Source organism: Entelurus aequoreus, linkage group LG03 (genome assembly GCF_033978785.1).
Source record: "Entelurus aequoreus isolate RoL-2023_Sb linkage group LG03, RoL_Eaeq_v1.1, whole genome shotgun sequence".
In the NCBI taxonomy this organism is placed as follows: Eukaryota; Metazoa; Chordata; class Actinopteri; order Syngnathiformes; family Syngnathidae; genus Entelurus; species Entelurus aequoreus.
The window spans coordinates 45,538,214-45,610,302 of record NC_084733.1 but is presented as its reverse complement, the minus strand read 5'-3'; the positions used below and the strand labels follow the sequence as shown (position 1 = coordinate 45,610,302).

General features: G+C 40.4%; 2 protein-coding genes and 1 pseudogene across 7 annotated transcripts; 2 read left to right on the top strand and 1 right to left on the bottom strand.

The window, feature by feature from the left end:
- The first annotated feature begins 6,709 nt into the window (after window positions 1–6,709).
- Window positions 6,710–7,912, top strand: LOC133645676 (uncharacterized; annotated as a pseudogene).
- Window positions 7,913–11,660: 3,748 nt separating this feature from the next.
- LOC133646494 (TOG array regulator of axonemal microtubules protein 1-like) lies at window positions 11,661–42,565 on the bottom strand. Of its 5 annotated transcripts, XM_062041914.1 has the most exons (24): window positions 42,264–42,564; window positions 41,577–41,718; window positions 39,982–41,139; window positions 35,367–35,433; window positions 34,893–35,021; window positions 32,047–32,304; window positions 31,685–31,962; window positions 31,339–31,562; window positions 29,718–29,818; window positions 29,475–29,639; window positions 29,340–29,405; window positions 29,033–29,172; window positions 28,844–28,940; window positions 28,386–28,622; window positions 23,897–24,020; window positions 21,181–21,286; window positions 20,319–20,554; window positions 20,081–20,239; window positions 18,688–18,814; window positions 17,744–17,859; window positions 14,824–15,007; window positions 14,533–14,752; window positions 12,413–12,499; window positions 11,661–12,346 (listed from the first exon to the last, which is right to left on the bottom strand). In XM_062041914.1, the coding sequence occupies exons 3-24, from the start codon at window positions 41,011–41,013 to the stop codon at window positions 12,087–12,089; spliced, it is 4,413 nt and encodes a 1,470-aa protein (XP_061897898.1). In that variant the 5' UTR covers window positions 41,014–41,139; window positions 41,577–41,718; window positions 42,264–42,564; the 3' UTR covers window positions 11,661–12,086. The 5 variants fall into 5 exon arrangements, with proteins under 5 accessions (XP_061897898.1, XP_061897900.1, XP_061897897.1 ...); XM_062041916.1 differs by lacking the exon at window positions 41,577–41,718 and having other exon boundaries at window positions 28,386–28,583; window positions 42,264–42,565; XM_062041913.1 differs by lacking the exon at window positions 41,577–41,718.
- A 354-nt stretch (window positions 42,566–42,919) lies between these two features.
- Window positions 42,920–67,789, top strand: LOC133646493 (kelch-like protein 28). 2 transcript variants are annotated; one of them, XM_062041912.1, is made up of 6 exons: window positions 42,920–43,094; window positions 43,831–44,118; window positions 44,206–44,843; window positions 44,927–45,370; window positions 55,278–55,486; window positions 65,873–67,789. In XM_062041912.1, the coding sequence occupies exons 2-6, from the start codon at window positions 43,831–43,833 to the stop codon at window positions 66,034–66,036; spliced, it is 1,743 nt and encodes a 580-aa protein (XP_061897896.1). In that variant the 5' UTR covers window positions 42,920–43,094; the 3' UTR covers window positions 66,037–67,789. The 2 variants fall into 2 exon arrangements, with proteins under 2 accessions (XP_061897896.1, XP_061897895.1); XM_062041911.1 differs by lacking the exon at window positions 65,873–67,789 and adding an exon at window positions 60,464–61,313 and having other exon boundaries at window positions 42,923–43,094.
- The last annotated feature ends 4,300 nt before the right edge of the window (window positions 67,790–72,089 follow it).

Here is a 72,089-nt window from a genome sequence, read left to right as displayed (position 1 = left end):
TACCATCAACTGGAATTAGCACCCGAATCGAGATACATCACCACATTTTCGACACGTGGGACTCAGGAGATATACGAGGCTCATCTTTGGAATATCGTCGGCAGCAGAAGTTTTCCAGCACACAATTCAAAACGTGCTGCACGGAATACCAGGGGTCAGAAATTTCAGTGACGATATTATCATATTTGGGGCCACACCTGCAGATCACGATCGTTCCATGGAGGCAGTCTTCAAGAGACTCGCTGAGAACAACCTCACAATCAATGAGCAAAAGTGTGAGTTTAACAAACAGTCTTTGGAATTTTATGGCTATGTCTTTTCAAAAGATGGTGTCTCACCTGACCCTAAGAAGATCCAGGCCATCACACACATGCCGCTGCCTCAGAATCAGAGTGAAGTCCACAGTCTACTAGGAATGGCTAACTACAGTGCTCGCTTCATTCCAGACTTCTCATCAATCACCCAGCCGATTCGTGAACTTACAAAGAAAGATGCGGCCTGGCACTGGACAGATAAACATACAAATGCCCTGACTCAGCTAAAAGACAGACTAATCAGCCACCCAGTCATGAGCTACTTCCATCCAGGAAGAAAGACAACAGTCATTGTGGATGCAAGCCCGGTTGGTCTCGGCGCCATCCTTGCACAGACAGACAAAACAAACAACAAAACGCACATTGTGGCCTACGCCAGCAGAGCCCTGACTCCAGTGGAACAAAGGTACTCCCAGACTGAGCGGGAAGCACTTGCAATAGTCTGGAGTTGCGAACACTTCCACCTGTACCTATATGGATCGGATTTTGTCATGGTCACAGACCACAAACCACTGGAACTGATTTTCAACAATCCGAAGTCCAAACCCCCAGCACGCATAGAAAGATGGGCTCTCAGACTCCAACCTTACAAGTTCCAAGTAGTCCACAAAGCGGGTAAATCCAATCCAGCAGACTATATGTCACGCCACCCGCAAACTCTCCACAAGTGTATGACAACTGATGACATTGACACTGAGATCCATGTCAGGTTCATCGCAGAACATGCAATCCCCAAAGCAATGACTCTCCAAGAAGTGCAACGAGAGACAGTCAAGGATCCAGTGCTGCTACACCTGAAAAAAGTGATTCACTCTGGCGACTGGATCCAGCTGTATGACGGCCCCTCGGAATTTGATCGCTCAATGTTAAAAGCCTTTCACAACGTCAGGGAAGAGCTCACAGTCCTGGATGACAGCAGCCTCATCCTTAGAGGCAACAGACTGGTACTGCCACAAACGCTACAAACTAGAGCTCTAGCTCTCGCTCATGAAGGACATCAAGGAGTAGTTAAGACCAAGCAGCTACTCCGAGAAAAGGTCTGGTTCCCTGGAATAGACAAGCAAGCAGAAGAACTAGTGTCTCAGTGCATCCCATGTCAGTCATCAGTACCGAGAACGGAACACCAGCCACTACAAATGTCTGAACTCCCAACTGGACCCTGGAAAAATGTCTCCGTGGACTTTTGCGGTCACCCTACCCTCCGGTGATTACCTGTTTGTTATGCTGGACGAATACTCAAGATTCCCCTTTGTCGAGATCACATCCTCAACCTCAGCACACACAATAATCCCTGTCATGGATAAAATATTTTCCTTGGTGGGCACGCCAGAAGTCGTCAAGAGTGACAACGGACCCCCATTCTCAGGCAATATATTCTGTGATTTTGCTCACTACCTCGGTTTCCACCACAGGCCAATGCAGTAGTTGAAAGATTCAACAGACCTTTAATCAAGGCTGTGCACACTGCCATGGTCGAAGGTAAGCCATGGAAGCAAGAATTGTACAAGTTCCTTCGCAACTATCGCGCCACTCCTCACCACACCACCAACCGGTCTCCAGCAGAATTATTCTTTGTTCGACCCATGTCAATAAAACTGCCCTCCATCTCTCACCCCACCGACGACAACGACCACAAGGAAACTGATGCACTAAGGAAGACGCAAATGAAACTATATGCGGATGAAAGGAGGAATGCCGTGCACTCACAGTTGAAACAGGGTGATGTTGTCCTGATACGTCAGAGGAGAACCGGGAAAATGGTCACACCATTCAACCCCAAGCCATACAAGGTCATCTCAGTGAAAGGAACAATGGTCACCGCAAAAAGACAGGGACATGAAGTCACCATTCACAGGTCCCTGTATAAGCTTCTCAAACACCAACCATTTGTCCCACTGAATTGTGACAGTGACAGCAGTGATGATGATGATGATGATGATGATGAGGACAGTACCGGTGATCAGATTCATGACCAGGATCAACAACGACAACAACAAGGTCCGGATCAAGACCAGAGGAGATACCCTGTCAGAGCCGACAGACGACTCCCAAGGAGACTCTTGGACTGAATTAACTTTAGAACTTCTATTTGCTCCTGTATACTAATGTCAGGAGGCATTTATTATCCAGTTAAAATATTTGTATTGTATTGTCATTGTGAAAGTTTGAACTGGCAAAATCTTTAGTTTGACTTAAGTTAAGTGTCACCATACAGTTCTTTTTTTTCAACAGAAACAAGGACATTTACTTTGAAAGAAAAGGAGGGATGTAATGTTGTGAAAATTGGCACGGCCCCTTTAAGAGACTGAGTTCACGAGTCTCTCACGTGATCCCGGAAGTAAAAAGGTTCACAACATTGAGAGCGGTAGCGATGCCGGTAAAGCGTACAGCTGAGTATGATTAATGTTTGAAAGTGTTCATTAAACACAGTTCTATAAAGCAAGAGTGGACATCACGTTTCTACAAATATCACTGCAATAATCCCTGGTATGTTTCATTCACCCTGCAAGTTCGTTAATAAATATGCATAAACTGGATTGCCGACTGGACCTTACTTCATATACAATGTTTGCTACTGCGTAGGATCACTCCCTCAAACCTGTTGAGTAATGACAATAAATTGGAACATTTGAAGGTGAAGATTGTCATTACATTCAAGTAAGAACGGTGCTCTTCGAGTGAAAAGGACAACAAGAAGAACACCGAAGGCCATCAAAAAGCCGCAAGAGGACAAACTGTGCCACGGCCACGCTGCTGCTCATCAGCCAGGGTGATTGGAAACACCTGCCAGCTCTATAGGGTGAGTTGTGTGGAGCTGAAAGCAGCACAAGGGACTTGGCCAATTATGTCTGGTGGCAAAGATGATGTACAGCCACAAGGTGGCGAAAATGTGGATCCTGAAAAGGAAAATGTACAATATTTTGGAAAGGGAAAACGAGCCATAACGTATACTGCCAAAGGTTTGGAAATAAAAGTTGACAATTATCATAAAGCAATAGGAGCATGTGTTAAAAAAGCTGCTAAAATAAGGGACACAATGAAGCAACTCATGCATTCAAATGAAAATGATGAAAATGCAAATGCTGTAAGAGGTCACTTGGATGAATTGATTCATTTGTGTGGAGAGGCAAGGGAAAATCATTCCTCATTGATTGCCTTACCATTGTCTGAAGAGGAACTTGATAGAAAAGATGACTGGTTTCAAGAAAAGATTAAGATACTCGAAGGTTTCATAAAACTTGTGCATGAATGGTTATCAGAAAAGAAAAAGCTAACCACACATGACACTGCCCCTGTGGAAGAGGAGTCACAATTGCATGTCTCTGAAACACATGGCTCAGTTGAAACGCAAGTCCAAGATGAAATGCATGTCCCACTTGCCCATAATGAACATTTATGTGTTACACTTTCCGATATTGGACCCCAGGACAGTGCATCAAATGTCTCAATGACACGCAGTTCCATATCAACAACCTCTTCTACCTCATCTGCTCGCATTCGAGCCCAGGCCGAAAAGGCTGCTCTAATGGCAGAAGCTGCTGCATTGGAGAAAAAACATCAGATTGAATCACAACAAAGAATTCAACAGGAACAATTCGCAAAACAACAGGAACAACTCAGAATGGAAAAGGAAAAGTTGGAAATGGAAACCAAGCTTGCAGCAGCAAATGCAAGGGAGCAAGTTTTTGCAACCATGGGATCTAGGGAAGGATCAAGAGTGTCAAGAATGAGCTCTGAATCCCACAAGGGAGCTGCTGCTCCAAAGAAAACAATGCCCCTCTCTGACACACAGGTTGGGAAGCCAAAACAATTCATATATGAAAAATATACCGAAGCTCATTACATGACTCCAAGACAGGCTGCTCACTCTTTAATGCAAACTGACAATCTGTCAAAATCAACTATACAAATGAAAAAAGAGGATGTTAAAGGTCATACAGTTCACACTACATCCCCTGTCACAAATGCCATCAAACAAGATCACATTCTTGATTTACTAAAAGCACAACATGATTTCAATGCCTTATTGGTTAAGCAGAATGTCCATTCCTCCTTACCATCAAGAGACGTACCTGTGTTTGATGGAGATCCATTTCAGTATGAAACCTTTATAAGGGCATTTGAATATGGAGTGGAGAAAAAGTGTGACACCTATGACTGTTTGCATTATTTGGAACAATATACTAGAGGGCATCCAAAAGAGCTGGTTCAAAGTTGCCAACATATGCCTCCGTCCCAGGGCTACCAGAAGGCAAGACAGCTACTCAAGGAACATTTTGGTAATGAATATCATATTGCAACAGCATATATGGAAAAGGCTTTTTCCTGGGGAACAATTAAATTGGAGGATATAAAAGGATTGAGAGCATTCTCTCTACTCCTCAGAAGTTGTTCCAATGCAATGGAAAATCTGGCCTATATGGAAGAAATGAATGTTGTTTCTAATATGAGGACCATCATCCTAAAGCTTCCATACAAGCTCAGAGAGCAGTGGAGGAACAAGGCCTGTGACCTACAGGAGAAGCAAGGCCATCGTGCCATTTTCCCAGACCTTGTGAACTTTATTGAAAAACAAGTCAAAATACTCTCTGATCCACTGTTTGGTAACATTCAGGACCATAAGCAATCAACTGTCAAACCCTCATCCGTCCCTACGCCAAGAGTAAAGTCAAGTCCAAGAAGCAACTTTGCAACAACATTAATACCCATAGAAACTGTGGAGTCAAATGAAGGAAAAAGGATTGATGATTGTCAAATCTCACAGTTGTCTGTTCTGTAAGAAGAGTGGTCACACACTGGAGTGCTGTCCACAATTCAAGAAGAAGAAGCACAAAGAAAAAATAGACTTCATAAAGGAAAAAGGAGTCTGTTTTGGCTGTCTGAAAATAGGACATTTAAGTCGAGACTGCAGAAATCGTCTATTATGTGAAATCTGTAAACAACAACATCCACAAATACTCCACATTGAACAGACAGAACAAACACAAACCAAATCAATTGGAACCAATGCTGTTGTCCCACCTCCCAAGCATACTTGTGGTCATATTGGGGCCGGGAACCACCCCTCCATCTACTCCATTGTACCTGTACAAGTTAAAAGCAACAAAGGAGACACAGCGTTACAAACATATGCATTTTTGGATCATGGAAGCACCTCCACATTCTGCACAGAAAAACTGATGCAAAGACTGAACATTTCAGGACAAAGAACAAACATCCTTCTCAAAACCATGAATCAAGTGAAACCCAAAACCAGCTACCACATCACTGGGCTGGAAATAGCCAGGATAAATACGAATGACTTTATTCAATTGCCTGATGTATTTACACACAAAACCATGCCAGTTTCACCACACAATATTCCAAAACAGCAGGATTTGAAACACTGGCCATATCTAAATCATATCACATTACCTGAAATTGACTCTGACATCGACCTCCTCATTGGCACGAATGCCTCTAAGGTACTGGAACCCTGGGAGGTGGTCAATAGCCAGGAGGACGGGCCATACGCAGTGAGGACCCTATTGGGATGGGTCATTTATGGTCCTTTAAAAGGAGATGACACCAGCAGGCATAATGGCTGCCCTGTTGCTGATGTCAATAGAATATCTATTCTAAACCTGGAGGAGTTATTAGTCAAACAGTACAACCAAGATTTCAGTGAAAGATCCAGTAAGGAAATAGAGGAAATGTCAAGAGAAGAGGAAAAGTTTCTTGATATTGTGAGTCACTCTGCAAAGATTAAAGATGAACATTACTGTTTAAAATTACCTTTTAAAGAAGAAGATCCCATCATGCCGAACAACCGTTGTATTGTAGAGCAACGCATCCAGAGCCTGAAACGCAAGTTCAACAAAAATGAAAAGTTCCATAAAGAATATACATCTTTCCTCACAGATATGATTGACAGTGGCTATGCTGAATTGGTACCAGCAGACCAGCTGAATAGAAAAGATGGAAGACTCTGGTATATTCCACATAATGGTGTGCACCACTCAAAAAAAGGAACATTAAGAGTTGTTTTTGACTGTGGTGCAGTCTTTAAAGGAACATCACTGAACTGTGAACTACTTCAGGGTCCTGATCTTACCAACTCACTTATCGGAGTCCTCATCAGATTCAGACAAGAACCGGTTGCCTTGATGGCAGACATTAAAGCCATGTTCCATCAGGTTAAGGTGTCTGATAAGCATGTCGACTACCTGAGATTCTTATGGTGGCCTGACGGTGATATGCAGCAAGATCTGATGAATATAGGATGAAGGTACATCTATTTGGAGCTGTGTCATCACCAAGTTGTGCAAATTTCGCTTTGAGGAAAACTGCTGAAGACAACCAAGCTCATTTTCCACCTGAGGTGACAGACACAGTACGCCATAACTTTTATGTAGATGACTGTTTTACGTTCGATTCCCACAGAACAAGAAGCAGTACAATTAGTAAAAGATCTGACTGCTCTCTGCCAAATGGGTGGGTTTACTCTGTCCAAATGGATCAGCAACAGCCGTGCTGTATTAACATCTATTCCACAAGAGCACAGGGCTAAAGAAATCAAGGAGTTGGATTTGGACAAGGACAATCTACCAAAGGAAAGAGCCCTAGGACTACACTGGTGTGTGGAAACTGATGTGTTCAAGTTCACAGTTGTTGTACCAGAAAGACCACACACTAGACGTGGCATTTTGTCTGTGGTCAGCTCTGTATACGACCCTTCAGGATTTCTAGGACCATTTACTCTGCCAGCCAAAATGATTATGCAGGAGCTCTGCAAGGAAAAGCTTGGATGGGATGAAACCATACCACATGTTTTCTCTCAACAGTGGACAGGATGGCTAGCAGATCTCAGCAAAATGAAGGAGTTTAAAGTTGACCGGTGCATGAAGCCTACACACTTTGGTCAAATCACACACTCACAGCTGCATCACTTTTCGGATGCCAGTGAGAGTGGCTACGGAACCGTCTCATATCTAAGACTGGAAAACAAAAACAAAGAAGTGCATGTTGCATTCATCATAGGAAAATCAAGAGTGGCACCATTAAAATAAATTACAATTCCCAGAATAGAGCTGGCTGCAGCTGTCCTCGCTGTCAAAGTTGACACAATGCTGCGAAAGGATCTACAGTTAAAACTGGAGAAATAATTTTTCTGGACGGATAGCACAACCGTGCTTAAATACATAAGCAACGAAACCAAACGCTTTAAAACATTTGTAGCAAACAGAGTCTCTTTTGTAAGGGATGCTACCGACATATCACAATGGAGATACGTGAGCACAAAGGAAAACCCTGCAGATGCAGCATCAAGAGGGCTGACAGCAGATCGCTTCCTACGCTACAAAAATTGGATAAGAGGACAAGATTTTCTCTGGAAAGCAAGCCAAGAATGGCCAATCTTGCAAGTTGAATCCAAAATCTCTGTTGATGATCCAGAGATCAAACCTGGCATCACAGTAAATGCCATTGTCAAAAGTCAGTTGAACCCAACTAACTATTTCATCCACTACTTCTCATCCTGGATGAGACTGAAGATTGCAACAGCCTGGCTTTTAAAAGTAAAGACCGCACTCTTGCAACTGACTAGGAAAAGAAAATAAGTTCAAACTGCTGTGAGTAGTGTTGAAAATGATCCTGTCAAATTAAAGAAGAAGATTGAAGAGGAGATGCAAGTATTTAAAGCCACACTTCATGGACAGTGCTTATATCCCCAAGATCTAATCCAAGCAGAGAATGCAGTCATCTCATTCAGTCAAGGTGAAAGATTTCAAGGGGAAATGTCTGTTCTACAGACTGAGAAAAATGTCAAAAGAAACAGTCATTTGTACAAATTGGATCCAGTGCTGAAGGATGGACTTCTCAGAGTAGGTGGTCGCCTGAATAGGCTAGCAATGCCTGAAGAAATCAAACATCCGATTATTCTCTCTAAGGACCTCCACATATCCACACTACTATTATGCCACATCCATAAGCAACTCGGACATGCAGGAAGAAATTACATGCTGTCTTGTCTCCACAAAAAATATTGGATCATCAAAGCCAACTCTGCTGCAAGAAAAGTCATAAATGACTGTATTGTGTGCAAACGACAGAGAAGTAAAGTCGGAGAGCAAAAAATGTCAGACTTACCTTTGGAAAGAATCCAACTAGACAAACCTCCATTCACGAATGTAGGAGTGGACTATTTCGGTCCTATAGAAATCAAAAGAGGACGAAGTCTTGTTAAAAGGTATGGTGTAATTTTCACCTGCATGGCAAGCAGGGCAGTACACCTGGAAGTTGCACATATACTTGACACAGACTCCTGTATCCATGCATTAAGGAGATTCATCTGTCGAAGAGGTCCAGTTTAATCTCTGAGATCGGACAATGGTACAAACTTTGTAGGAGCGGAAAAAGAATTAAAGACAGCATTGAACAGCTTGAATCAGGATAAAATCCAGAACGCTATGCTACAGCAAGGTATAAAGTGGAACTTTAATCCCCCTGCAGCTTCCCATCACGGTGGTGTATGGGAACAACTAATCCGCATGATACGGAGTGTATTGCGCTCTGTTCTTCGTCAACAAGTACTTGATGATGAAGGATTGCAAACTTTAATGTGTGAGATTGAAGCAATCTTAAATGACCGACCCATAACCAAATCCTCTGATGACCCCATGGACCTGGAAGCGCTGACCCCAAACCATCTTCTTTTGCTAAAAACCAATCCGATATTGCCACCTGGACTCTTTGTAAAGGAGGATCTGTACATCAAACGTAGATGGAAACAAGTACAATACATGGCAGATCTCTTTTGGAAACGATGGACAAAAGAATACTTACCTTTAATCCAAGATCATCAGCGATGGACCAGAGCCAAGAGAAGTTTTGCCCCTGGTGACATTGTGGTGGTGGTCGATTCCACTGCCCCACGAGGATCCTGGTTACTGGGGAGAATACTGGAAACTATTCCTGATGCAAAAGGTCTTGTACGCACAGTTCGACTAAAGACCAAAAACAGCATACTGGAAAGACCAATAACCAAGATATGTCTCCTCCAAAAGACTGAAATTGAAGATTAATTAAGATTCAAGATTAATGAACTATAAATGCCAACATATTTTTATTTTGAAATTATGAAGAAAAAAAAACAGAGAAGAAGAATCGTGTAAAAGTGAATTTGAATGGCTCCCTTTCAAGTAATTGTTACAGTGTAAACAATTAGGGGCCGGTGTGTAGGAGCCATTTAAGGCATCTTTATTTTTGTGTTGGCATTACTTTCTTTTGTCACTAGGTGGCGGGCATTTTGGTTGAGCAGGGCAGGGGGGAAGGCATATGTAGGAGCACAGGTGAGCCAAACGAGGAAGGACTCAGGTGTGGGAGCACAAACCGTTCTTACCAGCAGCAGACAGCAGCAGACAACAGCACACAGCAACAGGCAGGAGAACAAATAACACAATATCACTGCAAAAATCCCTGGTATGTTTCATTCACCCTGCAAGTTCGTTAATAAATATGCATAAACTGGATTGCCGACTCGACCTTACTTTATATACAATGTTTGCTACTGTGTAGGATCACTCCCTCAAACCTGTTGAGTAATGACAATTAATCGGAACATTTGAAGGTGAAGATTGCCATTACAAGTGGTGTTCCTCAAGGTTCCATTTTAGGTTCTCTCCTTTTCATCATTTGGGCTAATCAACTGGTGGCCCGCGAGTTCAGTTCATAAAACTTTTGAGAGACTTACATTTTTGCAGAAGGACTTCAAAAACAACAGAGCACTCCTGTAACTGAAAAAAATAATAGACCAAAATCAAATGTCTACTGTAGAAGATGCTGGTTCTCCGGAATATACAAAATAAGTCTAATAGTAAAGGGAGAAGTCTACCCCCCCGGTCCTTAGCTTCTCTGGAAATGTTGCCTCCAAAACACTTTAGTTGAATATCCTGTCTGTAGAAGCAATATACTGTCATATACTGTCATACAAATGCACATTAAAAGTTAGATTTACAGAAATAAAACACTTTATTTATATCTATATATAATTAATCTTTGTCCTTGTTCCCAAACAAGTTGAATATAATTTAATAGAAGTTTAAAAGGCCACTTGAAAACTGGCACTGTACTGAGAATCCTCCATCTGTGCCTCCCTGGTTTCCCAGGCAACAGCGATAGAGTGAAGCTCAACTCCTTTTCTTAGCCAACCTTGATCCAGGAACCGATGCACAAGAGTTAGCCAACAGCAACTCCTGCCAGTGAACTGGCCATGCAAAAAAAAAAACACAATAAAAGAAAAATGTCTGTAGCCACCAGTACATGATGACTCCAAAGTACACAACAAATTGTTGACACTACCGTCATACAACTTATGATTACAGAAGATGCCAATACTGTGCAAATACATATCAGCTGTACAAAAGAATCTTGTACTATTCTTGTAAATCTTAATTCACCGCTCTGCAAGGGAAAAAAAGAACAGCCACTTAAACATATTGAAAAATATCACAAAACATTTTATGACAGAAAAATTGTACACCTTCCCTGTCTTTTGTCTTTTTTGTGTGTGCGCATTTTTACATTCTGCAAACGGCTCTCTGGTTTATGGTCAAGTTCGGAGCGTGAAGAAAAGCGGTGACAATTGTAGGAATTGTCATTTATTACAAGCGCTACCTTGTCAATGTGCAAAGAGAGCAGTGTTGTGTTTGTGGACGTGGGACCTGATGTATGATGCAATAGTCTGAGATTCTGTACCAGGGCAGACCTGCCAACCTTAAATACATTTCAGGAGCTTGACTATTAAGTTTCCTTGTCGCAAGCATCCGATGGCAATTTAAGCGAAAGGGGGCTTGTTATTGCAGCTGGAACTTACCAAAACAGTAATGTGTACTGCAAATGTTGAACCAAAATGGACTGAAAGAGTCGAATGCACATGGGTATTAACATTCATCTGCAAAATTGGTTTCTTGTTGGCTTCTTTGCTGTAAACAATACCGATTAAAAATACAAGGGGGGTGTTACTGCAGCTGGAACTTATAAATGCAGTCATTTATACTGCAAATGTTGATCCAACTCGGACTGACTGAGTTGTAAACACACGGGTATTAATGTTCTTCTGCAAGGTTATATTCTTGTTAGCTTCCTTGTTGCAAGCAAACGATGCCAATTGAAGAGAAAATCGGAACCTTATTGCAGCTGGAAATTATTGATGCATTAGTTTTTAATGCAAATGTTGATCCAAACTAGACTAAACGAGTCATATACACATGGGTAATAAAGTTCTTCTGCGAGCTTAGATTCTTGGTAGCTTCCTAGTTGTAAGTAAATGATGGCAAATTAAAGAATAAACGGGAGTGTTACTGCAGCTGGAACTTATAAGTAGTAATTTTTACTGCAAAACAGACTGAACACACAGTAATAACGTTCTTTTGTGAGGTTAGATTTTTTTTTTTTTTTTTGGAGGTGCACCGTGCAAGTCACACTGCACAAAAAGGTTTGCAGGGGGAGGAGCGAGCCGCTTGGCGCCTCGACACAGAATCATGATCCATGTTTCACAACTCCAAACGGAGAATGTCAAGATGCAACAAAATGCGTATCTGGAGAGCAGCAAGTAAAATGTGTACAAAAAAGCCTGCATGTTGGCAGGTCTGCCAGAGGAAGAAAAATGACTGAGAAAAGAGTTCAAATCCTACTCGACAAGGACATTGCGATAAAAGTGCAGGCACTAAGAAATGTAGAACATCTCCATCTTCAAGTAAGGTCAGTGTTTGAATGTTGCTCTCGGACTCTGCTTTATGTTTTGGACAAGTTCCTCAGAAGCTCGTTCAACCCCTTTTGGGTGGTGGCGGACTGCGTTGCAGCGCACTCGCTCAGGCCGGGCCCCATCTGGGCGCGAAGAGCTTGGCACAGAACGGCGGTGGCGGCGCGCGTACTGCCGCCTCGGCCGTGCACCGTGCCGCTGTGGCTGGACGTGCCCAGCATGTGCCACAGCAATTGCAGCGCTTTCTGCTCCACCATCTGCGGCTTGCGAGAGTACAGCTTGGTCACCAGATCTGCAGGAAAGCGGACGGTCAACCAAAGAAGGAATGTTTGGCTTTGTCTTCTCTTTTGGGACTGACCTGCAACCTTCTCCACAAGATCCAGCTTGGCTTTACCGCTGACAAACTGAGCCTTGGTGCAGAAAGGCTTAAGGAGGAGCATGTTATCTGCCAACCAGAGAAGAAAAGTTAACTCCAAAGAACCAAATGACTTCATCAGTACCACCAGGATTCGCGGGCTGTTTTTGTAATTTTATTATTGGCGGCTGCTTTTTTTAGAAGGTTGCAGAAAAAGAAAAAAAAGTCTTTTTTTTTTTTTTTACTTGTGATTTTATGACTAAGTTATCAATGATTTAAGTGTTCTTTGTAACTTTAATCTTAAAAAGCAAATACTTGCAACAAAAATGATCGAAAAAATACTGTATTGATGTTTTACTCATTTTAGAACACTCAAGACTTAAAAGTAGACGCTAGATGGCAGCACATACAAATTACTGTAATGTTTTAATTACTTGTATACTGTATGTTACTATTATATACTTGTTATTTAGTTATAATTATAGAAATAAACACCACCAAATACTTTTTTATTGGCCGCTCTCTGCTATGTTGCAGACATTCTCTATGTATGTTTTACACTTGAAAAGCATTTTTCCATCCTAGGCTTTCATTTATGTTGATTTATGTTCATTCCTTTATGCTATGTTACACATTTACCACCGACCGCACGTTAAGAACATTTATGAATTACTGAGAGCGATCTATAGTGGCCATTTTCGTTGGAAAATGAGAGACAATGAGAGATTATCATCACACTTCAACATCTCAAAGATGTACATGCTGCCCCTTTGCCAGGTCAGCATTACAAATGTTCTTAATGGTCTTATCTGGGATGAATAAAGGTTAAACGGACGGTGTGGCTCAGATGGTAAAGCGGCCGTGCCAGCAACTTGAGGGTTCCAGGATCGATTCCGGCTTCTGCCATCCTAGTCACGGCGTTGTCACCTTGTTCCCAGTGCCGCTCACACTGGTGTGTGTGTTAATGAATGTTTGATGGTGGTCAGAGGGGCCATCGGCGCAAATTAGCAGCCACACTTCCGTCAGTCTAGCCCAGGGCAGCTGTGGCTACAAATATAGCTTACCACCAGCAATATGAATGTGGAGTGAATGAATGATGGGTTCTCATTTCACTGTGAAGCGATTTGGGTGTATAGAAAAGCGCCGTATGCATATAATCCATTATTATTATTAGGGATGTCCGATATCGGCCTGCCGATATTATCGGCCGATAAATGCGTTAAAATGTAATATCGGAAATTATCGGTATCGTTTTTTTTTATTATCTATCGTTTTTTTTAATTTATTTTTTTAAATTTATTTTTATTAAATCAACATAAAAAACACAAGATACACTTACAATTAGTGCACCAACCCAAAAAACCTCCCTCCCCCCATTTCTTTATGTTATCAATATTCTGGTTCCTACATTATATATCAATATATATCAATACAGTCTGCAAGGGATACAGTCTGTAAGCACACATGATTGTGCGTGCTGCTGGTCCACTAATAGTACTAACCTTTAACAGTTAATTTGACTCATTTTCATTAATTACTAGTTTCTATGTAACTGTTTTTATATTGTTTTACTTTCTTTTTTATTCAAGAAAATGTTTTTAATTTAGTTATCTTATTTTTTTATTTTTTTTTAAAAGTACCTTATCTTCACCATACATGGTTGTCCAAATTAGGCATAATAATGTGTTAATTCCACGACTGCATATATCGGTTGATATCGGTATCGGTAATTAAAGAGTTGGACAATATCGGAATATCGGATATTGGCAAAAAGCCATTATCGGACATCCCTAATTATTATTATTATTAAATTGAACTAGGAAGTGAGGACCCTGGTGTATTGCTAATCTTTATAAATGACATTAGCCATAGTGCTGTAGACGGGAACAGCAAGTAGGTTGGAGCTATGCAAGAGGACAATAGTGCCAATTGATCAATAAAGACTTTGCTGTCTACACAAAAAAATAAACATACGTTTTGATTAGACAGTCGAGGCTCAGAGGCAAATTGCATTGACAAAAATTAGGCTGATTGGCCAAAATGCGAGGCCGTGCATAATTTGCAGGGATCGGTTGAATTTGCGCGATCGAGACATTAAAAATTCCTGATGAACCGGTTCATACCCAGATTGAGGATAAGTGCATCGATTGCACCAATAGCAGCGGAGTAAATGGCGTCGTTTTTAGAGTTGAGGTGATTGTCCACAATAGCCGGGACTAGAAGGTTGACCACTTGAGACAAGTTGTCCTTCATCAAGGGGATGATTTTTTGCAGCGACTCCAGGGCATGCTGGTTGACTTTGCTGTTAGATTCCTGCAGTCTGGCCATTAGGGCATCAAAAAGCTGCACATGAAGACAGCAGAGGTCAGGTCAAACATGTTAAAAACATGATTGTGGTTAGTTACATAACATACCGGGAATAAACTATGGATGACCAGGTCGGGGTGTTGCTGGCAGTCAGACACGAGCTGGTCCATGCCCTTAAGTTTCTCTCTGAAGTCCTTGGATCCCAGCATGCAAGTTAGTTGATTGATGTAGTCATTCTTGTCGGCGATGCTGTGTGTGGGATGTCTGCTGCTGTAATTACTGTTAACCATTCTGTAAATGACACACAATCAACATCAGCGTCATCTATTTACAGGCCAATATACAGACAAAAGTATTAAGACACACACTTATGAATCTTCATTAAAACCCTACAACACCCACTGTTGTAAAATCACAAAATTTTTAGCTGTCCACAAAACAAACCTGTAAATGTTTTTTTTATGTTTTTTAAAATGCATTTAATGTTGATTATCCTTAAAATGCCAGTTGATGGTAAACATGTAAATAGTAGGGAGGGGGCGACATGGCCTAAAATCTATATAGCAGCTCCATGCAACAACAATATATATCACAAATTCACAATATATTATTTGGCATATGAATGATAATAGAACATTTCAAAACAAGTTACAAAGGCTCCAGGGACTTATTTTCCAAGTGTGTAAAGAACTTTGTCATAGTAAAAAAAGTATCGGATCTAATTGCTGTAGTATCGACTATATTCTTATACTAAGTATCGTTACTCTTATTATTTGTATCCATCTGGCCACTGATGTATACATTCATGAGCTCTATCTTAGTGGTTATAGTTGCTCGTTGTATCCTCCTACATTGTGGAGTGTAGCATGTTTAGCTATTCTTCTGATACTTGAAATAAACATAGTTTTTTTGTCGCCATGGAAACAAGGGTTAGTTAGCTGCTAGCGAGAATGCTACATTGCGTTGAGGACGCGTTTGTTTGTTTGTCACGGTCAAATCTGCGGAACACAGCAAGAATGTGTCATCAACATGCATTATTATAATATGATGATAGCATTAAAAGGTATATTGTCCAATTTATACTATCTATATCGCACAACCCTAGTAAACAGGTGTGTCTATCAGAAAAACAGAGCAGTCTTTGTTAACATGATGTTAAAGAGGTTAAATAAACATGTTAAGTGGATATACTGTATATTTCCTGCTTTCTGCTTATGCAAAGTTATATATACATAATATACATTGCTGTAATTGAACAAAATACACAGCAACCCAGTGATTAATGTTCTTAAATGTTGTAATCGTTTGAGAGACATTTTTTTTTGTTTCTTAGAATGTGTTGAACAGGTAAATACTAATTTATTGTGGAATGCATTCATCAAATTAGACTTTTAGGTTATGTGCAGTTATAATTTCAAAATGTTGGGTGTGAATGGTAGTAAAAATAGCATATGTACTTTGCACATTGGAGGAGGCACTTCTCAGATGTTCACAGTTGGAAAAAAAAACCTAAACTTTTTTTTTGAAGTACAGTTGTACTTTGGGATACAAGTGTCTCTCGCCTTAGCAGTTTTTTGTGATACAAGTTAAAGTTAAAGTACCAATGATTGTCACACACACACACTAGGTGGAGTGAAATGTGTCCTCTGCATTTGACCCATCCCCTTGTTCACCCCCTGGGAGGTGAGGGGAGCAGTGGGCAGCAGTGGCCCGGGAATCATTTTTGGTGATTTAACCCCCAATTTCAACCCTTGATGCTGAGTGCCAAGCAGGGAGGTATTGGGTCCCATTTTTAAAGTCTCTGGTGTGACTCGGCCAGGGTTTGAACTCACAACGTACCGATCTCAGGGCGGACACTCTAACCACTAGGCCACTGAGTAGGTGTCTCTCGGCTAAATGTTGCAAGCAAAAATTCGGGGTACAGGTCCCCCCACCGCCAATTGGCTTAGCAAATGCCACAGTAAACTTTGTTAGATCTGCCCTAAACATTAAGAGTCTTACTAACTAGCATTAGCTTATAGCCAGAGATCGACATAACTTTGTATTTTAAACTATGGGAAGGAAGAAAACAAGTGTGAAGGACAGTGCAGAGAAAAAGAAGCTGGATGATATTCATTGAATTAAAGAAAGAAATCATCAAAAACATGCTGACTTGCAAGCAGTTTAAACGTAGCACTGTCAGTCTGCACTATACCAAAGCAGAATTATCCATGAAAATATGGAGAAGCTGCTGAATGTGTGTTTAACAAAGAAGCAGCGGGAAAGAAATACTGTAGAAATCCATTCTATAGGGGTAAATGCTGTACATTATTATTCCTACATAAATTTATAAACCTACTGTAGTTGTTTGCAGTACATTCTAGTGTATTGATTTTATACAATATTTCCTATGTAAAAGTCATTTTTTCTCTTAAAAAGGCATGTTAAATGTTAAATTGTTTTAGGGAGGTTAATTTATTTTTATTTATTTTAATGTGTCGTTGTGTTGCAATACTAGTTTTTCGAGGTATGAGCTGCGTCACAGAACCAATTCAACACGCCATAGCCCAAGGTACCACTGTACGATTTGTTTGAATAGTTGATCTTTTTAGACCAGATTTGAGTAGTTCTTTGGATGATTTTTCTTATGCTATTTCAAGCACAGGGATGCAACATTACAATATTTCTGTAAAAAAACACTAAATTGCAAAATGTTTAAAAACTAAGATGCCTCTTTCACAATATTTTTGCATTTTTTTCTTTTAAGGGGTTATTTGGGACAATGCTATACTTCCACTTTTTGCAAGGACTATCTTTGACAATAACCTGATTACTCAAACACCTTTGGGCTAAACATGTGAACAAATTGTGAATAAGGCCCTCTTGTCTCAGATCACTGATCTCTGACCTCACACATGTTTTTTTCTGGAACAGTCAGACTTGAAATCTTGTAGAAAGTATTTATATAGTAATAAAGACAGGTGCCCCGGGTACTTTTGTGCATTTAGTGTCTGTCTTTGTGGTGCTGACAGGCGGTGACACACATACCTGATGCTGTGGTTGACTGGCTCTCTGTTGAGAGATGAGGCTCGGACTGTGCCACTTCCTGGGAGGGAGCGTCTGCCTCTCGCTGAGTGGGTGTCCTGGGGCATCTCACCTAGCCCCTAAAATCACCCCCAGTAGACAATGTTATAAACTAGGGCTGTCAAAAATAAGTTAACTCATGTGATTCCATCCACCCATCCATCCATCCATCCATCCATCCATCTTCTACCGCTTGTGCCTCTCTTGGTTGCGAGGGTGACTGGATCCTATCCCAGCTGCATTTGGGCAGAAGGCATGGTACACCCTGGACAAGTCGCCACCTCATCGCAGGGCCAACACAGATAGACAGACAACATTCACACTCACATTCACACACTAGGGCCAATTTAGTGTTGCCAATCAGCCTATCCCCAAGTGCATGTCTTTGGAGGTGCAGGGAGGAAGCCGCAGTACCCGTAGGGAACCCACGCAGCCACGGGAGAACATACAAACTTTACACAGAAAGGCCAGGGATCGAACCGAGGACCTTCTTATTGTGAGGCACCAGCATTAACCCCTATTCAACCGTGCTGCCCCTCATGAGATACATCCAATCAAAATCATTACATTAATCATGCTGATTAATCACAAAAATAATTTTGACCGTATACTGTATGCTCCTTTACCTTAAGCCCAGATGGTTACCTGAAAGGCGGTGTGGCTTGCTATACAGTCAGTGATATAACATTTAACAATGCAAAGATAAGTGAGGAGACTTCTACTGTTGTACTCACTGGCAAATTTCACTTCAAAATAAAGCCTGAGTGGACTTTAGATTAAACAGTTACCAGGTTAATAACATTTGGTTAATCATAATTAATGCACATTCAAAAGTGGAATTATTCAAAATAATCAATTAACAGCATTAGTAAAAAACATGTTTTAGGCTGAGGGGACAACGATTATACCTTGGTTTTGAGACTTAAGATTGTGTCTCTGGTAGGCTGCAGGTCTTTCGACGGAATAGTTCTTTCCAGGATCTTATCAAAGTCTGGATGGTAGGACAGGGACAACAGCATTCGACGGCCATAGTGTCTAAAGATTAGATAGAGGGTTAGGGTTAGTTCATTTCTGACCTTCACATGTGTTTCCATCCATAGAGTAGACTTGCAGTAATACAGTGCATCCGGAAGAATATTCACACAGCTTCACTTTTTCCAACCTTTTTTTTAATGTTACAGCCTTATTCCAAAATGGAACAAATGAAATTTTGTCCTCAAAATTTTACAGACAATACCACATACCACAATGTGAAAAGTTTTTATTTTTATTTTGCAAATTTATTGAAAATAAAAACTAAATAAAACAAATCATGTGTACATACGTTTTCACAGCCTTTGCTCAATACTTTGTTGATGCACCTTTGGCAGCAATTACAGCTTGGCTCACCTATCTTTGGGCAGGTTTGCCCATTCATCTTTGCAGCACCTCTCAAGCTCCATCAGGTTGGATGGGAAGCGTTGGTTTTTATCGAGGATGTTTCTGTACATTCCTGCCTTTACATTTCCTTCTATCCTGACTAGTCTCCCAGTTCTCGCCCCTGAAAAACAACCCCACAGTCTTATGCTGCCACCACAATGCTTCACTGCTGGGATGGTATTGACCAGACCACAAAATGTTGTTTCTCATGGTCAGAGTATTTCAGGTGCATGTGGCAAAGTTTTTCCTAAGAAATGGCTTCCGTCTGGCCACTATACCATACAGGCCTCATTGGTTCATTGCTTCAGCGAAGGTTGTCCTTCTGGAAGGTTCTCCTCTCTCCACAGAGGAATGCTGTAGCTCTGACGGAGTGACCATCGGGTTCTTGGTCACCTCCCCGACTAGACTAAGATGAATGCAGCAACGTACAGAGACATCCTGGATGAAAAGTAACACTTCCCATCCCACCTGATGGAGCTTGGAAGGTGCTGCAAAGAGGAATGGGTGACTCTGCCCAAAGATGGATGTGCCAAGCTTGTGGCATCGTATTCAAAAAGACTTGAGACTGTAATTGTTGCCAAAGGTACATCAACAAATTATTGAGCAAAGGTTGTGAATACTTACTGTATGTACATGTGATGTTCTTAGTTGTAATACATTTACAAAATAAAAAAAACCTTTCACATTGTCATATATGGTATTATCGATATAATTTTGACAACAAAAATGAATTCATTCCATTTTGGAATAAGGCTGTAACATAACAAAATGTGATAAAAGTGAAGCACTGTAAATACTTTCCAGATGCACTGTAGTAGGGGTTGTTACTGTTCAAGTCATGAATTATATTATGTTATTTTGTGCGCTGACACAACTACACACCTTGCTTCTTGTGAGGAGTCTTGTGCCAGCCTGCTTACTGCAGGTACAATTCTTTCAGATAAATCTTTACCTCCACTGAGGAGACGACCGGCACCGACCTTTTCCACCAGATTGGCCAAGTGTTGGGCAGTGCATTTCCTTACCACTGGATTGAGGTGACTACGAGCGGTGGCAAAAACAGTTAATTTCAACAACTACAGTTCAAGCGCACTGCTGGGTGTGCTGAATGTATACTGACCTAACTCCCCCAGAGAGTAAAGCTTGAATGCTTCGAGTGGGAGTGCAGTGCTGCACCATGCAGTCTAAAGCGTCATCAACATGCTGCCTAATAAAGGCATTAGTTTCTCCTCCCTTGTGCACCAAGGCTTTAACGGTCCCTTCCAACTCCTGGTCCATTGCCTTCTGTAGGTGTGTGTAAAAGTCGCCAAGTGTGCGCACTGCAGCCCTGGACACGCCTGATCTAAGATTCTTCACCTAATTCAGGAAAACATTGTCATATGTAGACATAAATATGACATATGACTTTTATCCCAAATAACGTGACATGTTGAAGTGTTTGTTACAGGGAGGTGAGAAGATGTGCTTAATGCACTGACAGTAAAAAGGAATTTATTACAGAAATCAAAATCAAAGTCGTGCAATTCAGAATTTCACCAAAGTTTGGAGGAAAAATACAACTCTAGTGAACAAAACCTTGAGTTTTAACCATCATAACAGAAGATCTTAGCTCAGCAAGAAGGAAAGTAACTGAGTCTTCAAAAAAGAGAATAAAACTATACCAAAAGTTATGTAAGATAAGCTGACTTAATTCAAAGCAGTAAGCCTTTATCAGTGTCCCAATACTATAATTCAAATTGTCATTTATCACAATTAAGGTTACTGTTTGACTTTTTACAATGACTAACATATTTCCAAAGTTCTGCATCCACTAAAAATGTCAATAAAAGAAACATTGCAGTGTGGATCAATGTTACATTTTGCCTTCAATATTTATAATGCTGACACACTGTAAAAGTTATTTCAGAATAAGAGCTAATTGTGTTGGAGCAGTGGGATGCCAACTGTATTTTCATCAGATGCACAAATTAATGTGATATTACCTCTTGAGTGAGAGCGATGCAGACATCATGAAGCCTGCCCTGAAGTATGTCTGAGTGGTACTGAGCCAGAGAGCGCAGCAGTGTCAGACCTTCAATCTTTTTCTCCCTTAAAAGCAAAACAATATTGACATTTTTTCCCATATGGAAGAAATATATTGATGTCAACTTTTAGGTCCTTAGGTTGTTTATCCCTTGTGCAACCTTAAAATTGACTATTACGTGTATTCCGACAAGTGATTTATTCCCGGAAGGGAATGGTGGTGGTCAACCGAGCTAAGATGACTGTTGTACAGCAAGCGGCGCACGCACTGAGTACACAAGGGGCCTATATATTCCTGCAAAAAGCAGATATGAGCAAAAAATCTAAATATGCATTGGAATAAATCCCTATACTTTGTTTAAAAAAAAAAGATATGTCGAGTGATAAAGGATTCTTTGTCGGTGGAGTTTCCAAATATATCGAGTTATCGTATGCTCCATTCTACACGACAAAACAGATGAAAACTTGGCAAACCAATGGAGGACTACAACTTCTTTGTGGGTGCCTGGGTCAAGGACATTGGTATCAAGACTCTTCAGGATAAATATGCATTGTTTTAGCTTGGGTAAAGTTGCATTTTATGATTTAACTTCACGTCTACTGACATGTTTGTTTCCATTGCACGCGCATTTTTCCCCATCTTTATCAAAACATAACTATAGATGTCAACATTGTGTATGTGCTGAAAGCTTCATTAGTGATTGCTGCCTTTGGTAAAAGCTTAATATGACTCTTTTAGGCTCTGCTCACATTTCTTTTATTTAGACTTGCCGAGTTGGTGCTTTACGGAACACTCGTAGCAAAAATGTGTTTTAAGAAATACAAATAATATGAAGATAATACTTAAATGGGAAACACTAAATGTTAAAAGTATATCAAACAAACAAGGTGATCACTGCAAACTCGTGCGTTCTTTGGCTCTGCTCCCTTGTACTGTAGTGTGTGGTACTTTTGTCATGTTTTTTCATTAAATCTTGCACTCTACATGTTTATCCTTTTCGTGATTTAAACGGTTCGTACAGCCGAAAAACAACGCAAGAGTAGGCCATTTTTCTTCGAGAAAGGCTAAATGGCACCTAGTATCCAATAAGAACAGACACTGGCTTGACCACCATGCATATTTAATGGTCGGGACGTGAGCCTGACGTGACGTCATTTTGAATCCAAGCAACACACACAAAAAGTGTCATAAGTCAGCAATGCATTTGTGTAACATTTGAACTATTTAGACAACTTCAGCGCTATCTATTGATATGTTTCTATTATTTTCTAATGTTTTTTTATGTTTAGTGGCCTTTTTGTCAAAAATAAGTATTTTTTTATGAAAGGGAAAATGCAAAAAAAATTACTATTTTTAAAAATAAGTTGCTGAGTGGAATATTTAAGGTTAGGTAATTATAGCTTAGAATAGGTCAATAATTCATCACAACATTGACTTTTGATTGACATGATTGTGAACGATAGGCACAAAAAAAAGAGGTGCAGTTCCTCTTTAAGGCTAGAGGGGAAAAGAAGCGAGTACCTGCAGCTGAGGAGAGCGTTCAACAAACTTTGTTTGGATCATATTTTTTTTATATTTTATACTATAAAAAATGCAGAAGTGACATTTTGACATGAAAATGTATATTTAAAAACATGGACTTTCGTATTTCCGCGGACATTCCAAGACCTGAGTATTATATATGTTATATATATTGCCCAAGATCGTTTTTATAGCATTTCAGCGGTTTAATGGCAATTAAACTCATTTACGCTCATCAAATTATGCTTATGGTTTTCTGGAACCATTTGGTGCTTAACAAGCACAATTATACCAAAACCATATGTTCTTGTATTTCAAACAACATTAATGGGATTTATTTGGCTTTCATGAGAAAAAGCATCGTAATGTACCAGGATTACAGTTTGTTAAAAAAAAATAAATCAGTAGTTATAAGAAGATTCAATGGGGCCGAAAAGGTTCTTAAGAGAAAATGTGTATACTTTATGTTCATATACTATTCTAACAACGCTGCAATCAAAAACACAATGCAATTGTATTATTGAGAAACTTGTGAAAAACTCCCTGGCAAAATTTCAGACCGCTAACCTTCAAACTGAACAATTCTATCACATAAGGAACACATGTAATGCCCGTTTTGGGCTCTAGGGTTGCACATGGGTTAAACATAGCGCATCTTGCAAAGGTGAATACACCCCTCACATTTCAGTAATCGTATCATATCTTCTCAAGTGACAGTAATATGATACAATAAATATCAATTTAAAGTAGTACAGCTTGGATATTTACTGTCCTTTGCAACTAAGTCAACACACATTGTCTAAATAGATGTGAGCACTGTACATCTCACAGAGAATGTCCAAATTGTGTTGGCGCCATTGTTGTCTAGCATTGTTTTAATCCTCTTGGGCATGGACTTTGCCCAAGCTGCACAGGTAGTCCATCATATTCAGCTTTCTTTTCATATTGGAGGTGTGTTTAGGTTACTTATCATATTGGAAAACAGCCATGTGGTCCAGCTTCCCAAGTCATTTTAAGTGGTTACAAGCTGTCCACAGACTACTGTAAAGTACTGTATATTCACATTGTTGCTAAAATGTGAGGGGCATACTCCCTTTGTATGATGTTATCAGTATTATGGGATGGATTTTTGGTCTAAAGTGAGTATTTCTCACCAGCACTCTGAGCTCAGCCGGTCCAAGCTCTGCACCAGTGCTTGATCAGGTTTGGAAGAAAGACACAATTCTGGAGGCTGAGAGGAGTTTTTCTTGTGGCCCACAGCAACAGAGGAAAGATCCTCTAAGAAGACCGAAAACGATACAAGACAAGTGCAACTCATTCAGTCTTCTATTCCAACCCAATCAAGCTCACAACAAAGAGTGCATGCATAGGGTTGGGTTGGTGATGCGGTAGTACTGTCATGAAACAGTAATACTTGTGTCCGCCCACTCAATAATTCTATTGCTATTGCTATATTCATCTTGTTTTTGGACCATATATATATATATATATATATATATATATATATATATATATATATATATATATATATATATATATATATATATATATATATATATATATATATATATATATATATATATATATATATAAATCAATCAATCAATGCTTATTTATATAGCCCTAAATCACAAGTGTCTCAAAGGGCTGCACAAGCCACGACATCCTCGGTACAAAGCCCACATACAAACCCCGTTTCCATATGAGTTGGGAAATTGTGTTAGATGTAAATATAAACGGAATACAATGATTTGCAAATCATTTTCAACCCATATTCAGTTGAATATGCTACAAAAACAACATATTTGATGTTCAAACTTCATTTTTTTTTTTTGCAAATAATCATTAACTTTAGAATTTGATGCCAGCAACACGTGACAAAGAAGTTGGGAAAGGTGGCAATAAATACTAATAAAGTTGAGGAATGCTCATCAAACACTTATTTGGAACATCCCACAGGTGAACAGGCAAATTGGGAACAGGTGGGTGCCATGATTGGGTATAAAAGTAGATTCCATGAAATGCTCAGTCATTCACAAACAAGGATGGGGCGAGGGTCACCACTTTGTCAACAAATGCGTGAGCAAATTGTTGAACAGTTTAAGAAAAACCTTTCTCAACCAGCTATTGCAAGGAATTTAGGGATTTCACTATCTACGGTCCGTAATATCATCAAAGGGTTCAGAGAATCTGGAGAAATCACTGCACGTAAGCAGCTAAGCCCGTGACCTTCGATCCCTCAGGCTGTACTGCATCAACAAGCGACATCAGTGTGTAAGGGATATCACCACATGGGCTCAGGAACACTTCAGAAACCCACTGTCAGTAACTACAGTTGGTCGCTACATCTGTAAGTGCAAGTTAAAACTCTCCTATACAAGGCGAAAACCGTTTATCAACAACACCCAGAAACGCAGTCGGCTTCGCTGGGCCTGAGCTCATCTAAGATGGACTGATACAAAGTGGAAAAGTGTTCTGTGGTCTGATGAGTCCACATTTCAAATTGTTTTTGGAAACCGTGTACGTCGTGTCCTCCGGACCAAAGAGGAAAAGAACCATCCGGATTGTTATAGGCGCAAAGTTGAAAAGCCAGCATCTGTGATGGTATGAGGGTGTATTAGTGCCCAAGACATGGGTAACTTACACATCTGTGAAGGCACCATTAATGGTGAAAGGTACATAGAGGTTTTGGAGAAACATATGTTGCCATCCAAGCAACGTTACCATGGACGCCCCTGCTTATTTCAGCAAGACAATGCCAAGCCACGTGTTACATCAACGTGGCTTCATAGTAAAAGAGTGCGGGTACTAGACTGGCCTGCCTGTAGTCCAGACCAGTCTCCCATTGAAAATGTGTGGCGCATTATGAAGCCTAAAATACCACAACGGAGACCCCCGGACTGTTGAACAACTTAAGCTGTACATCAAGCAAGAATGGGAAAAAAATTCCACCTGAGAAGCTTAAAAAATGTGTCTCCTCAGTTCCCAAACATTTACTGAGTGTTGTTAAAAGGAAAGGCCATGTAACAGAGTGGTGAACATGCCCTTTCCCAACTACTTTGGCACGTGTTGCAGCCTTGAAATTCTAAGTTAATTATTATTTGCAAAAAAAAAAACAAGTTTATGAGTTTGAACATCAAATATCTTGTCTTTGTAGTGCATTCAATTGAATATGGGTTGAAAAGGATTTGCAAATCATTGTATTCAGTTTATATTTACATCTAACACAGTTTATATTTACATCTAACACAATTTCCCAACTCATATGGAAATGGAGTTTGTGTATATATATATATAAGGGATGTCACGGTATGACAATTTCTTATCACGGTTATTGTGACCAAAATTATCACCGTTATTACTATCGCAATATTTTTAAATGTGCTGAATATTTTCAAAAAGTACTTCTTTTAACCAAGTTTTATAGAAAAAAACACAAACAACACATTCAAAATGATTTCCTTTGAAGAAGAACCATTACTATAGATAAGAACACTGTATTTGGACCTCAAGTAGAAATTTAATGTGCATATGGAAATAACACAAGCATTATAAACAAAGTAATATGGCAGAACAAAATAACATAATTAAGTAAAAATAAATGTGGAAATTGTACAAGATAGCACCTTGTGGACATAACAGATAAACAAATAAAAACAAATGTAAGATGGCACCTAATGGCCATAAGACGTAACTGCACTTTTTGCCCATATAAATAAAAATACTGTTCATATATGAGATCTAGTCTTACACATAGGGCTGCACGATTATGGCCAAATGAATAATTAAGATTATTTTTTATCAATAGTAAAATCCCGATTATTAATCAGGATGATTTATTATGTTAGGTAAAACAGTGTTGGGTTGGGATGTGAATGTAATGTCGAATAAAACTATAAACGTTATCCATATTTGTCTTTATGTTCATTAAAAATATCAACAGGTCAGCCTTTTCACATTACATGATGCCTTTACCTCTATTTTTACATTTTAAAAGAGAGAAGTATTTTTTTAAGTTATGTACATTTACATGTACATATAAATGCTGTATTGGGACAGATCCATTAAGAGTTTGAGCAGAAATATGTCATATAGGAATTAACTATACACCATAAAACATTAACAAAGTGCTATGCCACATAGATGTTTTTTTAAAGTAACTTTGTGAAATGAACAAATCCACAACATGTAAAAACACGGTGTATACTTTTTGATATCAATATAAAACACAAGGCAGTTTGGCAAATGAAGATAAAGTCAAATAAACAAGCTTTGTTCTTCTCTAACAACACCTCAAAGTGGTTCAGTCCAACAGTTTAGCCAACAAAAATAAACAGGAGTGATACCTCTCGCATGAAATACACAATCTTCAAAGTCTGTGTTCAATTAGAAGAGATGACAAAACATTTTAGCTAGTATTGATGTTATTGGAACACTGAAAAAGTCATCAGCTAAATAAAGGACCAGTGACCATTCCAGTAAACAAACGGCAAGACCTTTTAAACAAGTTGTGGCAACGTTCCCGACACATCGCCTGCTGCATGTTTCCGCACGTCATTAACTCTTGGTCACAGCAGGACGCTGTGTTTGGAAAATGAAAGCAACATCTCCTCCACGGTATACTTTTAGCGTGGGACAAATACGTCTGTCTTGTCCACACCTGTAGTCATCTAATAGCAGAAGTACGCTCTTGAACACACGCCGGGACTCCAGGGAAATTAAGCAAGGGGAAAGGAAGTTAAACGAAGGGCTTGGCTCCTTTTAGGCCATGTACACACGAACACGGAGAGTTTCAAAAACGCATATCTGGGGTTAAAATGATCTCCATCCAAACAAAGTGTAGTTTCAAAATTGTCTGTCTAAACACAAAGCATACATCTGCTGTCATGCACATGTTGTCCAATCAGAAACCTGAAAAAGCAGCAACAGCTGATTTGGTGGCATTACACTTCTATAATGTTTATTTTGATATACTATTATCTTTACAACCAGCCTGCACGTACACAGAGCCCTGGGAACATTAAGTATCTTTTTTTCCAGAGTTGCACTGTGCTGCTGAAACCCAACACTCATAGAATTATAACATGTTTAGCAACATGGTGATGCCATGTTCAGCAACATGGTGATGTATTACATGTGCAGTGAAGTGTACAATATTTCTAAAATCAGCACACAGTAACGAGACAAGGATACCTTTTTGCATTTTTAAGTGCCTATATAAAGCGCACTGAAGTGCGTGTGCTGCTGCAAAACTCTTGTGAGTTATAAAGCATTTAATCATCGATATAGTACATGTGCAATGGAGTAGATATTGTCTTTAACATCAATACACACTACAAGGAGGATGCTACATCGTGTTTTTTTTTAGTTGCTCAGTCGCTTTTTACGCGTGTGCACGGTTGTGCGCGGCTCTATCTAAACAAATGGAAGAGACATAAGACGTAAGCTAACTTCACGATTTGGCATTAAATAAGGACTAAAAACATGGGATAATGTTGCATCTTTCTTATGACACAGAGCAAAAAGTCTTGCTTGTAAAAGTTGTCCCATCAGGTGGAGGTTCGACAGTTATATATGTATAACTATATATATATATATGATCTGGTGGCCTTTGAAACCAAATGTAGTTAATTTGCCACTAACCTGAGCTGTGGGACAGTGAAGGTCGCGTCCTGGTGAGGCTTGGTGCTCTCCTTACGCGGGACATGTTTTGGGGATTAGGAGGCACAGTGGGGGGGCTTGGTTGGTGGGGCGGAGTGAGGCACTTGATGGGGCTGTGGGGTCCAGGTGGACTGAGCGGGCTGGTGGGGCTAATGGGTGACCCATCTGAGGAAAGGTCTGCTGTACAGAACGTGATTGTGCTACCATTTAGATGGAGATCTACAACAGAGATGATGGTCAAAAAAACATTTACCATGCAAGTGTTTTGCATGGGAAAGGCAGCTTTATCGATTTTCTTTTCTTTTGTTGGAAAAATATAACTGATAGGATTTTTAGTCATGTTATTTCGATATTTAACAAAAAATACAGAAACAATTTTTAAAAAATCATTACAAATGTGAATCTATATGAATAAAATGTATTTTTGTAAGGTGACCTACGTTTAATCTTCGTACTCTCTTCAGTGGGTGAGTCAGAAAGCATTTGTCTGACACGGTGCCGGATCTTGTCCCTATGCCTGGAGCGTGTATTCGTCATCTATTCACACATTGGTGGGGTGAGGAAGACACATCAGGCTGTGACAAACACAGAAGGCCCACTGTGATTTAAAAAATAGGTGCAAACGTTACCTCATCAGGACTTGTGGTTCTGTGATCACCAGACAAAAGATGGAGGCATCCGAGGGGTTCAACAGAGGGTTTCGCCACCGTATCACCCTGCTCGAATGACAACCCTGGACGAGGTGAGGACACTTTAGCATCAAACATACCTAAGACACATGAGGAGGACATCTGCAGATAGGTTGTGGGACCAGTGAAGTAGACTATATGATGCGGAAGTTAGAGATGGTCAAGGTTTAACATTGTATTTGTAGCTCAAACAGTGCTTTTCAGTCTGCTGAGCAAATAAAACGCAATTTAACAACTGTTGGCCCACCTCTTCCAATGACTCCTTCAGACACGTCTTTTGCAAGTGAATTCCTTCTTCCGTTGATGCGAGATTCTGAAACGAATACAAATAACTTTCAATGCAACCCATAAACCTGTTATTTTATTTCCCATGTTGACTTACCGTTACTTGACTTTAGAGTTCTCTGTGATTCACTTAATGCTGGTTTGATCAAGGGGGGTGAGGGTACTGTTGTGTCCTCATTGCTTCTAAAAGTTCCATTGGAGTAGCTGACTCTCTGCCCAACAACACCCACCTGGGATGACAGTTCATTTCTCTGACATAATCCTTGGTTGCGAAAGAGAAATAATAACGAAATTCAGAACACGCAAACAGGCTAAACCATTATTATATTTAATACTGTACCTGAAAGGCTGCTTAAGTCCATGGACACAGACGACTTCAATTTTGCAGAAGGCACTCTTGCCATACGAGGTTTCACTCCTGAGGAGGTCATGCTTCCAGGACTATTGACAGGTGGAGAATAAATAATCTTGCACCCTTTATAACTGGCTGAATTATATTAAATATAACTATCGGTATGGAGGCGTGTGTATTGTTCAAGCATGAATAAAGACACTGATACAGAAAGTACTCCTGCCTCTCATAGATAAGTCCTAGTCCAAGCTCACTTAAACCATAACCACAACCAAGCTCAGGGTTTCCCTTGCAATAGTTAGGCCATAAGCCAACATCTTAATAATCAAATGCTTGGTGCATTTGATACAGAGCAGACAAGGCCGGTAGGCAAACAGACTCAACATTATAACCAGCTGAAAGAAAAACAAAAACAAAAGAGTGTTCCTTTAAACCCCATAATGCCCTAACACTTGACTATTTCACTTCATCTAAATAGCAGTGAGACCCACTGAATGGCATTACATTAGCTAAAAGGGAATACAAAAATGTTATTGGTCCAAAATCTCCATTGCTTCAATTCTATTGAAGGGGCGTAATGATGATTTTTGTCTTTTCTGACTTATACATTTTGTTACAATGTTAGATACTTGTTTTAAACAATGTCAAAGCGTCAAATCATAGGGTTCATGAATTTGTGTGAACGTGCATACGGTTTTGGATGCCTCTATTAGCGGGGATTTGCAGTCTGGCTACGTTGTGATGTCACAGAGAGGTGGACATACTTATTTGTACATTAAGTCGAGCTCCTCCCCCTCTGCTTTAGACCATGAGGAAACAGAAAAAAGGTAGGATAAAGTATTATTTTAATCTAATCGTGGGATGTGCATAATAACACTGACATGTGTGACATGCAGTGACATTAATGCTGCTAAAAGCCGCTGTTTTTTATGCAGGTCTAAATCGACTGGAGAGTGTGCAAGTGTACATAATGCTGTGACCAGGAGAATACTAGGTGACCTGGTGAATCCTGATAGTGTTTATGAAATGTATTTTTGACTGTGTTTGGAAAAGAAATACCAGTGACAACTTCAAGATAAGTATTTGAACAGTATGCATTTTCAAAAGATAAATTATGATACTTTTGAGAGGGGGTGTGTGGTTTATTTTGCAATCTGAGAATACCTCCAGAAACAAACATCTTGCACACAGACAGGTTATAAAAATGACTCTGTAGCAACATTTACACCAAAGCATATCTCCAATACATTACATTGGTGTACAATCTGTGGTACACCAAAGAGTCACTTAAATAAAATAGTTTTGTTTTCCTATATTCAAACATAGTGTTACTGTTCAAACTGTGTGTAATGTTACGATGGCCCAAAATCTTAAAACCTCTGCCTTGTTTTAAATGAATACTTAGGCCTACTATGCTACTGTATTTTAATTTTGATCATTATGGTGGTACTTAGTGAGCCAAGTGTTTTCTGAGGTGGTACTTGGTAAAACAAATGTTTGATACCCACTGATCTAGACCATAAGAAAATGTTTATTGTTCAGTTTAAGTTTAAGGCACACTTAAGCACGTACCACAATGGCCGCATATTGAAAGTTGTGGTCCTATTACCTTGTTTTGATGCCAAAGACACTGGAACTGGTGAGACTCAAACTGGAAAGACCATTCTCGCTGGCTGAGCTGGTAAGCATGCGAGACGTGTGCACAACTGGGTCTTGACTCAGGTCTAACCTTACAGGATCCTGGCTTTCCTGGTCTGGGTCTGAACTGCTAAGGCTCACTTTGGCCCTCTTCTTAGCAGCACTGTTTCGCAGGGAACGCAGAGAGTTCAACATCTGTGAGCACACCAGATTGGCAAATAAAAGCAAGAGGAGGAATGTGTAAGATTACAAATCATATTTAATGTAATTAAATCTTTTATAATAAATATCAGTCAGACGAATGCATAAGAAATTACCTCCTGCATGTCCAAAGCATCTTCCTCTTGATTGTTTTGTGTTGTGTTAAAGCCAACAGGCTCCAGGAGATGGTCTCTCTCGAGTTGCTGATTTTGGGGGCTGTACCGTGCATTGGATCTCTGGTCATAAAAATGTGTCTGATCCGCTGAAGCAATGACTGGTGAAATGGGGAGTGCTGTCTTATTACTGTTCAGCGCCCGGCGGAATGACAAAGTTGAAGAAGAACTCTTTAGGGCGGCACGGATTGGCCTTGGAGAACATCTGATAGATTGGTCCCCTGGATTGGATGGGAGCAGAAAAAAAGATTATTACAAAATCATGACCAAGCTAATCTGTATTCTGCTGACAAGATGACCCCTGCCTTTTCCTGCTGTGTCCCTCCAGGGGCTGGTGTCTCGCTGCTGAGGGCTGCTCTCTCGCTTGTTGGGCCAGGTGTTGGACATAGAGAGTGACGAGTCGGCATGGCGACGGGAAAGTGTTGGAGTGAGCCTGCCTCCTGGGAGTGCAGCCAGAGGGTAGGAAGGCAGCAGGAAGGAACCTGAGATTGTGTGGTTTGAGGGGAGAGAAAGCGTGCGCTCAACACTGGGATTCCTTGAGAGCATGTGTCCTTTGGAAGACGCTGTAAGAAACGTTTCATACATTATCACGTCCAGAAATCAAGTGCGATCAAAACTGTATGATAAAATTGTATTACACCTAGTGGCTGTGGGGTGTTTACTTTACTGTAACTGCAGAGCGTACCAGTTTTTTTTGCAGAAATAAAATTATATATGAAGAGAGAATTTGCATTAAAAAAATTTAATTTAGAACATTTATCAGATCAACATTGTGTAAAAGGGGAAAATTGTTTTCACAAATTAACTCTTCATTTATTATGGGGAACACATAATATATATTTTGTATTGTATCTCACTGATGGATTGTGATGTATTGCTTTCTTTTTAAATCCTTTTAATGAACACTAATTGGGTTTTTTTGTCCTGCATGGAATAAAGCCAAATACTTGCTAACTTTCGTTCTGTTATGCTCATATCGGTGGACATCAAATTGTTTAATTCTTCCAATTTACATTTTTGAGAGTTTAGCACCTTTTCTATGGAATGCTATGCAAAATTAATAAGCACTTTTCTCTTTACAGCATTATAAATTGCAGTTTCATAGAAACCATGTGATGCTGCTCTATGCATGGTATGCATGCATGATCTTATAATAGTAATGGATTCGGTTTTATATACCGCTTTTCTTGACACCCAAAGCGCTTTACAGTGTAATCCATTACAACACCTAAAAAAATTAAGGAATCACACAGATTTGTAAGACGTTCATTTCGTTTAATTTTGTAAAAAAAGTACATAACAGACATGACACAAAACGTTAGTCATTTCAAATGGCAAATACCTGGCTTTAAGAAACACTACATTTTAGATTAAACAGAGTTAAAAAAATATGGAATACCTCAATTCTGAGAAAAATATTAGGGAATCATGAAAAACAAACAATTACAACAGCTTGCAGTTTCTAAGGGATGGGCATGGGCTTAAACCAGAGACAAACAGTAATTACAGTACTCATCAATCTTGCGCCAATTTTCTCTGGTTGCTGTTGACAGATCAGCTTTACAGGATGTAATATTTTCATCATAGACCATTTTTTTTCCCAATTTCCACCACAGATTTTCAATTGAATTTGGATCCAGACTATTTGCAGACCATGACTTTGACCATATGTATCTTTTTTTACAAGGACAGTCTTGTTTTTGCTATATAGCAAGATGCATTATAATTTCGAAAAAATTATGGCATTATCCCAAACATCATTTTGATTCATGGAATACATGAAGTGTCCAAAATATCAATGTAAACTTGTGCATTTATTGAAGAAGTAATGCCAGCCATCTCTCACCTTGCCCAATGCAGATTCACAACTCATCACTGAATATGACATTCATCCAGTGATCCATAATCTACAATTGTTTCCTTAGCCCATTGGTACGTCGTTTGTTATTCTATAGATGTTACTGACAACTTTCGTTTAGTTTTTCTGTATTTAAATCCTATTTTTTTTCATACAATTTCTTACATATCGGTCACAGACTGTGACTCTCGTTTCAGCCTATTTGTTCTTTTGTTCAATTTCTGACATATTGCTTTAAGTTTTCTTTTTTGACGCTTTGATGTTTTCGTTGGTCTACCAGTATGCTTGCCTTTTAGAATAGAATAGAATAGAAAGTACTTTAGCAACTTTCCCATGTGGTTTGTACTTGGTCCTGATTTTAGACACAGCTAAATGTGAACAATCAACATCTGTTGTAAGATTGTGTGATGATATACCTTCTTGAAGAAGTTTAATAATCCTCTTCTTTGTTTCAAATTACATCTCTTGTGTTGAAGCCATAATTCATGTCATTTGCTCTCCAAGGTGTGCACGCTTCTCTTTAACTGCAGACTAATTAACATATTTAATGTGATGCAATTGTTAGCTTTGAAAATAAAAATGTATAAGCTGATATTATTTCCCCCCCCAGAATTTAGTGATTGCATAATTTATAACCCTGTTTGATCTAAAAATTAAACTGATTACAACAATTTATATTCTGGACTTATTTTAGTGTTTCTTAAAGCCAGAAAGTTGCCATTAGAAATGACTATAGTTTTGTATCTGTTATCTGCTCTTTTTCTACAAAATTAAACAACTTAATGAACATCTTCAAAGTCTGGTGATTCCATATAATTGCCGGGCGTTGTATTTATTCCCTCCACATTTGCACACAGATGGTGGTAAGCTGCATCTGTAGCCCTACGGAAACATATTTGCCGATTTGTGCCAACAGCATCTCCTACCACCACCAAACATTCAGTGAAGTGCCTTGCCTAAGAACACAATGACAGTGTCTAAAATGGCGGACGCTGGATTTGTACCAGGAACCCTTGTTTTTCTGCATGACCGCTCCACCATTTAAGCCATGCTGCCCTTATGGTAAGGACATGTACTGTGACAACTGCTGGTATCTGATGTCATAGTAAATATAATTAAAACTAGCTCATGACACCATTTGTTATTATGAGAAGTAACATTTATTTACTCGGGTGGACAAAGAAGCCAACAATTAATTGTGGCACTGTGCCATATGGTTATTATTAATCCTCTCCAGTTATGTTGACTACAATGAAATTCAGAATTATTTGTTTTGATACAATGATTCCTTACCGCTATCAGTCTCTGTGAAGTTTGTGGTTTCAAAGATGTCGGGGTCTAAGTTGAGGCTTCCGCTTCTTCTCAGCCGGGCAGGAGACAGCCTTCTCCTAGAGGCTTGGGGTGTCTGTGGTTCTGCAGAACCTTAGACAAAGTAATTTCTTTCAATTTCATTTTGCAACTAACATTGTGGCAGTTCCAAACCTGTCAACCATATTTAACTGTAGTAGAGTCAATTCAAATAATTGTTTTCATCACGGAATACTTGCTCCGGGCAAGCTTGTCTGGTATGATGTTATCTTCCAAGTTGACTTACAGCCACACACATCTCACGGCTTTCTGTAACACGTGGCCTTGTGACTTCTTTGACTCAGCATGCTAATCCAATTCAAAGCGGCTCTAATGTGTGCCAGCTGAAGTTGACCATGACAACAGCACTTGTCACCACAGATTAATGTGAGCATTAGAGAAGTATACATTGGGACTTACTAAAAGTGGGGATGTAGGTCTCTGGGCTCAGTTTCCTGGATAGCGGAATAACATCTCCGATGGTTACCTGGGGAAAGACAAGTGCAATTCCATACACAGGCCCAAACAATAGGATGCAGCAGATATTTTGCCTTTAAGTTTATCTTTCATTGCTGCCACTGCTTACATGTCACCTCTTCTCGGTTCTGTTCCTATGTCACAGTGAAATCTGTAAAACTGTGGTTTAAAGAGAACTAAAGCACAGAAACAATACTGTTTTTTTTGCCTTTTTATCTCATTTATTATGAGAATCTGACTGAATTCCAATTAGGGAGGGCACTATACGCCTGCTTGATAACACTCTAGCGTTCGATGAGCATGCAGTTAACACTAGAACTGTAAATAAACCATGTTTTGCAAGTCTAACCTTGTGATATTACCAATTATATCTGCCACACACACATGCATACCCATAAGAGGTGCTCTAATAGGGTTGCTGGGAAACACATTCTGCTGTAAACAGAAGGTTTTGAAATGAAAGCCTCTATACTGGGCAACAGTTCCCAGAACAGAATACAGCATAGTCAATTATCACCTGAAAGAAAAACATCACAATTCATAAATGTTATTATAATGTGTCTCATACTGTAGCATTGTTTTTTGTGTTATGCATTGCATTGTGATAAAAAGTGCCGGAAAATGAATCCCCACAAGAGTATCTTCCACAAATAGTATCACCGATTGGTGATGTGAGATTCTATTGTCATTTGTCTTCTCGTTAGTCATTCGAGTCTCTTGATCTTATCCTTCCTTTTGTACAGCTTATCATGTTCATGCACTTGGGTCTATCCCAGAGGCGGGATACACCCTGGACTACTCACCAATCAATCCCTTTTTCCACATTTGGCTATGTCACACCCTTATTTCAAGACAAAATAAATATTTCCCACTCTCGAAATTCTACATAAATAATGGCCTTTTATTTATTTATTTATTTTTTTTAACCAAAAAACATTAACATAAGTTTTCACAATCTTTGCTCAATACTTTGTTGATGCACTTTTGGCAGAAACTCCAGCCTCAAATCTTTTTGAATATGTTGCCACAAGCTTGGTCAGTTATACCCATTCCCTCTTTGCAGCTTAAGCTCCACTAGATTGGATGGGGAGCATCAGCCCTTTTCAGGTACCTTCAGAAATGTTCAAACAGTTTCAGGTCTGGGGTCTGGCTAGACCACTCAAGAACAATCACAGAACTGTCTTAAAACCTATCTTTTGACATCTTGACTGAGTGATGAAAAATGAACCCTTGTCACTGTCTGACGTCAAGATCACTCTGGATCAAATTTTCATCCACTAGCGCAATCATCTTTTTCTTCTATCCTGTTGTTGAAAAACATCCCCACAGCCCAATGCTGCCACCAGTGACCAACATGCTGGACTGTAGGGATGAGCAGTGATGAACCTTGCTTGGTTTCTAAAGATTTTAAAACTTCTTTCTCATAAGACCTTATTATTTTGTTTTTCGTGGTCTGAGGGCCCTGAGGGGGCCTTTTGGCAAACTTCAGGTAGAATGCAATGTACCTTTAAGGAGGGGTTTCCGTATGGCCATTCTAACATGTAGGCCTGATTAACAGATTGCTGCAGAGATGTTTATTTTCTTTTTTTATTTAGTACGTTTAAAACAATTTTTTTTAATGTGTTGTATGGAGTGTTGTGTAGAATTTTAAGAAAAAAAAAAAAAAAAAAAGTTTTGTAATATGTAACATAACAAAATGTGGGGTACTGTGAAGATTAATAGACAAACGACTCGGTTTGCTACCGAGCAAACCTATGACTAACAAAATCTGATGCTCTGTTTTGTGAGAATAAGTGCATTCAAAACGTAATTTAATGAATGACAAGGCACTTTATATGAAACTTTACCGCAAACATATTTCTAGCCCCCTTCCTGCTCCTTTACTGATAATAATGTACAATAATGGCAAATTTCCCAACAGATGTGCATTGGCGCGCAAGCGTCAGTGCTGGGCTAGTAAACCCTTGTACAAGGATCGCATCTCGAAAATATGCCAATTTATGTTTTAATGATGGTAAATGTGTTTTTTTGCACAAAATAAACTTAAATGTTAAACAATTTATTTCCCACCAATTCATTTTAGTACAAAACATGCGTCAAATTAAATTCAAGTTTGATATTTAAAAAAATTATAACAATTGTTTCACATTAAAGAAAACTGCAAAACAAATCGTTATAGGGGGCCCCTCAAAGTAAAATTCTGCTCAGTGACCCAATTTAGCCAGGAGTGGTCCTACCTAAGCCAACAGCAGGCTCAATTCCAACTACGCATCTATGTGACGTCCCTCTCTGTTCTCACAGAACCAACACCACATTACTTCCTCATTCTCCACCAATCGACATTAAGGAAAACATAAACACCAGGAAGTCCTGACAATACTTGCATGTTGCATTGAGCTAGTTAGCCTTTCGCCAATTATTAGCATGAGTCAAAACAGCCTAATGCAAGTGAATGGCCTGAATTTCATAAAACCCTTTTCTACAAACTGTTTTATCTTTAACCGTGTGTGTTTTACTTGTGAAGTCAAGTGAATTATATTTATAAAGCGCTTTTCTCTAGTGACTCAAAGCGCTTTTACATAGTGAAACCCAATATCTAAGTTACATTCAAACCAGTGTGGGTGGCACTGGGAGCAGGTGGGTAAAGCGTCTTGCCCAAGGACACAACGGCAGTGACTAGGATGGCGGAAGCGGGGATCGAACCTGCAACCCTCAAGTTGCTGGCACGGCCGCTCTACCAACTGAGCTATACCGCCCCTTACTACATGTCTTATCCGTGTAGTCTTAGCCTTAGTAGTGTTTTTGTATTGTATCATAATAGTATTGTATTGTATTGTCTTAAAGGGGACCTATTATGTAAAACCAACTTTTCTTTCCTATCGGTACTGGTTTTGTGTACCGGTACTTGAGATCTGCATAAGTCCCAAAAATTTTAAATCAAACCATGAAGGCATGGCGGAGATATTTATAAAACCATTTTGCCTTCCTTCATATGTCCTCCAAACGAATTTGCCAACTTTGTGACGTTTTTCCCAAGTGTGATGTCAGCGGATAGCTACATACAGTATATGGTAGAGGTTTACCAGAATGGCTTTGGACAAGTCTGCCTTCGTAGTCCGACGGCCGACGTTGTAGTCAATAAGTTCCTTCTTTTTCTTGAGACTTTTGTTGTGGGGCTGACTGGCTTGTACATGCACATGCATCCTCCGCTGTTTCCATTTCTAATACAAAGTAGGGTATAGATCGAACTTATATCGGTCAGGAGACTCCGTATGGAAGCGCGAAAAACGACAACTTGGCTTGCAGGGAGAAGACGCAGTCGAAGTTGAGGCACGTAAATAAAACCTCCCACAAAACTGCTGCATTCTAAAGAGATGGTCAGAAAGCAGCTTAAAGACGGTCTGTAAAATATAATATTTGCAAAATTTTGACCAAAGAACCACCATTACATTTTATGTAGACCAAGTGTTTTAAATGTAGACAACAAATATATAGTATGATCCTTTTAAAGCAGTGGTCCCCAACCTTTAATTAACGCTTGAAAATTTGCAGCACGCACCGGGGGACAAATAAAAAATTACAATCATGTGTGCTTACGGTCTGTATCCCTGCAGACTGTAAGACTGTATTGATCTATATTGATATATAATGTAGGAACCAGAAATATTAATAACAGAAAGAAACAACCCTTTTGTGCGAATGAGTGTGGGGGAGGGAGGTTTTTTGGGTTGGTGCACTAATTGTAAGTGTGTCTTGTGTTTTTTTTATGTTGATTTAATAAAAAAATGTTTTTTATTTTATTTCTTGTGCCGCCCGGTACCAATCGATCCACGGACCGGTACCTGTGGTTGGGGACCACTGCTTTAAAGCACAGATCATGAGTGGCAACAATTGTTTGTTAAGTATTTAAAACAATGACAATGATGCTTTCTATTATATCAACACCAACTCCAAGATTATGGCAGGCCATTTGTAGTCAATTTAGGGTTCACAAAAGATAAAATTAAATTATTGTCCATTATGTTTGCTTAAAAACATTGCTATACGGTTAATATACAGGGTGTCCCAAAAATTTTGACATTTAACAGACCAATAATTAGGGCAAATCTTGTTCAAATAAGCTAACATTTTCACAAAATGCATAGAAACATATCAAAATTTGGTCTACGTCCCCCCTCTTCCTACTAGCATTGATGAACTCAAGCAGAGAATCACTTCCGCACTTAATAATGTTACCACAGTCATGCTACAGCGTGTTTGGCAAGAGTTTAATTACCGACTTGACATGTGCCGTGTTCCAGGTGGTGCACATGTTGAATTTATGATGTTTAACAACTAAACTGTTCAATTTCACTGAGCTAGACTTAGCACTATTCAGGATAATTGCTTTTAAAATTATGTCAATTTTTTGGGACACTAGAACTGATGGATTATATTTGTATTTAATGATAAACAATCATTTTGCATGTGACAAATACAAAGTTGATGAAAGCCCTCAACCTGACTAAAACATTCAGACTCTCACCGACTAACAAAACAGTAGTAGGTTTGAACTCACCTGCTCCAAGCACTTTCCACTGGGGGAGCTGCAGTGATGATTATTTTCAGTAGATGTAAAGCTCAACCTTTCCCAGGGTAGTTTGTTCTTCCCTTTACCTGCGCTGACAATCCTCCGTTGAGACGGAAGCTCATCAGTGAGGCAGCCTAAGCTGCCATAGCCATGCAGTTGATCACAGTCCAGCTCAGTTCTCTGACTCCTTGCGCTACTCAGACGTCCTCCATTCATCACCCAGTCCAGATCAGCTCCAGAAGTAGCCTGTGGCGAGCAGCGCAAGCCTGATTTAGGTACCACCAGACCGTACTCCACTACCCCCTCTGGTGAAAGTTTAGGGAGGACACGCCTTGCTCGTCTGGCCTGTACAGCTGCCATAAGACCCTCAGCTTCCTCATTCAGCTCAACCATGTCTACCGCTTTTGTGAGAGGCTGTTTTTTCCCAGCGTCCAGGCAGGAGTCAAAAACAGCAAACAACTCAAGGGCGGCGTGGCGGACCTTTTTCTTGCTGTCTGCCAAGTATGGTGCAACTTCAAAACAAAGATTTGGGATGTTGAACTCTTTCCTTGGATGAGTCAGCATTGCTGCAATAATAATGTTCAGAACATCCTCCCGGACCCTGGAATTTTTGTGTTTCAAGTTGCCAATGACAAGATCTAAAACTTGTTGCGGGGCAACAGTTTTCATCATCTGTTGAAATATGTTCATGTATTCATTCCTGGCGATGGTGCAAGTGTCACCTAGAGCCTTAAGGGCCACCAAGACTATCTGTTTGACATATTTGTCAATGCTTGTGTCTAATCTCCGAATGAGTAAATTTAAAACTTGTAAGGTGCCATACAATACTTTAAAATTACTATCATCCAAAAGTCTAGAGAGAAAATTTATGAACTCTTCAATGCTGTCAGAAGAGACCAGTTTCAGGTTTACTTCCGACAGGATTTGTTTCAGCTCTTCCACGCCATTTGTGCGATTCTGGTAATTATTTGGGTCCAGAAGCTGCTGGTACAACTCCTGGGAGATTATGCCAAGAATCATGATTGACGATGTAGCAAATGTGGTCAAACATGAGAGGAATCAGGGGAAATCTTGTGAGGATGAATACATTCCTCTTCTCTCCTTCTGGCGTTCATCCTGAGTCGTTGATGATCGGAAGCCACTCAACTGTGAAGGCAACACAGAAAATGAAAAAGGATTGGATTTGCTTTGCCAAACTCCATTTGTTTTCACAGACTAACAATTAGGTAGCTTAATACATGGCGGCCACTTTGGTATGGTCTGATTTGTGTTTCCACTTGTGCTTTTGGCAGCAGATAAAATAATGCCCTTGGTTTATCAAAAAATAAAGTTGTGTCTCCATTAGACGTGTGTGTGACGAGTACATTATCAGACTACCTCACGCATCTAAAACAACATGTCTTCCAGGTCACATAGGGTCCAGTTTTCATTAGCTAATGATACAAAGACGTCAAAAAGATGTGCTTGCAAACAGACAACGTTTCTAATGACTTTACCAATCTCTAATGAGCAAAACCACTCATTGGTTAAAACATGTCAGGTTGGTTAGTATACCTTTACTGTGTTTACACTTTTGGGCTTACATTTAACAGCTTTTCTGTTGGGTGTTTTCCAGTACAGTCACATTTGATCACATCATATCCGTTGTTTTGGTCCGTTGGCGTGTCCACATTCACACTTGCCTCCCTCAGGACTACAGTCCACTCGCAGGTGGACCGAGGCCGCCTGCCAAAACGACACTTTAGTCCAGTCCTTTTGGACTAGCACACTTACCAAAAATCAACTGGACCTAAAATCAGAAGAATGCACCCGAATAGTGTTTTGTACCAAAGAGTAGATTATAGATCCCAAAAAAATCAAGACAACACTGGCATTGATGCAAACATGTTGCAGCACTGATTCATGTATGCATTGTACAAAACACAGTAACTTGGACATCCAACCACCTGTGGCTTTTTGCCTCTCTGCACATGGTTACAATAACATCTGCTGATGTGCATGACTCCCTTCTAGTGTAACATGTCAGAGTATTAAGTAACAGAAATGTAGACTGCAGCCTTGGGCTATTAAACCACGATCGTGGCTTCAGCGGGTTAACGAACCGAACCCTGACTGTACACGCCACCGTAAAGAAGCAAACATACGATCGATACATTGAGGGCGTGCAAGTGATAGTTACATCCAGTGGCCGGCGCTAAGCTAGCTCGCTACGTTAATTAACGCTGGCTGCCTGAAGCTAGCAAAGTTAGGACTAACAATAAAAAACAGACCTTGTATTTCCACCCGGTGACACTTCGACGACGTTCGTCGAGACCATTAAACGTCACGTATTCCATGTTCCCATGTCTACTTGTCCAGTGTGGAGCAGGCTAGCTGTTGTCCGAGCGTTAACATGTTGGTCGTGTTTAGACTGACGTGAGGAGTGTTGAATGTTTGGGAGCTACAGAGGTATTTGCACCGATGGGCGCCCACGCACACACGTACACACGTTCACGCACACGCACGCACACACACGCAGAGGGAAGCAAAATGGCGTCTCCAGGTCGCAAACGGAGCGCTTCCATGGTGACGAGCTGAGCTCGAACGTGCACGCGCCACACGGGTGCACGCGCACATACATTGGAAAGTGAATGACATTTAAAAGTATAAACACTATCAATTATATGAAATATAACATACACAATGGGCGCTTCACAGGTATTTTGTAGTATTCTTATAATTGCGTGATTAGATCGATATGGTGTAGTCTACGTCTGTGTTTATTTTTACAAATGTCTCGATCAGTTATCGTTGTGTTCTTCATATTGTTTTATTTCAATAGTGTTATATTGCATACAAACTAAAGGAATAAGTCGCCGTAAGTCAGACACAGGAAGGCTTTGATGGCAAACATGAACAGCTTTTATTTTGAAGGTAGCGGAAGCGTGTGTGCGCTGTTTACTCGCTCGTTTTTAAAGAGCTCATCTGTAGCTTTGTAGCTAGCTTGGCAATTGCTTGTTTTCCTGATTCCCACCCGGGGTTCCCACTCGTCGTCGCTGCTGAACTCCATCACTGCAAAATCGAATACCACAGCAGCTAACCAGGCGGACATTACGTTCCAGGTTGGTTTTACTTGTGTCGCAACGCAACGCAAGTCATTAGCGGACAACTAACCAAAACGTTATGTTTGGTGTCAGTCAGCCATGTTACTGTGTATATCAATCAATGATGCAGCTACTACCCGGGTTTATTTGTATCAGCTATTTTCTGCTGTGTGCCGAATACCGCAATATAATTAGTTTTTTTTATCGATATGTAATATTTGTGACGATTCATAATGTCAGTGCAAGTGCCAACGCACGGTCGGCAGGAACGTTTTTAATGCTAAAATCGTTGGTGTTTGAATTTACCCTGTGTGCTTGCTAGCGCAGTAGCATCTACTGGTGTACAGCTAGCATGGCTGTGATTATTTGATTATTACCATGCAATCGTACCAATAACGCCTTTTTAAAAAGCAGCTCTTTTCATTGTGGCAGAATTTCACTGACACGCTGCAGCGTTAGACGTTTTGCTATTATTACGGTTGATTAACATCGTTAGCACTAAATGATCATGCTCGCATAGAAGCTAACACCAATGCTTTGCTGTAATTTTACCAATGTAACTATCAATATCTGGGAGCAAAGCATATTTTCCTAATATGTGGTGTGTTTTTATCATGGTATACATTTTGATAATATTTTCAGGCTTCTCACATAAAATCATGTTTAAAATCAATTGACTTACTGCTAAACAATAACACTCATGGTACAAAATGTCAACATTGCTCTAATTTATGTACTTCTGTTGTCATGTCAGATGGATCAACAGGACCAGGCCTATATGTTTGCCCGTCTCACACGGCCACATTCTGAACAGCTGCTGCAAGGTCTTCATTCTGAACAGCTGCTGCAAGGCCTTCAGCTCTTACGGAAAGATCACGAACTATGTGACATTGTGCTCCGTGTGGGTGACTCTAAGATCCATGCCCACAAAGTAGTGCTGGCCAGCATCAGCCCTTACTTCAAGGCCATGTTCACGGGTAACTTGTCCGAAAAGGAAACGGCTGAAGTCGAATTCCAATGCATTGACGAGACTGCCTTGCAGGTAGGCTTGGAGCCAGTTAAAAATGTGCTCACCAAATTATGTTCTAATTTTAACTAATGACTTTTTTTTTTTCTTTACTCCATGTAGGCCATTGTTGAGTATGCTTACACTGGCACAGTGTTTATCTCCCAGGAAACTGTGGAATCTCTGCTGCCAGCAGCCAACCTACTGCAGGTCAAGCTAGTACTAAAGGAATGTTGCTCCTTCTTAAAAAGTCAGCTGGATGCTGGGAACTGTATCGGCATTTCCCGCTTTGCAGAGACATATGGCTGTCATGATTTGTGCCTGGCTGCAACTAAGTTCATCTGTGAAAATTTTGAGGAAGTTTGTCAGACCGAGGAATTTTTTGAACTAACACGAGCTGAGTTGGATGAAATTGTGTCCAATGACTGCCTTAAAGTGGTGACAGAGGAGACCGTTTTTTATGCCCTAGAGTCGTGGATTAAATATGATGTAACTGAACGACAACAACATTTAGCTCAGCTGCTGCACTGTGTGCGCCTTCCACTCCTCAGCGTCAAATTTCTCACTCGTTTATATGAAGCCAACCATCTCATACGAGATGACCACGCATGTAAGCACCTGCTAAACGAGGCCCTCAAATATCATTTTATGCCTGAGCACCGGTTGTCGTATCAGACTGTCCTGTCTGCACGACCCAGGTGTGCCCCGAAGGTGCTGCTGGCAGTAGGAGGCAAGGCTGGACTGTTTGCCACCTTAGAAAGGTAATAACTCTTAATATAATGTCTGCATTTTCTCAATTGTATTTAATTCAATCTCAATGTGTATTGTATTTTCTCTCTGGCAGCATGGAAATGTATTTCCCTCAAAAAGACTCATGGATAGGACTAGCCCCTCTCAGCGTACCCAGGTACGAGTTTGGAGTGGCAGTGCTTGACCATAAGATGTACGTGGTGGGTGGCATCGCGACACACATGCGTCAGGGCATCAGCTACAGGAGACATGAAAGCACAGTGGAGAGCTGGGACCCAGAAAGCAACACCTGGTCTTCGGTAGAGCATATGGCAGAGTGTCGCAGCACACTTGGGGTAGTGGTCCTGGCCGGAGAGCTGTACGCACTTGGAGGCTACGATGGCCAATATTACCTCCAGTCTGGGGAAAAATATGTCCCCAAGTTGAAGGAGTGGCAACCTGTGGCGCCCATGACCAAATCTCGCAGTTGCTTTGCCACTGCTGTGCTGGACGGCATGGTGTATGCCATTGGAGGATATGGACCAGCGCATATGAACAGGTACTGTTGCGGTTGTCTAAATTTTGAGGTATGTCCATTTTCCTTGTCTATTTAAGAAACCAACACCGCTAAGATGTATAAAATACAAAAGCAGTTACAGTCATCGAAGTAATAATAGAACAGTCTAATCAGGACTATACCTTATTTAATGAAGTAGTGATATGCCTCAATAAATGCCTCTCCTCAAATACCCGCCTAGGAGGAAAAAAGTAAGTCAGCGGGGACGGCGTGGCGCGGTTGAGAGTGGCCGTGCCAGCAATCTGAGGGTTCCTGGTTCAATCCCCACCTTCTACCAACTTTGTCACGTTTGTTGTGTCCTTGAGCAAGACACATCACCCTTGCTCCTGATGGGTCGTGGTTAGGGCCTTGCATGGCAGCTCCCGCCATCAGTGTGTGAATGGGTGAATGTGGAAATAGTGTCAAAGCGCTTTGAGTACCTTGAAGGTAGAAAAGCGCTATACAAGTATAACCCATTTGACCATTTACCATATAATAAATTAATAGGTAGGGGTGGACAATAGTTATTGGGAATTATGTTGTCACACCGATAATCCCTGGAGCCCCCCAAGAAAACGCTACAATGAGGTTATTCGTAGATGGTTAGGGCAGTCTTTCTCAAATAGTGGGGGGCGGGGATGCAGTGCGATGCCAACGGGGGCACATGTGACCTCGGGGAACATGCTCTTTTTTGCCGTATCAGAATATGATGAAGCGTATGTAGCGGTGGGAGACGAAAGACTGGTGTGTTTCCTTTAATGTTAATAAGCTTACAATGTTATGCAGAGGCATAGTTATAACAATTTTATAGACAAATTATACTATTTATAGTCACGGTGGGGGGTGAAATATTGTATTTTTCCTTGGGGGGCATAACAGAAAATATTTGAGAAGCACTGGGTTTGGGTGAACAAATCAAGTGCTCCTACCTCGTTGGCTGTTCTAAAGAACCTCTAAGATCATAGTACCTCAATGTGTAAACAAATTGATTGAGACTTTTATTAGTAGATTGCACAGTACAGTAAATATTCCGTACAATTGACCACTAAATGGTAACACCCCAATAAGTTTTTCAACTTGTTTAAGTCGGGGTCCACGTTAATCAATTCATGGTACAAACATGGCGTTGGTCTTGCGGAACTTCACTACTCATCCGAGTAAGACATCCCTTGTGCCACCCAAACCAAATGCCCCGCAAAGACTTTGTGAGGAAAGGGGGGAAAAAAACAAAAAACACCTACTTTGCGAGGAAAGGGGGAAGAAAAACATTTAGCTTTGACACATCAGACCTCACAGTCACTGGTATCCACACTGAAAAAGAAGCTATTGGTCCTAAGTGAATGCAGGGCTCGGCGGTAAAAATGTGCAAGAAACATTCTTGTAAGTAATGTAGCCTCCTGACAGGAGCAAACAGAGTCTGACGCTTTTGTTTTTCACTTTATTGCGACTTTAACATGCCAACAGCAACCCTTGGTACACTGTTGGCACTGTAGCGCTAGCTTACCCAGTAGCCACGACGAAAAACTACACATCACTCATGACTTTACTGTGAGTGAGGTTGCTTTCAGGAACACCCGGAATTTTGATCATCAAACATTACAACTCAAGTATACGTAGTGCATCCGGGAGGTAGGTAGTCAGTGCTTCACCTTTTCCACATTTTTTTATGTTACAGCCATATTCCAAGATATAATAAATTAATTTGTCCTCAAAATTATATACACAATAAACTGACAATGTGAAAATATTCACCACTAGGATGTTCATATATTCCCATTTAGATGAAGAATGACTTATAATCCTCACAAATAAAAGGGGGGTTGGAACCAAGCATCTTTTCATGTTGTTCTCGCCATTCTTTGGTCTAAATTGACTGTCAAAGTGTACCCACTTGTCGGAATACGACTTCGTCCTTATACTATCCAGGTGAGCGGCATTATTTATGATCTATGAAAAGTAGACAGTTTTATGTCTTCCACAGCTCCTCTACCACATGGGGTCCCCCAGGGCTCAATCCTTGGCCCAATTTTATTTGCGCTTTACCTTCTCCCCCTTGGTTCTGTTTTCAGGAAGTACGGTATTGCATTTCATTTTTATGCCAATGATTGCCAGATCTACTTTGCCATGGCACAAAATACCACGGTCCAACGTCTTATTGACTGCCTGCAAGACATCAAAGCCTGGCTTTCAGTTTACTTCCTGAGCCTAAATGAAAACAAAACAGAAGTTATGTTGTTCGTTCCAAGTCGCTCTCCCTCCCCCAACGTGGACCTCTGCACTCTGTCCCCGTATCTTAGTGACTGTCTCACAAACCTGGGGTAAAGTTTGACTCAGATTTTAAGTTTGAAAAACAAATCAGCAGCGTCATACAAAAAAGCTTTTATCAACTTCGCCAAATAGCGAAAGTGAAACCGTTTCTGTCAGGACATGATCTTGAGAAATTAATCCACACCTTTATCTCGACTCGTCTTGACTACTGCAATACCCCGTATGTTGGCGTTAGCCAGGCCTCCCTCGCCCGCCTGCAGCTCGTGCAGAACTCTGCTGCTCGTCTGCTAACACAGACCCGCAGGCGTGAGCACATTACCCCTATACTAGCGTCCCTTCACTGGCTCCCTGTGCGTTACCGAATACATTTTAAACTTCTACTTTTTGTTTTTAAATGTCTAAACAACCTCGCTCCAACATATCTCTCCGACCTCCTTCAGCCTTACTGCCCCCACCCCCACCCCCCCTACTAAATGGTAACACCCGAATATGTTTTTCAACTTGTTTAAGTCGGGGTCCACTTAAATTGATTCATGATACAGATATATACTATTTTCATAATACAGTCATCACACAAGATAATCATCAGAGTATATACATTGAATTATTTACATTATTTACAATCCGGGGTGTGGGATATAGAGGGGGGGGTTAAGTTTGGTTGGTATCAACACTTCAGTCATCAACAATTGCATCATCAGAGAAATTGACATTGGAACAGTGTAGGTCTGACTTGATAGGATATGTACTGCAAGTAGTGGACACACAGAGAGAGATCAGAAATTATAAGAAAAAGTGTCTACATTTGATTACATTTGATTATTTACAATCCGAAGAGGTATGATGAGGAAGGGAGGGTGTTAGTTTAGGGTTGAAGTTGCCTGGAGGTGTTCTTTTAGTGTGGTTTTGAAGGAGGATAGAGATGCCCTTTCTTTTACACCTGTTGGGAGTGCATTCCACCTTGATGTGGCATTGAAAGAGAATGAGTTAAGACCTTTGTTAGATCGGAATCTGGGTTTAACGTGGTTAGTGGAGCTCCCCCTGGTGTTGTGGTTATGGCGGTCATTTACGTTAAGGAAGTAGTTTGACATGTACTTCGGTATCAGGGAGGTGTAGCTGATTTTATAGACAAGGCTCAGTGCAAGTTGTTTTACTCTGTCCTCCACCCTGAGCCAGCCCCCTTTGGAGAAGTGGGTAGGAGTGAGGTGTGATCTGGGGTGGCGGTCTAGAAGTAATCTGACTAGCTTGTTCTGGGATGTTTGGAGTCTAGATTTGAGGGTTTTGGAGGTGCTAGGGTACCAGGAGGTGCATGCGCAATCGAAAAAGGGTTGAACGAGAGTTCCCGTCAGAATCTTCATGGTCCTTTTGTTGACCAGAGATGAGATTCTAGACAGAAATCTCGTTCGTTGGTTGACCTTTTTGATTACCTTGGTTGCCATTTTATCACAGGAAAGATTAGCCTCTAGAATGGAACCTAGGTAGGTCACCTCATCTTTCCTGGTGATAACAATGTCACCCACTTTTATAGTGAAGTCACTGACTTTCTTAAGGTTGATGTGGGACCCAAATAGGATGGATTCTGTTTTACCCAAGTGTATGGATAGCTTGTTGTCAGCGAGCCAGGTGCAAATTCTACAGAGTTCAGCACTGAGGATTTTCTCCACCTGTGACTTGTCCTTACCGGATACCAGCAGGGCCGAGTCATCCGCAAACAAAAACAATTCACAGTCGCATGCTGATGACATGTCGTTTATGTATATTAGGAACAGTAAAGGCCCTAATATACTGCCTTGGGGGACTCCACAGCTTACTGAGAGGGAGGGGGACACGGTGCCGTTCAATTCAACCACCTGTTTCCTCCCCTCCAAGTAAGATTGCATCCAGCTCGATGAGGTTTTATCAAATCCGATTGCTCTGAGCTTATCCAACAGTATAGCGTGGTTAACGGTGTCAAAGGCCTTCTGAAGGTCCAGCATGACCATGCCGCAGTATTTGCCCGCGTCCACCTCATGTTTGATGTGGTCGGTCAGATAGAGAAGGCATGTGTCAGTGGAGTGGTTAGTTCTGAAGCCGGATTGGAATTTGTACATGAGTTTATTAGTGGCAAGGTAACTATCGACCTGTTCATAAACTATTTTTTCCATTACTTTCGTGACAGAGCTTTCGTCGCTGCTGCTCCCAAGCTCTGGATTGGCTTACCTTTGAGTGTTAGACAGGCCTCCTCTCTTCCTGTTTTTAAATCGTTCTTAAAAACATACTTTTATTCCATGGCTTTTAACACTGAGTGATCTCCATCCTGCTATGGCGTCCCACAATGCACCTGCTGTGAACCTGTTTTTATGTTTTATTTATTTTGATATCGTGCTCTGTTTGTGTTGTGGTGTGCTTGCTCGTTTCTCTTGTGTTATCTATTAACCTGCCCATTGTACAGCACTTTGGCTACCCCTGTGGTAAATTTTAAATGTGCTTTATAAATAAAGTTGATTTGATTTGATCTAGAATAAAGTTTGACGAGCAAGAAAATGAGGAAGCAGCTGATCAGTCAGTCATGTCAACATAGGCACACAAGCTCGTGATCACGGCGCCGTTAAATAGATTGTCTGCGTTGGCACTTATAATAACAATATCACTAATACTTGGTTAATATTTAAGTAACAACATGTAAATTGAGTATTGTTGGAGCTTTTTGGGCAGAAAAGAGGACCGCCCATTTGCTCCACTGTAGGCAGGCTTTTATTTATGATAGATTGCATTAAAAAAATACATCAGTCATGTTTTTCATAATGATTGTGAACGATGGACAAAATTCCAAAAAAAAGTGCAGTTCCCCTTTCAGTACTGATTTGGGCACCATTTAAGCACCTGCACCGGTTTTTTTTAAAGTTCCAATTTGCTACTAGTATTGGTTAAAATCTGAACGATATATATCCCTAATCAGAACATAAACTTCACTGATTTATTGCTGTGATGTTTGCTTTACTGTAGTAGGGATGTCATATTTGGTCAGCACAAATCTGCATGTACAGTTTGTCATATCCACCTTTTGATTGACTCTGTACACAAACTACAGTCAAATCTTCATTTGAAATAAAAAAAGATTGTAAAATATTTTTGTTATCAAAATCATTGAATCAATTAGTTCAATTTCATTTTAATACCACACATTTTTCATACACAGGTAAGTGGCAAACACAAAGTGCTTTATACAAGAGAAAGAAGAGAAGGAAACGCATTACAAACGCAAAAACACACACATACACACAAAGCTCTATTGGCAACAATGGAAAAAAAACATTGCATGATGGCACTGAAGATTTGAGGAAAAACACCACCTTTTGAGGCGTCCACACTGGAAAATAACAAAATAATGCCATCTAAAAATAGTATGAAACATATAATAAAATATATATTAAAAAAATAAAATTTAAATAACACAGTAAATTAATGAAAACAACATTGAGAGAATAATACTAGTGATAATAGCAATAAATAAGATAGAAAATAAAATAAGAAAAAACCGAGTTCAGCATGATCAGTAAAAAGCCTGATTAAAAAGGTGTGTCTTTGGACTTTTTAAAATGTTTTTCTCTCAGTCATTTCTGCAGTCCTGAGGCTCACGCAAGCTGTTCCACAGCTGGGGGCCATAGTGGCTAAATGCTGCCTTTTGCTTAAAGTTAAAAGGCCAGTGGCAGAGGACCTCCGGATCCGCGAGGGTTGGTACGGTAAAAGCAGGTCAGATAGATAAAAAGGCGCAAGGCCATTAGGACATTTAAAACTAATAATATAACTTTTAAAATTAACCCTGAAGCAGACGGGGAGCCAATGCAGTGATTTTAAAACTGGTGTAATGTGCTCCTGCGCTCTGGTCCTTGTCATTCTTGGGAAGAAGAAAGGTATTGGTATCGGCTTAAAAAATATTGTACATCCCTAATAATAGGCAGTTTTTTTTCATAATTTTACAGGATTATCTGTAAATTTTATGGGGAACATGATTGAAAGGATACTTAAGAAATAGAAGTGGACATCGGCAAGTAAATAAACTGCTCTCCTTTGCCCTGTCATCTCTCTTCGAGTAATAGTTATTTATCTAATAGAAGTTGCAATTAAGTGAAGGGTGTCAAATGTTGCAGAGAAGTGAAGTCAAAAGTGGTATGGTGGTAGCTGAAGTTTCATTGAGTGCCTGCAGCCTCTAAGACTTCTGCTGTTGCTGTGGATCTCCAGTGTGCACTGTCTCTGTTGCTCGTTTCCTAGACTCCCGAATACCTTTGAGAGTTTCTGTTTGGACAGAGACTCTCTCGAGACGCTTTTTCCCCTTTCTCCCTATGGCTTTTGTGCATGTGCTTCAAGCAAAACAATCCCTGATTGCTGATGTTCCTGTGAGTCTTTATGGAACTTATTCCATTTGTAACCATGACCAAATACACATTTGGAAGCCGTCAGTTTACTGCTGTAATGCTTGGTGTGTTTGTTTGATTTTAAAACATTACATTTATGTTATTACCATACAGCAGGGATGTGCGGTCATGAGGCACGTGAAGCAGAGCCTCTTGTCATTATGAAAAGAGAAAAAAAGAATAATAAACATAAAATACAAATGTGCTCATTAAACTGTGCTATTAATGTATTTTTGGTTCGATCAGAATCTGACAGTTTTTTTTTGTTTTTTTTTAATAAAAAAAATCTCAAGGCTGACTGGTTTGCTGGCTTTTCTGCCCGCTAAACTGAAGCTGAGGACGTAGCTTACTGGCTGTGCTATTTTTCAGCATGTGTCCAATATAAACATTTATACACCACCACTTTCTAGTTTGCACTCAATCGGCAGCCTTAATGTATTGAATGTAATGATGATGATGATTTTTGCTAATCGGTTTATTTAAAGGCCTACTGAAATTAAATTTTCTTATTTAAACGGGGATAGCAGATCCATTCTATGTGTCATACTTGATCATTTCGCGATATTGCCATATTTTTGCTGAAAGGATTTAGTAGAGAACATCGACGATAAAGTTCGCAACTTTTGGTCGCTGATAAAAAAGCCTTGCCTGTATCGGAAGTAGCGTGACATCACAGGTTGTGGACCTCCTCACATCTGCACATTGTTTACAATCATGGCCACAAGCAGCGAGAGCGATTCGGACCGAGAAAGCGACGATTACCCCATTAATTTGAGTGAGGATGAAAGATTCGTAGATGAGGAAAGTGAGAGTGAAGGATTAGAGGGCAGTGGAAGCGATTCAGATATGGAAGATACTGTGAGAGGCGGGTGGGACCTGATATTCAGCTGGGAATGACTAAAACCGTAAATAAACACAAGACATGTGTATATGTATATATATATATATATATATATATATATATATATATATATATATATATATATATATATATATATACTCTATTAGCCACAACACAACCAGGCTTATATTTAATATGCCACAAATTAATCCGCATAACAAACACCCCCTCCCTCCCGTCCATATAACCCGCCAATACAACTCAAACACCCGCACAACACATTCAATCCCACAGCCCAAAGTACCGTTCATACAGCACATATATTTTCCCAAAGTTACGTACGTGACATGCACATAGCGGCACGCACGTACGGGCAAGCGATCAAATGTTTGGAAGCCGCAGCTGCGTACTCAAGGTAGCGCATCTGCTATCCAACTCAAAGTCCTCCTGGTAAGAGTCTCTGTTCTCCCAGTTCTCCACAGGCCAATGGTAAAGCTTGACTGTCATCGTTCGGGAATGTAAACAATGAAACACCGGCTACGACGTAGCCGCTACGTCTTTGTGTTGCTGCAGACAGCCGCTAATACACCGATCCCACCTACAGCTTTCTTCTTTGCTGTCTTCATTGTTCATTAAACAAATTGCAAAAGATTCACCAACACAGATGTCCAGAATACTGTGGAATTTTGCGATGAAAACAGACGACTTAATAGCTGGCCACAATGGTGTCCCAATATGTCCGCGCAATCCGTGACGTCACGCGCAAACGTCATCATACCGAGACGTTTTCAGCAGAATATTTCGCGTGAAATTTAAAATTGCACTTTACTAATCTAACCCGGCCGTATTGGCATGTGTTGCAATGTTAAGATTTCATCATTGATATATAAACTATCAGACTGTGTGGTCGGTAGTAGTGGGTTTCAGTAGTCCTTTAAATACAGAAAAAACACACTCAAAGGCGCTGTAGTACTCTGACTTACCACAATGTGTGTGAGTCACCATGAAGTGGGGGTGAACGTGAGCTAGCAGGTGCCTGTCACTATAAAAATAATAAAAAATTTAAGTCAGATTCAAGAAAAACACATTAAGGACCACTGCATGAATGGCTGCCATTATGGAAGAAGCTCAAAAACCTACCCAAACTGAAATTTTGCAAAAAGTGATCATACAATAGTACGTTTTTATAGAGAAGGATAGCCGCATTTACTTCTGATACAAATAAAAGATAAGACCACAAATGTTTTTTGATTTTGTTAAAATAAATAATTGAGAAGGTGCTAAGTATTTGATACTAATATTATTATAAAAATGAATTACTTGTCAAGGTCAAAATATGTCACTGCTGTACAGGTTAAACAAGACCATTTATGAGAGCACATCCCTCTGCCAAGGCCAAACAATAATGCCAGAGAGGTGTACAGTCCATTGTAGCTTAGTAGCTATTCATTAGTGCAATAATAAAAATAAAAAAATTATCAAGATACATTACAAATGTAAAAGCAGTAAAAACCCACAAATGTAATTGTGGAGTTTACAGCGGGTACCAATGTATAATTGTTTTTTTCAAACCAAAACTATAAGACCGCTACTAACGGCTGGCATATTTTAGCAATGGTGTTACTTTTGAAGGGTAAATAACTTCTCAGTGAAAGTGGGGTACATTCACTGCTCTGATACTGTTTGTGTCGCTGTTTCATAATGGTCATCTGCTATCTATTGGATTAAAAAGTCACTACATTTTACGTATGAATTGAATAAATTGTTAGCAAATGTATATATATATATATATATATATTTTTTTTTTTTTTTAACAAATAGCTGCGCAAGAAAGATATCCAAACCGTAATTCCAGTCAATGAGCAAGCAGGAAAAAAAAACTATTTGGTCTAAAAGATTAAAATCATCCTGAAATGTTTGTTTACTTAGTTCGATGGTGGTGACGAAAATCGATGTCAAGCGTGGCGTGGCAGTCCTCCGACTTTGTCTTTTAGTGGGCTATGAGGTGTCACTTGCAGGCAGAACAAAGTCTTCCCTAATAAACAGTGTGGCGCTTCACAGTCAAATAACATAGCTGTATCAATCACATATTTTTCTTAAATTGACACACATCGAGGCTTCAAGAAACACTATCACATCTTGTGTTTCATAAGGCATCTATGCTTCGGTATCGTACGACCCATCATTAGCAGTTACCAGTAGTGAGAACAGATTTAACAAATACATGTCTATATGTCACAATTGTAAGTTAAACTTTGTAGCTTTTGAATGTCTAACTGTATTTGCTTTATTCTCTTAATTACCCGCTCTATATTCATATGATACATTTAAGGGATCAAAGAAATGCACTTACACTTGTGGATTAGGAGTAAGTAAGTATAAACTACTGTGCGTCATCTTTACACAGTGTGGAGCGGTACGACTCGAGCAAGGATGCCTGGGAAATGGTAGCCCCCATGGCAGACAAGAGGATCAACTTTGGCGTTGGCGTCATGCTTGGTTTCATATTTGTGGTGGGAGGACACAATGGAGTCTCTCACCTGTCCAGCATCGAGCGGTATGATCCCCATCAGAACCAGTGGACAGCCTGTAGACCAATGAATGATCCACGCACTGGTGAGTAAGCGTCACACAGTACAAGGAAATAATGTGCTTTTACTTTTTTCTCCCTCTAAAAATAACAGAACCACACATTTATTTATGAGGCTTGTGCAATTTTTGGAATTCAATTTGAAGAATTAGAATTTGAATTGAATAGGCTCAACTGCACCAGATGTTGATTTGGAATTACAGGAAGTAGAATCATATAAATTTCAACTCAGAGAAAACCCTTTTAGTCAAGTAACCGTGAGATTTATCTCTTTCTTCATTTGTTCATGAATTCATGACCTTTTTTTTGTTTTTAAATATTTGTCATCAAAAAACCATTACCAGACAATTCTATTATTAGTTTTACTTATTGTTTAACTACGCATCATGCATTTGTTGTTAAAATGTTCTTTAATTTGTTAAAGGTGAGGCAAATGACTCACTTAGCCTAACTTGATGTTCCTAACATGCTGTCACTTCCCTCTTTAGCCTTGTCTATCTTCCTTTTGGCTTGTCATCCACATACTGTACACACATAGGCTTTTTTCCCTAAAGAAAGAGCTTTTGATGATTTCAGTGGACTTTCCTGAATTCCTGAATATCTATTTCATAGATATAAACCTAACCCAACGTGAATAATATGTTTAATGCACGTTTATGCAGTGGTGAACAGACCGTAGTGATAGGTCGGTTGCAAATTATCCTTGGCTCTTAGTCATCTGTTTTGAAGTGAACGGGCCCCCGAGGGATGTAACATTAAACTGTATTATAATAAACCGCAATAAAACCTCAGACAGTAAGAATTACCATTTTTTCATTTAAATTGTTGTAAAATTGTGATTGATAACCACACTGAGTATTTCACAAACTGGTGACTTTGCTCATTTACTGGAGAAACAAGCTTTAGCTAGGTCTTGCATTAGCTAGCTTAAAAGGGTCATATTAGGATTTTTTCTACATTTAAAACACTTCCTTGTGGTGTACATTACATAATGGTGGTGCTTTGGTGAAAATGTTGCATAGATTTTTGTTATACAGACTATATCCAAGCCGCTCTCTCTCTCTTCAGAATGCGCCGGTTGTGGGTGGTCTTTGTGTCCGCAAACCGCGCATCTCTAGTTTGGGGTCATTGTCCTGTTGGAACACCCAACTGTGCTCAAGACCCAACCTCCGGGCTGATGATTTTAGGTTGTCCTGAAGAATTTGGAGGTAATCCTCCTTTTTCATTGTCCCATTTACTCTCTGTAAAGCACCAGTTCCATTGGCAGCAAAACAGGCCCAGTGCATAAAACTACCACCACCATGCTTGATGGTAAGCATGGCGTTCCTGGGATTAAAGGCCTCACCTTTTCTCCTCCGAACATATTGCTGGGTATTGTGGCCAAAAAGCAAATTTTTTGTTATTTTATATTCTATTATATTATATTGTGTGTGTGTGTGTACATCATCATCGGCTGTCACCTGAAACGAGTATGATGATCCTCCTGGTAGCAGTGTATCCCTTTTATGGATGCCTGTGCGTGACTTAGTTTAACGTGGGGAGACTGGTGCACACACAGTCACCACACGATCCTTGACAGAATCGGGTCAGGGTCCAGTGGCATGGAGTCCAAGACGACTGGGGACCCTTTTCTGCTGCAGCCTTCTTCCGCCATCGCAGCCGTTGTGATAGTTCTTAAATCTGCCTGCTCCGCCGTTGAGGTCTTCACCGTATCCCTGGCTAGGGGGCAGTCAGGTACTAGGCCTTTGCCAAGGGCCACCCGGGGTAACAGTAGTAAAGGGGTTAACCTCTTAGTGCCCCAAGACCCCTTAGAGGAGCTTCCACTGCCGGATGCACTTTAACGTCATGCCCAGGTTGTTTGTTTGTTTGTTTGTTTGTGTGTGTGTGTGTGTGTGTGAGACAAACGACCAGTTAGTGTGTCAAGTGTGACGTCATGCTGGCTGCCGCTAGCCTCTTTTGTCAGCGACATTGAGGGACAGAAGTTAAAGGGAAACTTCGGTTTTTTTCAACCTGGGCCCTGTTTTCATAATTTTTTCTGTATATGTGAGTGCTGGATAAAACATTTTTTGAGGTCGCGCCAGTATTGAGCAGGGCAGGCAGCCTCCAGCCCAGCTAACGCTCGTACACAGGGCAACTGGCTCTCGTCAAAATTCGGCCTATAAACATGCATTTTTTTCACACTGACAGGCTCAGATAGTTACAATGAGTGTCCGACAACATACTAGAAAGGAGAAATTAACGTATGTCTCTACCTTTAGCTGGAGATCGCTGTTTGTTGTGAGCTGTGTCCAAATCTCACCACGCTACAAATCTCGTTCCGAAATCTCGCGATAACTCGCGACAAAACACCGGTGGAAAAACAGTTACCTGACTGAGGTGAAGAGAGATGACTGAAGTGATTTTCTGTTGGATTACCGAAGACTTCAGTCATCTCTCTTCACCTCAGTCAGGTAACTGTTTTTCCACCGGTGTTTTGTCGCGAGTTATCGCGAGATTTCGGAACGAGATTTGTAGCGTGGTGAGATTTGGACACAGCTCACAACAAACAGCGATCTCCAGCTAAAGGTAGAGACATACGTTAATTTCTCCTTTCTAGTATGTTGTCGGACACTCATTGTAACTATCTGAGCCTGTCAGTGTGAAAAAAATGCATGTTTATAGGCCGAATTTTGACGAGAGCCAGTTGCCCTGTGTACGAGCGTTAGCTGGGCTGGAGGCTGCCTGCCCTGCTCAATACTGGCGCGACCTCAAAAAATGTTTTATCCAGCACTCACATATACAGAAAAAATTATGAAAACAGGGCCCAGGTTGAAAAAAACCGAAGTTTCCCTTTAAGGGTTCCTAAACACGACTACATTTTATAACAACACCAGAAGAAAATGCTAGATTTGTTGCTAGCTTTTTTTTTAAATTAAAAAAAGTCATTAAAAGTCTGATAACACTAGAAGAAATCTCAACAAAGTACGTTGTACAAAAAGCAGCAACAATTATAAATATGGAAAAACGTTAAATATATATGTGTTAACACTAATTCATCATAACAGATTTGTTTTAAATGTATGTACATATATTTTTTTGTCTTTATTAAGAAAATCACATCATTGCAAATTACTTGATGTCATGGTGACCACGCTCCACCGCCACAGGTATCTTGGCAGTTTAGGGGATACCAATAGGATCCCTTTAAATGCTAACATGAAAACAAGAGACTTTAAAGTATTTCCTGGTTACAAACGACGTACCCCAATCTAAACTTAGACAAACACATTACTGTCTGAGCAACAAAGAAATTAAAATATTCTCATTAAATTAACAAGCTGGGTGCTCCTAAAACAGAGTGATCGATCTCTATTCTAAGGAATATGAATTCCTATGTTTTTCTACTAGATTTGCCAGTTTTAATTTTGTTGTTTAATGTATTGGTATATTGTATTCTTCTACTGTAAATACAATTAGTAATTTAAATTATTACTCAATCATATGAGACCTTTTCTGGGTCTTTTTTTGTCTTTTATCATTAGATAATTGTAGCAATCTGATCAAATTTGGGCATTAAGCCACATAAGCATTTAATATAATTTTACATGAGATATTAATTGTACACATAATATGGTAATGAACAAGTGTGCAAAGATTAGTTTTTACAATGATCAGATTTGATATTTGTGGTTGCCGATACGTTTCAGGGACGATCTATACGTTTAAAACGATTCAGTGAGTTGTAATCCATTCAGTAACATTTTAAGCAAAAAAAAAAAATTTCAAGCAGTGTGACTGTGAAATAAATACTGGATACTGGACACTGAAGGTGAAGTTTCCTATAATGATTTAATTTTTTGTAAAGGAATTTTGTATTAATGAATTATGCATACAAACAAGTAAACAACAAATAATGGCTAATGCATCACATCTTATTTTAATAAAGTGCAACCGACACCTTAGGTTGAATTAACAAAAAGGAAACCTTTTCTGCTCACATTTTCAACATTTAAGTAATTTTTAAATAGAACCAGAGTGACTAACATTTTATGAGTAGATTTACCTGCTAAATAAAGTTACCCGACCTGGCCATACAGTATTTGTTCTCCACCCTGGCGTCTTCGATGAATGATAGCGTCCCTGGTGTGCGGAAGTATATATCCCCCCTTGTCCCTGTCGACTGTGTTGGCACCTCGCTTCCTAATTTCCATAGCCTTCTTGATCCATATTTTGTACTTACAGGATTTGTTTCTGATTAAATGATTTCTCTTTGGCTGCCAGTTGTTGTCGCTTCATGTTGTGTTCTGGAAGTCTATGCATTGCCGTGCGTAACTTGCTGTGCTGTCAATTCCGTTGTGTCAATTGCGGCTTGAAGTTGTGTTGCGGCTTTGTTATTGTGTTGTTGTTTGTCTTAATTGTGACTTTTGCAATCGTGCTGTAACTGAAAGTTTTTGTATTGTAATTTATGATATTGTCTTGTAGCGTTTTCATTTGTTATGACCTTTTTAGACCACCATAGGTATCCTCCATTTGTTTTGATGAAGCCACAGACGGGGAAATGGACTTATTGTTTAATGTCCTTACCATTGAAAGTGCTAAACTTCATATAAAGTATGCTGTTCCTAAAACCACTGTTTTCCTTTTTTTTGTCATCGATAAAATCGATCAATTCCCTTAAACGATCTTGGATCAATACCTATTTCCGGAAGGCAAGGTGGATATAGTTGAAATTTAGGAATATATAAATTGATCTATTGCAATATAGATGAATTGTTACAACATATACTACAAGAAAATATCAATGTTTGTGATTGTGGATATGGTCTTATTTGAAGTGTAAAGATTTAGTGGTGTCACCACCAACTCCAAGGCTGTAAGATGTTAGTTGTCAGCAAAATGTAACCCAAAGTTCTGCATTGACCGTAACATTATTTGACCAAATTGTAATCTACACTAAGATATGACAATTAGCCTTTATCAAAAAAATATATTATATTGTACCTGATGATTGTATTGCCTTGCAGGTGTTGGCTCAGCTATTGTGGACAATTACCTGTACGTGGTGGGAGGTCACTCAGGATCCTTTTACTTGAACACTGTCCAGCGCTACGATCCCATTTCAGACCGCTGGTTGGACTCGAGTGGAATGATCTACTGTCGCTGTAACTTTGGTCTGACTTCCCTTTGACCCATGGCCCAGCCAGCTAGCACTTAATGAGACACCTTATTAGACACAACGACTCTTCCCCCCCCGCCCCCGTTGGATCCTCTTCCTGTCCCACATTCATCCTCCTGGTGCAGAGGATTGCCAAACACCAGCATGATTGGCGTTGGACCTGCTGAATGGATGGACGGATGGATGTGATGGGCTAGTTAGTTAGCCACGGGGAATATAGGCCAGGGGGATGTGGCTACAGAGATGAAGAGTTGCACTCTTGTGCCGACAAAAAAGACCTGATGATCATTTGCCGGCCACAAAAGAGACTTCTGCTCTAGCTGCTGGAACACAATGAGGACTTGGAGCCATTTCCCAGAGGATTGGGGAAGAAACCTGTCACTTTTATTTAAATATTTTTGTTACTCTGACCATTTTTTTTTCCTTCCATGTCTTGTAATACTGTTTTCTAATGTTCCTTGCTGCAACAAGGACCATGTGTTCAACTTCTGGAGAACACCGTAGTTTGCTTGTGACAATGTGTTTGTAGATGTGTGTGTGTCTGTGTGTATGCTCAAAGGGATATGTGCATGTCGCTTTACTGTAGTAGTGATGCCATATTTGGTTAGCACAAATCTGCACGTACAGTTTGTCATATCAACATTTTGATTGTTTCTGTACACAAACTACAGTCAAATCTTCATTAAAAATAAAAAAATTATTTAAAAAATGTTTGCGTCATCAACATCATTAAATCAATTGGTTCGATTAGATTTTAATACCACACATTTTTCATACACAGGTAAGTGGCAAACACAAAGTGCTTTATACAAGAGAAAGAAGAGAAGGAAACACATTACAAACGCAAAAACACACACATACACACAAAGCTCTATTGGCAACAATGAAAAAAACCATTGCAAGATGGCACTGGAGATTCGAGGAAAAACGCCACCTTGAGGCGTCCACACTGGAGAATAACAAATAATGACATCTAAAAATATTAACTTTTTAAATACACCAATGGTGCAACTGGACACATCCTCAGTGATGTAACCTAGGATCAAAGGGGGTTTCGGGTCTTTCAACAATCAGACCCCCTCCCCTAGGCGACCCAGCCAAGGTTGATCAGGCCCCAGCCTGTGTCCAGGTAGCGCTCTGCCCTACATGCCACGCCTCTCCCCTCCTGATCCACAGCCACCTTGATGCCATTTCTGCTGCATCAGTGGCTAACTTTATGTCCCTTTGCTGGCTGGCCCCTGTGATGCCAAGCATTTTGTAGGCCATGCAGAGGGATTTGCCCACAAACCCTTGACATCCCACTTCAATGGGTTTGCATATCGCTCGCCACCCATTGCTCCAACACTCCTCCACAAGCTGAGAGTACTTTGCGCTCTTCCTCTCATTGGCCTCCTCCAATCAGTCCTACCAAGGCACTGTGAGCTCCAAAAGGATTACCTGCTTGGAGGCCACTGAGGTAAGCACAATATCTGGCCTTAGTGTTGTTTTGGCAACCACGTCAGGGAAATTCAACTGCTTGCCCAGATCAACTGACAGCTCCCAGTCGCGTGCTGTTGCCAACAGGCCAGAAGAGGTGTTCTGGGCAGCCGTTGTTGACTTCTCCCCAGCTCTGATGAAAGCGGTGCTCTTCACTCGGCGGAGGCTCTTACTGTGACTGATTGCCCTGCAGATGGAATCAGCTATGGTTTTCACGACCTGGTCATGTCGCCAGCGGTACCGCCCTTCAGCCAGGGCTTTTGGACAACAGTTTAGGATTTGCTCCAAGGTTCCTCTCCTCTGGCAGTGTCTCCACCTTCCCCCAGGTGAAGAGGTTGGATGGACTTGGCAGCACGTCGTAGACCGCTTGGATCAAGAACTTTATCCGATGGGGTTCGGCTTTCCAGAGCTCGGTCCATGTTGCCTTGCACTCTGGTGCTTCTTCCCATCTCGTCCAGGCGCCCTTTTGCCGCATTCCCGCCATCTGGCAGGCTCGCCTTTCCTGAACTCCTGCTCGCACCTCCTCGAGGATCAATGATCTCTTCCTTTTCCCCTGCACCTTATCATTAGCGAGGTGTTCTTCTGCTACATAAGCGAGCTCTCCCCTGCGCCACTGTTCTCACCAACACCCTTTGCCGTAGCCTTGACTCTGCGTCATCCACAGCTCTCCGCTTCTGCCCCGTCCTGACTTCAATCCCAGCCTGGGCAACCTTTGTGTCATTGGACTCCCGATATTGTAGGAGCTCCCTGGACCATGTCACCATGAACTCCTCGCTCAGGCTGCTGATGGGGAGCTTCAGCTTGTTATTCTGCCCTTTTAGAGCAATGCTGCTCAGGCTTCGCTGCAGTCCCAGCCACCTGCGCAGGAACCTACTGACCCTCATCTCAAAGTCTTCCACCGTTGAAATGGGGACTTCGTACACCATGAGGGGCCAGAGGATCCTAGGAAGAATCCCGTGCTGGTAAATCCAGACCTTGAACTTGCCAGGAAGGCCAGACTTGTCCACTACGGCCAGCCAGGTCTCCAGGTCTTGGTTGGTTGCTTTTGTGGAGGCTGCGTCTCTCAGGCTGCAATTGAACACCTTTCCCAAGCTCTTCACAGGTTCCTCGGTGAGTGATGGTATTTTGGTGGTGCCAAGTGAGAAGCAGAACTTGCCAGTAACCTTCCCTTTCTATAGCACAAGGGACCTCGACTTAGCCGGCTTGAATCTCATGCGAGCCAAGGAAATCACCTCCTGAAGGCCATTCAGGGTCCACCTGCAGCCTGGGACAGATGTAGTGGTCACTGTCAGGTCGTCCATGAAGGCTCGGATGGGTGACTGTCGGACTCCAGACCTGGAGAGGGCCCTTTTACACTGAACTTCCGCAGATTTCACCAGCATGTTCATGGCGAGTGCAAAGAAGATGACTGAGATTGTACAGCCAGCGATGATCCCCTCAACCTCCGACTCTGCCAGTCGGAGGTTGTTCTTTATAAAGAAAATCATATCATTGCAAATTACTTGATGATGTCATGGTGACCACGCGCCCACCGCCACAGGTATCTTGGCAGTTTATCAATAGGATCCCTTTAAATGCTAACATGAAAGCAAGAGACTTTAAAGTATTTCCCAGTTACAAACGACGTACCCCAATCTAAACTTAGACAAACACATTACTGTCTGAGCAACAAAGCAATTAAAATATTCTCATTAAATTTACAATCTCTGCGCTCCTAAAACAGAGTGATCGATCTGTATTCTAAGGAAAATTAATTCCTATGTTTTTCCTACTAGTTTTGCCAGTTTTAATTTTGTTTAATGTTTTGGTAGATTTTATTCTTGTACTGGGGTACCACGGTGGTAGAGGGGTTAGTGCGTCTGCCTCACAATACGAAGGTCCAGGGTTCAACCTGCGCTCAGGATCGTTCTGTGTGGAGTTTGCATGTTCTCCCCGTGACTGCGTGGGTTCCCTCCGGGTACTTCGGCTTCCTCCCACCTCCAAAAACATGCACCTGGGGATAGGTTGGTTGGCAACACTAAATTGGCCCTATTGTGTGAATGTTGTCTGTCTATCTGTGTTGGCCCTGCGATGAGGTGGCGACTTGTCCAGGGTGTACCCCGCCTTCCACCTGAATGCAGCTGAGATAGGCTCCAGCACCCCCCGCCACCCCGAACGGGACAAGCGGTAGAACATGGATGGATGGATTCTTCTACTGTAAACACAATAATTAGTAATATAAATTCATACTCAATCATATGAGACCTTTCTGGGTCTTTTTTTTTGTCTTTTATCATTAGATAATTGTACCAATCTGATCAAAATTGGGCATCAAGCCATATGAATAATAAACATTTAATATAATTTTACATGAAATATTAATTGTAAACATAGTTTGGTAATGAACAAGTGTGTAAAGATTCGTTTTTACAACGGTCAGATTTGATATTTGTGGTTGCCGATATGTTTCAGGGACGATCTATACGTTTAAAACGATTCAGTGAGTTGTAATCCATTCAGTAACATTTTAAGCAAAAAAAAAAAATCAAGCAGTGTGACTGTGAAATAAATACTGGATACTGGACACTGAAGGTAAAGTTTCCTATAAGGATTTTATGTTTTGTAAAGGAATTTTGTATTAATGAATTATGCACACAAACAAGTAAGTAAACAACAAATAATGGCTAATGCATCACATCTTATTTTAATAAAGTGCAACCGACACCTTAGGTTGAATTAACTAAAAGGAAACCTTTTCTGCTCACATTTTCAACATTTAAGTAATTTTTAAATAAAACCAGAGTGACTAACATTTTATGAGTAGATTTACCTGCTAAATAAAGTTACCCGACCTGGCCATACAGTATTTGTTCTCCACCCTGGCGTCTTCGATGAATGATAGCGTCCCTGGTGTGCGGAAGTATATATCCCCCCTTGTCCCTGTCGACTGTGTTGGCACCTCGCTTCCTAATTTCCATAGCCTTCTTGATCCATATTTTGTACTTACAGGATTTGTTTCTGATTAAATTATTTCTCTTTGGCTGCCAGTTGTTGTCGCTTCATGTTGTGTTCTGGAAGTCTATGCATTGCCGTGCGTAATTTTCTGCGCTGTCAATTGCGTTGTGTCAATTGTGGCTTGAAGTTGTGTTGCGGCTTTGTTATTGTGTTGTCGTTTGTCTTAATTGTGACTTTTGCAATCGTGCTGTAACTGAAAGTTTTTGTATTGTAATTTATGATATTGTCTTGTAGCGTTTTCATTTGTTATGACCTTTTTAGACCACCATAGGTATCCACCATTTTTGTTTTGATGACGCCAAAGACGGGGAAATGGACTTATTGTTTAATGTCCTTACCATTGAAAGTGCTAAACTTCATATAAAGTCTGCTGTTCCTAAATCCACTGTTCTCCTTTTTTTTGTTATCGATAAAATCGATCAATTCCCTTAAACGATCTTGGATCAATACCTATTTTCTGGAAGGCAAGATGAATATAGTTGAAATTTAGGAATATAAATTGATCTATTGCAATATAGATCAATCGTTACATCCCTACAACATATACTACAAGAAAATATCAATGTTTGTGATTGTGGATATGGTCTTATTTGAAGTGTAAAGATTTAGTGGTGTCACCACCAACTCCAAGGCTGTAAGATGTGTTAGTTGTCAGCAAAATGTAACCCAAAGTTCTGCATTGACCGTAACATTATTTGACCAAATTGTAATCTACACTAAGATATGACAATTAGCCTTTATCAAAAATATATATTACATTGTACCTGATGATTGTATTGCCTTGCAGGTGTTGGCTCAGCTATTGTGGACAATTACCTGTACGTGGTGGGAGGTCACTCAGGATCCTCTTACTTGAACACTGTCCAGCGCTACGATCCCATTTCAGACCGCTGGTTGGACTCCAGCGGAATGATCTACTGTCGCTGTAACTTTGGTCTGACTTCCCTTTGACCCATGGCCCAGCCAGCTAGCACTTAATGAGACACCTTATTAGACACAACGAATCTTCCCTCCCCGCCCCCGTTGGATCCTCTTCCTATCCCACATTCATCTTCCTGGTGCAGAGGATTGCCAAACACCAGCATGATTGGCGTTGGACCTGCTGAATGGAAGGATGGATGGATGGATGTGATAGGCTAGTTAGCTAGCCATGGGGAATATAGGCCAGGGGGATGTGGCTACAGAGATGAAGAGTTGCAGTCTTGTGCCGACAAAAAAGACCTGATGATCATTTGCCGGCCACAAAAGAGACTTCTGCTCTAGCTGCTGGAACACAATGAGGACTTGGAGCCATTTCCCAGAGGATTGGGGAAGAAACCTGTCACTTTTATTTAAATATTTTTGTTACTCTGACCAGTTTTTTTTCTTCCGTGTCTTGTAATACTTTTTTCCAATGTTCCTTGCTGCAACAAGGACCATGTGTTCAACTTCTGGAGAACACCGTAGTTTGCTTGTGACAATGTGTTTGTAGATATGTGTATGTCTGTGTGTATGCTCAAAGGGATATGTGCATGTAGGATTGTTTTTTGTTTGGTGTCTGCATGCAGAACGGATGCTCGGTTCTGCAACACAATATGTGCGTCACAAAATGAGGACTTAGACTATTTTCTTGCAAAAAGGGCTGCCTTTTCTCTCTTGTATACATAGTCTAAATTCAATATATAGATATAAATATATACTTAGTGCATCGCCTGTAAATGTTTTACCACACTGGGTCATATGTATATGTGGATGAGGAGGTGACTAATTCTGAAGTTGACCTCTTGTCTGCTTCATTCTCTGTATTTGCCTCTGTTGCATTTTTAAGAGCATGTCTTCTTTTGTTGTACCTGACCCCTTTTGCACCCTTTGGTCTGTCTGCAACGCAGACTGTTGCTATTTTTACAATTCAACAGTGGATCCGTGTTGCCACACACAACTGGGTCAACCGCTGTCTGCTTAATGACTATCTTAGGTATTCATTTTTTAAAGCACATGCATTCCAACGCTGTCCGCTGTTCGCCATATTTGATGTAGGTTTTTTTAGTTGTCTTTGCTCGAAACGCCATTCACACAGAATCAATGGCTCGGTTGTAGGTTAATTGCATTATTTGCTTTGTCACAAATCAGTGCCATCTTATTTTTGGTGCAACCCTTGAACCCCTTGCCAAAGAACTGCGAGCATTTTCATGTGTGCCACAAAGTCTGAACATTTTTTTTTTAATTCTATATTGTGGTATTAAATCTAGCCATGCTGTCTAAGAGCATGCTGACAATATTGCAGCATCATGCAAGTCTTCAATGTCTTTTATTGGCACTTATCAAACCAATGATACAGATTGCAAGTTGTATGTATTATGTTTTTGTGTAGGCTAACACCATTTAGATCATGCAATAAGGCTTCCTGTTAATGGGTTTATCTTTAAAGGCCTACTGAAATGAAATTTTCTTATTTAAACGGGGATAGCAGGTCCATTCTATGTGTCATACTTGATCATTTCGGGATATTGCCATATTTCTGCTGAAATGATTTAGTAGAGAACATCGACGATAAAGTTTGCAACTTTTGGTCGCTGATAAAAAAGCCTTGCCTGTACCGTAAGTAGTGTGACGTCACAGGTTGAAGAGCTCCTCTCATCTGTACATTGTTTACAATCATGGCTACCAGCAGCGAGAGCGATTCGGACAGAGAAAGCGACGATTACCCAATTAATTTGAGCGAGGATGAAAGATTTGTGGATGATGAAAGTGAGAGTGAAGGATTAGAGTGCAGTGCAGGACGCCTGGGTGTATCTTTTTTCGCTCTGACCGTAACTTAGGTACAAGGGCTCATTGGATTCCACACTTTCTCCTTTTTCTATTGTGGATCACGGATTTGTATTTTAAACCTCCTCGGATACTATATCCTCTTGAAAATGAGAGTCGATAACACGAAATGGACATTCACAGTGACTTTTATCTCCACGACAATACATCGGTGAAGCACTTTAGCTTCGGAGCTAACGTGATAGCATCGTGCTTAACTGCGGATAGAAACAGAAGAAACATGCCCCTGACTGGAAGGATAGACAGAAGATCAACAATACTACTATTACTTCTACTATCAGGAGACACCGAACCAAACCCTGGACCTGTTACCACACGGTTAATGCTGTCCAGCCTGGCGAAGCCTAGCAATGCTGTTGCTAACGACGCCATTGAAGCTAACTTAGCTACGGGACCTCGACAGAGCTATGCTAAAAACATTAGCTCTCCACCTACGCCAGCCCTCATCTGCTCATCACGACCCGTGCTCACCTGCGTTCCAGCGATCGACGGCGCGACGAAGGACTTCACCCGATCATCAGTGCGGTCGGCGGCTAGCGTCGGCTAGCGTCGGATAGCGCGTCTGCTATCCAACTCAAAGTCCTCCTGGTTGTGTTGCTGTAGCCAGCCGCTAATACACCGATCCCACCTACAGCTTTCTTCTTTGCTGTCTCCATTGTTCATTGAACAAATTGCAAAAGATTCACCAACACAGATGTCCAGGATACTGTGGAATTTTTCGATGAAAACAGACGCTGTTTGTATTGGGACACAATGGTGTCCCAATACTTCCGTTCAATCCGTGACGTCACGCGCAAACGTCATCATACCGAGACGTTTTCAGCTGGATATTTCCCGGGAAATTTAAAATTGCACTTTATAAGTTAACCCAGTCGTATTGGCATGTGTTGCAATGTTAAGATTTCATCATTGATATATAAACTATCAGACTGCGTGGTCGGTAGTAGTGGGTTTCAGTAGGCCTTTAAAAAGCCAAGGTGATTTATTGCTGTAGAGCGTGTGTTTAACACTTGTGGTCACTCATGTTGAGGTAAGACAACTTTTTGCTTCATCTAGATGTGCACATTTTATTTTGTAAATATGCTGAATTTAGGTTATCTTTAGCTACAGATAGGACTATTGAGCAATTCCAAATAACCACCAGGAAATGGTCACATCCACTTTAACCATCACTTCTCGTGCACTATTAACAACAGTAACATAAAATGTTTCCACAATTCTGACATGAAATATCTAAAAACATGTGAATGAATGATGTATTTATGATTTCATGTCTTTGTTTAATGTTCTGTAAATTTTTCGGATCATGTTTTGTGTTTCTGGCTCCCTCTCTGAATGTGCAGCACAAATCACGCAGGTGTAATTACGTGCTGCTGCCATGATAGATCTGTAAAAAAATGTCCTTTTTGTGTATGGTAATTGCTTTTGATGAAAGGCTAATGGAAACTCTGCAAACGTGAATCTGCAAAAAGAAAAATAATGATAAACCTGAGTTTGTACACTTGTTCTCTTGTGGCCCGTCATTGCCACTACTCACCAAAGTGCTTGTTCAAAGAAATCCAGTGGACGACCAGTCGTACGCAGTTTGTCTGGACGGAAAGGAAAACGTTTTTGAAATTTATGTCAATGTTGGGAAAGCGACTACAAGGCTTCTTCACCCCAATGTCCCATTTATGCACCTGGGGCCGTACTTATCAAGCTTCTTAGAATTACTCCTAAGAAGTCTGCTAAGAGTTGACTTAAGAGTAAATAAATTATTCGCTGAAAGCTGCACTTAATAGTTAGTTATCAAGCGTCTTACTCACACTTTCAGCGAAGTGTAGGACTGAATCTTAAGTGTCACACTCAGAGCTGAATTACGACATTACTATGTGCCGTAAACGGAATTTTAGGTGACGTCATTTCTGTGTCCATAGAAATGACCAATCACGGAAGGGAATCCGTTGTCTAAGAATAAAGAAATATCTTGGAAATATTTAAGTGGACAATGGGAGTGTATATTTTGACAATAAACTACAAAATAATACAAAACAAACTAGTCCCCGCCGGCACTCACGGTACCGCTCCCTCTCTTCTTTCGCCCACACACTCACTGACGTCACTCACCTCACGGCCACAAACATACGCTACTGTCATAACATTTTCTTTCCAATTCATTAATTAGGCAACTAATTTGAAACTGGTGTGGGTGGCTCTATATATACTAGCCCACTGCAGACACATGCAGAAATCAACAAGGAATCAAAGTATTAAATCTATGACAAAAATAATATCCGCTCTGTCTAAACGATACCGTTTGATCAGCTGCTCGTCATCAAAAAAAAACCCAAAACATTGTTCCGTTCCCTGAACGTTCGCGCACGTCTCTCTCGCCTCAGTGCCATCCCCTTTAAAAAAAAAAAATATATATATATATATTTTTTTTTTACATAAATAAATACAATCATGTGTGCTTACGGACTGTATCCCTGCAGAATGTATTGATCTATATTGATATATAATGTATATATTGTGTTTTTTATGTTGATTTCATAAAAAAAAAAAAAAAAACTTTTTTTTTTTAAAATTTCTTGTGCGGCCCGGTACCAATCGGTCCGCGGCCCGGTGGTTGGGGACCACTGAGCTAGTATATATAGAGCCACCCACACCAGTTTCAAATTAGTTGCCTAATTAATGAATTGGAAAGAAAATGTTATGAGAGTAGCGTATGTGTGTGTGTGGCTCTTTAATAGGTGACAGCATGTGAGGTGAGTGACGTCAGTGAGTGTGTGGGCGAGAGAAGAGAGGGAGTGGTAGCGTGAGTGCGGGCGGGGACTAGTTTGTTTTGTATTATTTTGTAGTTTATTGTCAAAATATACACTCCCATTGTCCACTTAAATATTTCTAAGATATTTATTTATTCTTAGACAAGGGATTCCCTTCCGTGATTGGTCATTTCTATGGACACAGAAATGACGTCACCTAAAATTCTGTTTACGGCACATAGTAATGTCGTAATTCAGCTCTGAGTGTGACACTTAAGATTCAGTCCTACACTTCGCTGAAAGTGTGAGTAAGACGCTTGATAACTAACTTTTAAGTGCAGCTTTCAGCGAAGAATTTATTTACTCTCAAGTCAACTCTTAGCAGACTTCTTAGGAGTAATTCTAAGAAGCTTGATAAATACGGCCCCAGGTGGATAAGTACTGGATGTGTGATCTAACCCTAAAAACTGTAGCCTTCCACTTTTGATTGAAATCCATTTTACATACGTAATATTCAGTCTGTGAGGTGCCGTTGTACCCAGTTTTAAAATAAATGCCTGCCTTAAACAGGCATGTCTGATTTTCTTATGTAAACAAAAAAACTATGGAAGACTAAGATATTTTTTGTATGGAATGCAAACGTCCAAACTGTATATGACAAGGATATATTTAGGAAAAAAGTCTATCCAAGACATACCTCTCAATGCTATTTACCAACATTACTTTTTATAACATTTTTATAGCTTTAGCATTCCACTAAATGACTATATAAACAAAACAAACCTCCTTTGGCAGGTTTAATCTTTCATGTTGTTTACTATATGCTTATTCATATCCGTCTGGAACTATTGTAGCCCATAGCTGTATGTTATTGAACTGCAAGCTTGCCAAAAAATAATTTTGCTGATGCATCCGAGTAATGTAAAAATGAAAATCATAATTTTATATGATAACCACATAATTCAAAAACGGCTAAGATGCGGTCAATGAAGCATGTTAATCGTTACTCATCTGCATATTCAGGAGCGATAACTAGTGTGTGTGTATGTATGTGTGTGTATATATATATATTATATATTGTAATGCCCCGCAGTGGAGAAGGAGTCACACAGACGAGGATGCGCTGCTCAATCGCTTTATTAACAAGCGGTAACTCGTTGTAGTTCAAAAAAGTAACGCACACACATACAAGAGCTGCTGTTAGCCACAACTCACGCTCACCCACACTCAAGTTCTCCGCCAACTCACCCGCGCATGCGCGTTCCCCAAACCCTTAAAGACACAGTACACTAATGCAAATATCACAGATATTACACTGCCTCCCCCTTTATGAAGCCCCTCGCCCGGAGGGGTCAACAAGAAAATCCCTGAACCTCGGCGGTCTACGCCTCTGTCTTTGTGGCCGGCCCTGTTCTGACTCAGGTCCATCAACACGTGGCGCTAGCGGCTGAACAG

Coding starts and splice junctions, on each gene's coding strand:
- LOC133646494 (XM_062041914.1), bottom strand. CDS start 41,013: ATGATTCTTGGCATAATCTCCCAGGAGTTGTACCAGCAGCTTCTGGAC. Junction 29,640..29,717: donor GGACTTAAGCAGCCTTTCAG/GTACAGTATTAA, acceptor TTCGCAACCAAG/GATTATGTCAGAGAAATGAA. Junction 17,860..18,687: donor TCTTAAGTCTCAAAACCAAG/GTATAATCGTTG, acceptor GGGTGATTTTAG/GGGCTAGGTGAGATGCCCCA.
- LOC133646493 (XM_062041912.1), top strand. CDS start 43,831: ATGGATCAACAGGACCAGGCCTATATGTTTGCCCGTCTCACACGGCCA. Junction 44,119..44,205: donor TTGACGAGACTGCCTTGCAG/GTAGGCTTGGAG, acceptor TACTCCATGTAG/GCCATTGTTGAGTATGCTTA. Junction 55,487..65,872: donor AATGAATGATCCACGCACTG/GTGAGTAAGCGT, acceptor ATTGCCTTGCAG/GTGTTGGCTCAGCTATTGTG.